Here is a 72,089-nt window from a genome sequence, read left to right as displayed (position 1 = left end):
TACCCAATTTTAAAATAGAAACTGATATTTCTTTTCCACCAATCTCATTTCCACTTTCTGTTTAAGAGCCTGTGGAAAAACAACTTAAGCCCACTTGGTGATTATTCCTACCCATTCAGTGGCTTGAACACAGGGAGCTGCAGATGGTCTTCAGGTTCAGTTGGAAAACTCTAGCCTTCAGTAGAGAACTGCTGAATAGACACAGAAGGACCTGCACGCCTTCAGACTAGTCTGCCACCTCAGATTGAGTAGCAGTAAATACAGGTGTTGGAGCAGTTCATTCACCCTGAAATTAATCTTTGGTCATAGCCTTTTCACCAGCAGCCTGATTTTCCTCTCAAATCTCTTCAGGATCTCTGTAGAAGTAGATATCAGGCAAGACATCCCAAAAGTGCTCATGGAAGATGGTGCCACGTAGGCGCAGAACATCCCAGGCCAGCATCCACCTACTGACAGAGAACCCTGGATGTTGTATGGGATGGCAATGTCCATGTATCACAGAGGAAAATCTGTTACACAGAATAATGGTCACTAAGTTAATATAAGACCCTTCTGTGACAAGAAGGTAGTCAGCCCTGGGATCAGTAACCACCAGAAGACAGGGCTCCTAGAAAGCTCTTTGAATCTCTTTAGTGAAGTTTCTAGGAGTGAAGCACCCAGCAATAGGAGTAGTTCCTGTGGCAGCAGCAAACTTCAGCAGCCAGCTGGCCGGTATTCCAGGGAGATATGACACTGACATCAGCCAGGTTTTCAATGGCAACAATGGCATGAGCCACCAGCACTAACCTCTCCCAAGCTTTTCCAGATTTATGATGTAGATGCTATCACATTTCCTTTTATAAATGTATTTTTCCACTTGGAAGTCAAGGTTGATGCCATCTAAATTGGTTCCTCCTGCAAGGAATTTGAGGACATCCTCCTGTTTCATCTGCAGGAAATCAAGGTCTCCAGACATTATGAAAGTTCCCCTTTAATTTATGATGGGAACCCAGGACAACATTGTATGGACCCCTCTCTGGGTTGTCCAGACAGGTATTACCTAATTTTTAGTGGCAAATTTTGTAGTTAAATCTGTCATCTCAAACACTAATAGAAAAACAATATTTAAAACTGAACCAAAGGCACTGAAAATATGCTCTTTCACTTAGCAATTTTCTTTCTGGAAAAGCTTTCTAAGGAAATTATTTAATAAAAGAACCAGCTTTAATAATGAAAATATTTAAATATAGAATTATCTATAAAAGCAAAAATCAAGTTTATCAAAATATGCAATCAAGAGAAAATGATTTAGTAATTATACAGTAGCCACCAGAGAGAAATTTAGACGTGTAAAGTCTTTTTAGAAAGAAATTATAGATATAGGATATTTAATATCACTAAATAACTGATAATATAAAATATATGCATGTGGACAAACACCAAAAAAATACGGGAAGAGTAATTTTGTGAGGGTGGTGGATTATCTTTTTCATGTAAATATATATTTACATGGTTTTGATTATGACAACTGGTAAAACTGTATTTTAGTAATATTGTAATGGGTGGAAAGCAGTGTTATTATGTTTTATATTAGATAAATAACTCATTGTCTATATGCCAAATAGCAAATATATATTTATTGTTTCCTTTTGGAGTTGGAGAAATCCTTGTAAAGTTGGCATGTAAATATTTTAGTCCATTATTTTTCTTCTTAGGAGATAAATAAACATTTTCAAGAAAGTTTAGGGGCTCAATTCTTTCCACATTCCCCATTTTTGCTTTTATAACTCCAATTACATAAATCCCAACTTTTATGTCACATCAGTAATGCTAGAAGAGAATGTGTGCTTCATGCCTTAGAAAGGCTCAACTCTTTCTGTTTCCTCAGCTTTTATATATAAAGGATAGCAGTTTATGTAACTATAAAAGTGGCATTTATGACCACAGGCTTTCTGTATTATGCAATCATACCATGCAGTGTGATATATTAAATGTAAGGTTAGGAAAAGCAGGGCAGACTACACTTAAGGTCAATAAGAGTCCATCAACCCAGAAGAAAAAAAATGACCAAAGTATGAATTATGACACATCAGACCAAGTGAGGTAAGCTCTTTTGACCACAACCATTAACAGCTTGTGAAAATATCACTAAAGGAATCATTTGAAAATGGTAATATTTATCAAGTACAGACAGATTTATATAGTGTTAATCAGATTTGGAGCAATGCTGCTGGAATTTCATTGACTACTGTGAAACAGCATTCAACCATAATGGCTTTTGCCACTCCTCTTTCTATGCCCTTTTTTATTTTATATTTTATTTTGATAATCTGTCAAAATGAACACTGAATGTAAATAAGAACACTGAATTCTGAGCCTGATTCAGATCCAATTTTGCCATGTGAACTCAGGCATCATAGTCAACCTATTAAGACCTCAATTTTCTTAACTAAGAAACAAAGAAAGTGACCTATAGTGTTTAAGTGGATTTTTTTAAACTAGGATATCCCTTGTTTTTCATAGCTTGCAGCACCACCCCCCAGCACCTTATTTCTTTGTTTTTTTTTTTTTTTTTTTTTTGGTTTTGTTTTGTTTGTAAGCTTTTCTCATTTATATTTGTTTCTAGCTTGTTTAGCAACTATTAGAGAAATAGAAAAAGAGAATGGGAGAAATATAGAAATGCATGTGTGGGTGGTAAGAGTTCTTTAAGGTAAGGTAAGAAATGAATGATATGGCAAACAGGGCTTACAAATTTTTACACTGTCTATAAACTCAAGTTATGAAGAATTCCAATCACATCCCGGTGAAGAACAGTCATGGGAAATGAGGTCTAATACCCCCACCCCTGTCCCATCCATGAAATGAATCCAACCATTTAGGCTGGAGATGATCATTCAATATCTGTATCAAATGAAGAAAACCTAATTAATCAATTTTTCTAGGAAGAGGATAATGATACCTCCTTTATTCAACACTACGGATACCTCCCCACCTCTGTTCCCACTACAGTTTGTTTGGAAAGGATTGGTTCCCTGGAAAACTGGAGCTATTACATCTGGTCCAATTTCTTGAAAAGCAAGAAGTTTATATGTAGGGTCAAGACTAGCTAAAACACTGTGGTAAACAGAATAATGCTCACAGCCCCCGAAATGCCCACATGCTAATCTTTGTTGTTTTAGTTTCCTGGGCTGCTTAAAGCAGATACCATGAAATGTTTTTTCTTAAACAATGGGAATCTATTAACTTAAAGTTTGAGGCCAAGAAAATATTCAAATCAAGGCATCATCAAGGTGATGCTTTCTTCCCGAAGTTCAGCTGCCAGTGATCTTTGGCTCCTCTGCCACATGGCAAGGCACATGACAGCATCTGCTCATCTCTCCCTTCCAGGTTTCATTGATTTCAACTTCTTGCTTCCTTGGCTTTTTGTCTCTCTCTGTATTCATTCTGTTTATAAAGGACCCCAGTAACAGGATTAAGTCCCAATCTGAATGAGGTGGGTCACACTTTAACTGAAGTGGCCTCATCAAAAAGATCCTATTTACAATGGGTTTGTACCCACAGGGATGGATTATATTTAAGAACATGTGTTTCTGGGGTACATACACCTTCAACCCCCCACACCTGGAATTGTAAATATGTTAGGTAACATGACAAGATGGAATTAAGGTTTCAGATGGAATTAAGGTTGCTAATCTGCTGACCTTAAAGTAAGGAGATGATGCTGGATTATCCAGGTGGGTCTACAAGAGTTCTTTAAATGTGAAAGAGGAAGGCAGAATAATGAGTGTAAGGGATATCAGAAAGGCTATCCTCACTCATTACTGCTGCCTTTGCAGATTGAAAGGGGCCTACAAGCCAAGGAATGTGGACAGCCTCTAGAATTTGGAAAAAGAAAAGAAAAAAAAAATGATTCCCAGATCCTTCAGAAAGCAATACAACCTTGCCAACACCTTGAATCAACACTTTAAGTTTAGCCTGTTGAGATCCATTGCAGACTTCTGATCCCCTATAACAGGAAGATAATAAATGTGCATTGTTTTAAACCACTGAGTTTGTGTTAATTTGATACAGTAAGAATAGGAAACTAATACAAAACATGTAAAACCTCTAGGAGTAAGACTGTTCATGTTGTACAACTTCCCATGGTAGCATCTCCTTTTCCTATATATTTCTTGGGCAAAAACTAAGGGAAGCTAAAGTTTCCCCTGCCAGTCTGTCAAAGTGCTGAAGTAAAGGCACAGATTCACCTTTTTTAATAGGATACCTGCACCATATTCCTATCATGATTACAACCCTTTCAAGTAAGAACTTTCTCTGTATCTGAACTAAATTGATTTTAAGTAACAGTGCAATACACCCTTCTTTGGATAGCTTGTGTGTAGCCTCAATGGCAAGTTGTTGGAGTCTCACCTATTTTATGACTTAGACATACATGAACAGCAAGATCAAGTATTTCTTTTCCCGTGATATTCACTGCTGCATACTTGGAAATTAATGAACCTGTTATATTTTTTATATATGGCATGATAGGAAGGTGGAAAGATTTTAAGCATAAAATAAGTGGTGCTACTGTGATATCTCACCTGATTAATGACCAGATTGCTGTGAATATATTTATAGCATATGTTTTGTGTGTGTGAATATGTGCATGATATTGCATGTGTATGTGTAGAGACATGGGGAAGAGAATTAAAAATATAATTTATACTTGATTGTAATTCAAAGGAGAAAAATTATGGAATCTATTAAGCACTAAATTATATATGTGTAAGTTATTTAATCACTGGTGGAGAAGTCTACATATAATAATGCACATTATTCTTATTTTTCAGTTTGAGCCTCCACGTCTATGCCTGTGGAAGCATTGGAGAAGGGCAAGTTAAATTAAACAAGAAGTAATTGAACAGCTAAGCACAAGATAGTCTAACAAATGCTATATAAATGCAAAGACTGAGAAGTATACAAATAAGTGTAATAAAATATAAGGAAGGGTAAAGCCTACTAGAGGCAAAGTAAATTCAAAGAAATGACATAGTGGATGCCAGTGAGAGGCTTTCAATGGAATCTGATTCCTCTGAACTAAAGTTGGAGTTTTATAAATATTTGTAGAAGGAAGGAAGGAAAGAAGCCCTCATTTTACTGGTGAAGAATATGAGGCTCAGAGAGGCCAAATATCTTGCCAAGGAAATAGGCTCAGTCTTTTGATATCAAATCAAATTAATTTCCTGACACACTTGAATACACACTCTTTGTGTAAAGGAGTATTAGACAATGTTATATGAGCTTGGAGAAATTATATGGAAATCTAGGCCTTCCAAGTTTAAAAAAAAATCAGAATTGGCAATGTACTTTTTATTCATGTTAAGGAGCTCTGTAGTTCCTTTCAGTTCAAGCAGGTTTTAGGCATTTAGAAAAAAAAAAAAGGAAACTGCATACTCTTTTTCTATAAATACCAGAGAGTGTACAAATTATAGCATAGTCTTGAATTAGCTAGTTGAAGATAAAAATCTTATTCTAGGTGCCCCATTTAACTTGTTTATAAATTTAATTTTTAAGATTTGATTTCTTATATCTAAATATTTGTCACTCTTGCTTGATCATCTCCGGATATTCAGAAAATTTGTTCAGTGCTCTCTTTAAATGTGGTTCCTTAGCCATCTCATTTTGATAGATTAAAAACATTTTCATTCTCTGAATATTTACTCTATGAACAGATTTTTAACTATAAGAATTTGGTCTATTACCTAATTCTGTAAGTGACTTTTCCCTAAGTCCTAATAATACTGTGGAAGATATAACCAAAATTCTGAAGATGGTTTTTCATTTTTTAGAAGCAGAGTGATGTAAAACTACCAAGTATAATATTTCTCCCTAAATATTTTTCTTTTAAAAAAAATCTTCAATTTAACACTTTCCTATAGGAGTTTGTTTTGAAAATTATATAAATTATGTTGTACAACACTAAGGGGTTAGAATATTCCTATTGGCTAACTGGAAAGAATGTTGAAGAACAAATTTCAAAAATTAGATCATAATTCATGTATCTATACTCTCTCTCAGATCTGGAATTTTAAAAGTTAATTGTATTCTCTTTCATGAGAGAACATAATATCCTTATACTGATTCAGGTAGTTAATTTTGGAAACACATTGGAAAAATACCAAATCCCCTGAGAATTTAGTATTATCTTCCTTTTTAATAATCCCACTTGAGTTCTCCACTATTTAACATTAACTCATTGAATAATTTTAGCCTTCTTAAAAAAAATAATTATGCAAAATTTTCCCTTAAATACTGTAGTTGCCATTGTTTGCATTTATTTCTCTGAAACAAAATCTTTCTCCTTTGTTGCCACTGACTTAATACTGGAGGATTCTCTTTACCCCCAGTGTATATAAATAAAAAATGGTATTATTTCATTTCATTTGGTTTTAAAAGATTTCAGATAAAAACAATTATGCACAGTTCTCATCCTTTAATATCATTCTTCCAACTTCCTTTAAAGCTATTTCTACAGGAGGACCAATGGGTCAATAGACTTAGATTTAAGCTAAAGTAATAGGGGACTTGTTTGCTTTTGCCTTTGTTTTTTGTTTTTTGTTTTTTTTTTTTCTTATAGAAACTATAGGAACATGTATAAAACTTTTGAAAGAGAGATATTATTTGGCTCTTATTTGCAGTAAGGAGAAGCTCTGAACAGTTATTGCTGGTAAATTCTTTTTAAAACTTTCAAATATATTTAGTTGCATAAAGTACATTTTCTTTGAAAAAAGAATTTAAGGTGACTCTTTTAAGCTTAAAGATGTCTATGGTGGAATAATAAAAATTTGTAAATGATTTTTAGTTGATTCAAAAACTCCTAGTTCACTTGCTGTCAATTGAAATCAACTGTTCCCTGAGATTTTGTTACTTAGCAGCTACATTTTGACTACTAATTTCCTCTGGTGTCTATTCTAAACTGCAAAAGTGAAATGTGCCCTCAATAGAGACATGAAGTTTGGAGTAAACAGAGGAATTTTCCAAGAGAAACAGACCCAGCCCCAGATTCTTTTGGCAATAGTTACCAAAAGAAAGACATTAATGCTCCTGGTTGCTAGAGCTGTGGTTATGAAAAAGACCAGAAATGGATTGGCTTTTATAAAGGGGATTTATTAGGTTTCAACTTTACAGTTGTAAGGCCATGAAAGTGTCCAAACTAAGGCGTCAACAAGAGGATACATTCACTGAAGGAAGACTGATGGCATCTGGGAAGGCACATGGCTCACATCTGCTGTTCCTTTGCTCCTGGGTTCTGGTTTCAAAAGGGCTTTCTCCAGGATTCTGGGAAGATGGTGGCATAGAAAGAAGTGGAAGACTTAGTCTCCCCCAGAGCAATTCATAAATGAACAAAAAACCAGTAAATAACCTGGAATGGTAGCGGAGAGACAAACATGACAGTACACTCAACTTCCACCAACATGAATTGGGAGGAATGCCCGAGATCACAGCATAAAATCAGTAAGTAAAATTGCGGACCCACGCTGAGAGCTGAGAACCTAGAGCCGGGAGCCCCTCCCTCACGGAAGCCGCGCCGTGCACTTTCTCAGCCCAGCTGCAAGTGAGGTTTTAATAATAGCGGCTCAATACAGACAGCGAATCCTCAACAGGCAGACAGAGGCTTTTGGTGACAACTGACCTTGGGAGAATTGGGGGAAATATTCTGTTTCTCGCTCTCTCTCTGTGGAGAAAACCTCAGCTGCTCTCAGCCCACAAGGCATTGCAGTAAAGACAGCCTCACACATTCTGCATTCTGAAATGAGCTGAGAGCCCCGCGGCACAGCCAAGCAGCCCAGGGCTTCCTTAGAGGGACGGCGCACACTGATGATGTAGCACAGCATCCCCCTAGGCTGAGGGAGGACCATGGCTGGGAGGGGGGATCCACTCGGAGAACCCAGGGGTGCTATGCCAAGTTTGGTGGTTTATGGGACACAGAGAGAGCTGCCCTTCCTCCCTGGCCACCCGTGCGCACGCCCCACATTCAGGGTGGGCGACTCCAATGGCATGCCCAGGCTGAGCTCTCCAACTGAACACAGAAGAATCATTTCCCCTCACTATGCGAGAACTGACTGGAGGGATATAGGTGGCTCACAGACGCCATCTGCTGGTTACTTAGAGAAAGTGTACGTCAGCAAACTGTGTCTCTGAAAAATTAGATCGATATGCCTTTTTTTTTTGATACAATTTGAAAGAACCCTATCAAGCAAAACAAATGCCAAGAGGCCAAAAACAACAGAAAATCTTAATGCATATGCTAAAACCAGATGATATGGAGAACCCAGCTCCAAATATACAAATCAAGATTTCGGAAGAAACGTTATATCTCGCAAATTTAATTAAAGAACTACAATCAAAGAATGAAAACATGGCAAAGGATTTAAAGGACATCAAGAGGACCATGGCCCAGGATATAAGTGCCATAAAAAAAGACCCTAGAAGAGCATAAAGAAGACATTGCAAGAGTAAATAAAAAAATAGAAGACCTTATGGAAATAAAAGAAACTGTTGGCCAAATTAAAAAGACTCTGGATATTCACAATACAAGACTAGAGGAAGGTAAACAACATCTCAGTGTCCTAGAAGCCCACAGAACAGAAAATGAAAGAACAAAATAAAGAATGGAGAAAAAAATTGAAAAAATCACAATGGATCTCAGGGATACGATAGACAAAATGAAACGTCCAAACTTAAGACTCATTGGTGTCCCAGAAGGGGAAGAGAAGGGTAAAGGTCTAGAAAGAGTATTCAAAGAAATTGTTGGGGAAAACTTCCCCAACCTTCTACACAATATAAACACACAAACCATAAATGCCCAGCAAACTCCAAATAGAAAAAATCCAAATAAACCCACCCCAAGACATATTCTGATCAGACTCTCAAATACTGAGGAGAAGGAGCAAGTTCTGAAAGCAGCAAGAGAAAAGCAATTCACTACATACAAAGAAAACAATATAAGACTAAGTAGTGACTACTCAGTGGCCACAATGGAAGTGAGAAGGCAGTGGCATGACATATTTAAAATTCTGAGAGAGAAAAATTTCCAGCCAAGAATACTTTATCCAGCAAAACTCTCCTTCAAATTTGAGGGAGAGCTTAAATTTTTCACAGACAAACAAATGCTGAGAGACTTTGCCAATAAAAGACCTGCCCTACTTCAGATTCTAAAGGAAGCCCTACCAACAGAGAGACAAAGAAAGGAGGAAGAGATATAGAGAATTTTAACAAAAATATATAGTACCTTACATCCCAAATCACCAGGACACTCATTTTTCTCTAGTGATCACAGATCTTTCTCCAGAAGGGACCATAAGCTGGGACATAAAACAAGCCTCAAGAAATTAAAAAAAAAAAAAAAATTGAATATACTCAAAGAACATTCTCCAAACACAATGGAATACAAATAGAAGTCAATAATTTTTGAACTATAACTCCACTATTTACTTCCTACATGATAAAAAATACACAAACTCTAAGGACAAATCAGTGGTTTTGAACTCAATGTAAAATATGTAATTTTAGACAACTATATAAAGGTGGGGGAATGAAGGAGCATAGGAACATAGTTTATGTGCCCTATTGAAGTGAAGATGGTATCAAAGAAAAACAAGATTGATAGGGATTTAAGAGGTTAATTTTAAGCCCCACAGTAAACACAAAGAAATTATCAGAGAATATAACCACAGAGATGAAATTAGAGTTTGGGTTAAGAGAAATGGGGGAAGGGGCAATGGGAAGTTAAGAAAAGGGTGTAGGGTTGCTGTTTGAGGTGAAGGGAAATTTCTAGCAATGGATGGTGGGAAAGAGCATAACATCATTCTAAATGTGATTAATCCCACTAACAGAAGGCTAGGGAGGGGGTGGAATGGGAAGATTTAGGCTGTATATATGTTTCCACAATTGAAAAAAGGAAAAAAAAAAAAAAAGACAGTCTAACTAGATGACAATTGAATGCTAAGGATGAACTTGGATGGGATTGGAGGGTGGAAGACAGGTGGCTCGAAGGGACACAGTTGAGACATAAGGAAAAGGAAATATAGAATGTAAGCATTGTATCATTGTTGAATCTCTTATACGTCTTAGCTGCGCTTAATGGAATTACATACAAGAATGTTCTTGTTCATGGGAAGTACATATGTGAATTATAGTGTATGTTCAGGGATGTGTGCAGCTAGCTCTCATATGTTCAGAAGGCAGAGAAATATATGATGGATGATAGACAGGGAGGGAAAGAAATAGTGATGTGACAGCATGTTAAAGTTGGTGGATTGAGCTATTGGGGGAGGGGGGTCAGGGTATGATGGAATTCTGTGTATGGGGCTAGTATTGTTTTTGCAACTGTTCATGTAGCTTTGAATTTATTTCAAAATAAAATTAAAAAAAAAAAAGGGCTTTCTCCAAAATGTCTCTGGTCTTCTGTCTTTCTTAGCTTCTCTCATCTCTCTCTGCTTGGTTCTCCTGGGGAATTTCTCTCTAAACATCTGGGAGTCCTCTCTCAACTTCTCTGGGGCAGACTCTGGGCTTCATCTCTTAGCTTAGCATCTCCAAACATCCATCTGTCTGCATCTCCAAGCATCCAAAAGTCTGAGTCCGTGTTGGCTCTTAGCTTCTTCCAGGGGCCTACTCTGTATTACATATCTTAGCTTCTCTCCAAAGTGCCTCTCTCAGCTTCTCTGCATTTCTCTCTGTGATCTCTCTTGAAGTGCTCCAGTGAACTAATCACTGGATGGGCAGGGTCCACATCTCCATGGAAGTAACTCAATCAAAGGTCTCACCCATAGCTTGGTGAGTCACATCTCCAGGGAAACATTCAATCAAAAGTTTCCACCCTAATCAAAAGACTAATGAGTCTGCCCCCACAAGATTGCATTAAAGAACATGGCTTTTGTGGGGACATAATGGATTCAAACCAGCACAGTTATGTACCCTTCCCAATATCATTTTTAAAGGAACAATACACATTTTCAAATATCTTGATAGTTATTTATGTCCTATAGTATTAAATGTACCTAAAACTTCTGTTCAATGTCATATCCCCTACTGTTACAATTTGCATGTGTTTGTGCATGCATGAACAAACTCCAACATCCTTGGGATTAACAAAGCGCTTACAGTTCTGATTTCAGACAAAGATAACCTCTGAGAGAAGCATCAGATTCAAGAAATTTCTTACATTTTAATAGTGCTTTGATTCCTTCAGAGTGATTTCACTTATTTCCAGAAAAATTCCCCAAGGTGATCAAAGAAATCAAAATCCCCGCAAACCTCCTTATTCCAGCCTCATATCTGGGTGTGGCTACAAAGTGTAGCCAGTTTGAATCTAGTAATGGACACTTAAAAGCATGGGCAAATTCATATCTTCACTGAAAGCACAGAATTAAACTTAGATCCAGAGAGTTTGAAGTTCATGTTATGTCAGGGACAAGAGGTAAGCTACAAAACATTCTCACTGGGGAAAAAAAGGAGGTTCTAACACTCCTTTGGGGCAATTTAATGATTCTTTTCATAGCTAGATCTACCCTTTGGTGAAAGAAACTTCCTATGTTCGTACATGGGAAAATTTAGAAAAACCTGCCTATGTATATATATCAAGGAAAGGTGGCTGTTCACCACTGAATATCAACTCTATTCAGTTAGCTAAAAGTTTGGGTCAAAAGTGGAGTTCAAAACTGAGATTGGATATGAAATTATGCATAAGCAAAGAGGAAGCTGGATATAATGGGGAAAGGGGGAGTAGTGGGGATAACTAGGAAAACATCATTGTGCTTAAGAATCTGATGACTATTTTCAGGCCCCTTTCAATATCTCTGCAAATTTTATCTTTTCTCCAACTCTTTTACAAATCATTTCATGTTTTATTGAAATAGTAGCTTAGAATTAGTTACCAAAACCTTTCTGCACCTTGACTGAGCTAATTGATCGCTATGAACATATCTCTGTATTTGTTCTCTCACTTGGTTTAATTGTTAAAGAAATAGACAAAAATACGTGATGTGCAAAACACAAGCTGGGGTAAATAAAAGGAAACACTAATCATACTGAAATCGTAGCAATGGTCTTGATTACTTTTTTATTTTATGTTAAATGCAACTTGCTCCTGTTAAAATTTAGGCGCTCATTACATATTACTTTATTCATAAAATTATACTAGAAATTTAATGACACATTTTACAATATAAAAAACAGTACATTTATTTTTCTCTATTTCCAGGAAGACTGGATATTTTAAAATGTGGAATATTACTAGTCTCATTGTCATTTCACAAATACAAAGGTTGAAAATGTTTTTTTCCTTCCCTCCAACCACCCCCAGCAACCTCACCCCAATACATGTGAATAAACTTTAAAAATGTGACCTTTCTTGAATATATAACAAATGACTATTTATATCCAATATTACAATTTCAAATTTTAAATTATCTGATGGAAAAACCATAATTGACATTACAGTATGGGGATGGAATAGTTTCAGTAAATTAAAGGGACATGTCACTGATTATATTTAATTTATATATATATACACACACACATACATATATGACCTATACATACCCTCTTAGCAATAGCTGTAACCAATATAGATTTGAAGAGAGTGAATTAAATATACAGAATTTTCTAGCTCTTTAAACAAGCACACTGGTAATTTTCTTTAAAGATTAGGGACTAACCCTGTCCTAACATCAATCAATTGATAACATTTAACTTCATGAGTTGCTTCCAGTTGTCTAGGAATTGAAAAAAACCTTAAGGCTAGGCTCAGTTCTGCATCTAAGCAACTTGGAAAAGTCTCCTAACCTCTACAGGCTTCAGTTTCTTTCATTTGTAAAACAAGAGTCATTACTGGATGATCATTGTATCCTTTACAGAACTAAAATGTAATTGAAATTTAAGCATATTATCTTTACTAAAAGGCTGAAATAATCCAAGGCGATATTGATTACAACTAATTACACATGACAAAAACCTTAATTAATGAGTTCTTTCATAATTCATATTGCAGTTAGCCATAAGCCTGCAGTTACAATTTGAGTGAAAAAAAGAAATCGGTAGAAAGTTTTAAAAATAATTATTTTATAATAAAGTGCAAATAACTAAAAATTTAATATTAATGAGTTGAGAAAAACATATTGGCACAGTCCAAAATTGTCAAACAGTAAAATCACCAGTCTGGATTTTTATATTCATCTCAGTAGGCAGTGAGTGAATTTTAGTAATTTTTCCCTTTTCTTCTCAATCCTAGAGTCAGCCATATGGACCTACATATAATGACCACATTAGCTTAGATATGAGACATTTGTTGGTAAAGCACTGGAGGGGTGACATTGATTTTGGGAAAAATGAGTATTTCACAAATTATCAAGCTATAGCAGCAGGTTCTTACTACAAAGAGCTATTTTTTTCTGAAGATAGGATTAAATACATGAAACATCCAGTTATTTTTAAACGACTATAACTGAATTTACACATCACCCAGTACGTTTAATAAGCTCACTTTCATTATGTGTATACATTACATACCGGTTTATCATTGATCCTCATAGTAGCCAAGGAGGGTTGAGTAAGTCAGTCATAGAAAACATTAACGCCGTTAATATTCAATTAGACTGCTTGGGCAAAAAGAAGTTATTCTCCTCATTTTAACCACAATTTTATGACAGAATGAGACTATAATACAGCCATGACACTCATCTTTCAGGATAAAGCCTTCACCAATGTGGCCCATTGTTCAATGAGTCCTGAATCATGTGTGTGAATGTGCGTATGTGCAAGCAAAAGATGCAAATTATATATATATATGTATTTCTAACTGATGAGATACAAAATATTTGCTTGGGAAATGTGGCAACAGAAAACTTAAAGGCACAGTATCTTATTTTAACTATTTATTTTGTAGAGGCAAATATACTTTGACTTTACTTTTGAAAACAGTGCTTTCACTGTAGGGGAAAATTAGATTGTTTTGTAAAAGAGATAAACTAAGAATTTCTTCTAAACTAGCATCATAGGCACATAACATGTTGGGAAAATACTATTAGATTTGTTTGGTTGAAAACATAAGAGCTACATTCATGCAATCAATGACAGCCCAGAAGTTTCTTGATTTTGATGACATGTTTCTGACCGAATGCCTATAATCATCAGTAGAGATTTTGTTTGCCGTTTATTCGCAAAATATTTTTATTTTCTTTTAAAAAGATTAACTCAGTTTGATTAGTTAACTCTTTTGAGCCATTAATACTATTCTGATGCTAATGTTGTCAATATTTTGAATGGCTGGGCCAAGAGGTAACAATGAAATCATGTCTGACTAGAGTTAGAAAGGAAATGGCATATGGGAAAGCTTCATATTCTAACTCCTAGCAGGACTGCAAATTTTAGGTAGCTCTAAAGAGAAATGCTGGTCGAGCTAGAGAGAATCTGTCAATATGATAGACAGGAGTTCTAGAAACTTCTTGGACATCTGAAGTTTAACTTGCTCCAGGTTTGAAAATCCCTAGTTGGAGGAAGAGATGTCAAAGTTGTGGAATGTGAATAAACAACTGACTACATACAATTCATTTAACTTGCACTTAATATATTCATGGGGAATATAAGTGCTATAAACCCTTGATCTACCAATGTTGGAGTCACTGAGCAATAGAAAAATGGAAAATAATCATTTATTTTAGGAAAGAAAATCAACAGGAGGTGGAATAGTTTTTGCTGATTTTTGTTTTTACAATAGAATAGTGATGTACCTTTCCTAGAGAGTTTCCAAGGTGAAAACAATACTTTTGAGTTTAGTTTTATCGTAATTATACATGCTTTCTGCCTGTCATTCAACTTAATTTGAAGGCTTCTATAAGCAAACACACATTTAGTTGGCATTTAAGTCTCATCCTTCACAAAATTAATTGAGAAATCTATTTAAAAACAAATATGGAGGATTTGGTATATATTTGAAAAAAAATGAATAGTTTGGACATACACATGTATTTTTCTAGTATTTGAAAAAGTGCATCTTTTAGATAACAAGAAGCAGAGTTAATTAACATTAACTTGTTATTTGTCCATCCTGAGCTGATTCCCTGTTGATAAATACTTCGTTTCAAGTAACAGCAACATTTGGGAAGGGCAGCCTAAATGTTGTTTTTGAATCAATTGAAGCTACACATGGTAGTTTGTCAATAGGGGTCAATAGAAAACTAAATGAGATGGAAGGTTTCCAATAATTAATTGGTCAATCCAAACAAAAGGAATAAATCACCTTTGTTTCTGAAAAATAAAATAAGGCCAGCACGGGGAAGAGAAGGGAAGGCAATGCTTATCTAAATGACCCAGCTTGCCTTCTGCGTTGTTCTAAAATCACTGGCTGATCTTCAATATTCTCACCATGCAATATCTTTGTCTGTTTATCTAGGGTTTGATGTTTTATTAACTTTTATTTAGATCTAAGAAAAATTATATTAATGATGCATTTATTTTTGAACTTATAATTACAACACATTTATCACATTCTTAATGTTAAAATGTTTCCTAAGTGCTAAAACAGCTTATCCTAAATTAAGCAATATTCTCCTCTTCTGAGTATAAATGAATGAAAAATATAACCATTTCACTGGTTACGTGAAACTAAAAATTATTTAATACTTACAAGCTCTAGAATCCAACTAACTCTTATGGTGAAATTTAAATTTTATAGTTTTCTTTACTCCAAATGCATTTTGCTTTAAATTAGATAACATAAAAATGTATAATATTATATATTCATGTCTATTTTTCTTATACCAAAATATTTCATATATTCTGTATATTCACTCATGGATACAAGATCATTCTTTCTTCTTACCCCGCATAAAATCATTACACAAGAACCCTTCTATTTTAGCTCCTGAGAAATTTTCACATTATAATAAAAGCCACCTCCGTTCTGTCATCAACTTGTGAAACTACTTTGAAGAAGCACAAATAAGAAAAAGAAAGCAAACAAGACTAATTTATAGATATCATGAAGAATAATTTTCGTAAAATGTGTCATATATTTTATTCAGCTACAACATGACCACATTATGATATATGGTTCATGGAAACTCTTAATAAAGGGCATCAGATTATGTATCAATAGGATTTAAATTTTTCATATGTTTTTGATAGCTTTATTCTTTTAATTTCAAATTTACAAAATTTTAAATTCAAGTGTACAAAAACCTTTTTTTCACAACATTGCACAACTCACATAAAATTATCCTTTGTTTTCCTCAAGAAATTAGAAATATATTTATTTATTTTATCCAAATTTAATTATTTACATAGTTCCTATTATGTTCTAATATTAACATCTTTGGACTACCAGGAGTAGGTAAGTAATTCAGATGGTAAAAGTACCTGGCAAGGATAACAGTATATTTAAAGGTTTTAGGAGAGAAAATTCAAAATACATATAATAGTTTTGTTGGGTGGATTGTGAAGAGAAGTAGATTGGAAGAAGTTAAAAATGCAGAGCAATAATTGAGAGAGGATGCTGGTATAGAAGCCCTCTCACAATCAACCTTCTAGTACATGTCAAAAAGTGGAATTTCTCATAAGGACAATGGAAAACTGCTGAAGTGTTCAGGAGCAGAGATAAATGAACAGATTCCATTTCTTGAATGGTCACCCCAGTCTCAGTATAGAGTGAATAAATGGAATCATGGGCATAACAAGAGCAGTGTGGATACTCCTCTAATTCAGGACAGATATGATAATGGCCTGATATAGTGGCCTGAAAGTTGACACAAAAAAGAGCTATTTAGAAAATAGGATAAACAGTACATATTGAGAGATTATATATAAGGGTTGAGAAGGAATGGAGTCAGCAATTACATTAAAACTTCAGCCATTCACTGAATTTTTTTTGAGATTACAGAAGTGTGTTCAGATTTTGAGGAAAAAATATTGTAACTTCAGGAAGGGTCCCACGGTATCCCTGTGGACCTTCTAAGCTAGGCAATTAGACATGAATTAAAAGCAAAGGAAAACTGGAGTAGAAACAGATCTGGAAACAATCCCCACATGACTACTCACAAAAGAAATGAATGAATTGGATCAGTCATGGAAAGAATTAGGAAAAATAAGGGACCCAGGATAGAATTTTAGAAAGTTAAAAATTTAATGGTGTGGCAGAAAAAGTCTTCAAAGACCACAAAGTGGAGTCAATCCAAGAGGAATTCGGAAAACCAAGAAAGTATCACGTTATAGAAAAAAGAGGGGAGGAATGTTTGCAGTAGGTGACAATTACTACCATTGGAAATATATGAGTGTTCAACTAAGTTAAAGACTTAAAAGTGTGCATTGTATTTAAAAACAAGAGTGGTTTCCATGGAACAGTTCCTGTTCTCGCATAATTTACAACCAAGTAGAGAAACAAAAATGGATACAGGAAATACAAGAATGGCAGTGGGCTACACATACGAGTTGCTGAGTACTATGAGGATGAAAACTAATAAAGTATTTATTCAAATAAAAATTAATAGTCTCACTAGACAATGATAAAGTGAGAGATGTTCAAGCTATAGCTGAAAGAAACCCCCTGTCTCTACCAAATTTCTTTGGGAGAAGGGAAAGTGTCTGGGTAAGACTCTAGAACCCTTTGAATTTTTTTCCAACCACAGTATCCCTGCACAGCTTTTAATTTTTTTTTTATTTAAAAGATGACCACCTAAGATTTTATGTAAAACAAAGTTTCTAAAAATTTTAAAAGCTTAAGAACCATGGAATAAAATATTAGAAAGAAAATGTAATGTCTCCTAAATTTATATTGAAGTCTTATATACATACCAAGAATTTCATATTACACAATCTTTAGAGAAACTGGAGGAAAGTGAAAAAACAGATTACTTTTAAAAAATCAAGAATTGTAAAAATTTCTTACTATGCTTAAAATTCAAAGGAATGAAAGAGGGGCGCATAGAAAAATAGAGACATAAGAGTTCTCTATTTCTGCACAACAAATTATCACAAACATAGCAGTTTATTACAGTTTCTGTGAGTCAGGAGTCTGGGCATGAGTGAGTTTTGTCATCTGGTCAGGATCCTGACAGGCTGCAACTCAGGTGTCAACCTGTGTTATGATGTCATCAGAGGCTCAAATGAGGAAAGTTCCACCTGCAAGATCTTCAGGCTGTTGGCAGAATTCATCTCCTTGTTGTTGTAGGACTGAGGCCCTCCTTTTCTTCCAGGTCAGCCAGAATTCCTAGAGGCCACCTTACTATTTGCTTCTTCAAGGCCAACGAAGGATCTCTAACCAGTCTGCTAAGACGGTGTCTTATATAACAAAATGTGATGATGGGACTCTTATCCTATCACTTTTGCCATATAATGCAATCCATCAAGGAAGTAACCTCTCAACATCTTGGCCATATTCTACTGGTTAAAAACAATTGCACATCTGAGACCGAAAGATGGAGTTCTACAGCTACGAAAGGCAGCATTACTCCATACAGCAGCTGCTAAAGAAGCTGAAAAAGGGATCACACTTCAAATAGAGATGAATGAAATGGACTTGGTTAGGACTAAGAGAAATTAGGATACAGGATAAAGGATGATATTGACTATATTTTAAAACTACAACTTCTGTGTGAGACCAAAGGAAGAGATGCTTATTTGGTACAAAATTTAAATTTTCTGTAGTACACTATCTAATTTAACTATGTGGTCATTTTATTTTAACAGCATACTTGCATGGAACCTAGAATAGGGAATGAGATCCTGTTATTCTGTACAGTTTAATGTAAAACCCTGACACAATCGAGAGTATTTGGGGCAGAAAATAAAAAAAGTATCTGCAAAGCAACCTTGAGGGACTAGGGAAAAATGTAGAAATATTAAATTTCCCCACCTGGGGAGCTCTGAATATTCTCTCAAGCATTAGGGACTCCCAATTTAATAAGCTAAGCCCTTATTCTTGGGGCTTGCACCTATGAAACTCATTCCTGCAATGGAGGAGCTAAGCCTACTTATAAGTATGTCTAAGAGTCAATCCCATAGAATTTATTTTGTTGCTCAGATATGGCCTCTCTCTCTAAAACCAACTTGGCAAATAAACTCACTACCCTTTCCCCTACGTGGGACATGATTCACAGGGGTGTATGTTTCCCTGACAACATGGGACATGAGTCCCAGGGATGAGCCTGGCCCTGGCATCATGGGATTGAGAGTGACTTCTTGACCAAAAGGAGAAATAGAAATGGAACAAAATAAAGTTTCAGTGGCTAAGAGATTTTAAATCCAGTTGAGAGGTCATTCTGGAGATTATTCTTATGCATTATATAGATGTTCCTTTTTAATTTCAAGTGTATTAGCTATGAGAAAATACCTGAAACTGTTGAACTGTAACCCAGTAGCCTTGACTCTTGATATCCCTAGCTTTTATAGGGTGGCAAGTTGATTGTAAAAACCTTGTGACTGACAATCTCTTCATCTAGTGTATGGCAGATGGGTAAGAAAATCAAAGCAGAAATAAATAAATAATGGGGGGGTGAGGTGTATGGGATGTTTTGGGTGCTCTTTTTCAATTTTTATTTTATTTTATTTTATTATTTATTTGTGGTTTTTTTTTTGGAGTAATGAAAATGCTTTAAAATTGATTGTGGTGATGACTGCACAACCATATGATGATACTGTGAACCATTTATTTTATTCTTTGGATAGACTTTATCGTGTGTGAATATATCTCAATAAAATTGCATTAAAAAGGTCACAGGTTCTGCCTGCATTCAAGGGAAGGGGCATTATACAAGAGTATAAATTGTTGGGAGCCACCTATGGGTGTGTCTGTGGAGAGCCGTCTCCCGGGACGGGCATAGCGCATGCGCTGTAGACCTGCTCCAAAGTCCCCCCGCCCATCGAGTGGTGCCAAGATGGCGCCCACATCCTGCTTCCGGCTTCTGATGTATGTAACCACCCGCTGTATTCACCAATCATGCTTGTGTGCGTGGCGTTAGCCCATTGGATACACGCAAGGTTTATAAGAAAGTTCCCGGGCAAAGCTCGGGGAGACAGCCCACAAGGAGCCGTACCTGACGGCCGCATCGAGGTTGTTCTCCCCCGAGGTGTCTCGCCCCGGGTGGAACCTGTAAAGATGATGATTGCCTAGTCCCATTAAAAGTTTATCTGCTTTACCACCGCGAGTCCTGAGTGATCACAAGTGCTCCGGGTAAGACGTTGTCCGCACCCTCTCTCCCCTTATCTCTCTGGTCCCCATCGCCGGCCGACCGAGGACTCGAGGCGAGGCGGAGAAAGCGCCGGACAAGTGGTGGCCCGTACGGGGAACTCATTCGCGTTCCCCTCGACCCGACGGAGACGTGCTCCCGGGATCCGTGGCTTGACTTCCGCGACTGATCACCGCGAGAAGGTAAGCACCCCTTTTTTTCGTGCGAGGACTAGGGCCCGTGGGCGTTCAGGTAGCCCCGGGGACTCGGAAGAGCTCTCCGAGTGATTAAGAGATAGTGCCGACTGCAAGCATGGGGCAGTCTGGGAGTTCACCCCTATTAACCCCCTTAAAGACCCTTTTGAAACAGCGGGGTATCTCAATTAAGAGAAGTTCTCTCCAGCGATTTCTTGATGATGTGGCCACTTTTGCCCCCTGCTTTCCTTGTTCTGGCAGCCTTAATCTGCCCTCTTGGATGAAACTTGGTCGTGATATAGACCGAGCGCGCCAAACGGGTGTCTGTTTGGACCCGATTCTAGTCCTTATATGGGAGACTGTTAAGGGCCATATCGCTCCCTCCACGTCACAGTGGAAAGGCCCTGACCCGGTGCTCGGCTGGGCCGGAGGCTCTGTTTGTGTTTTTCCCCAGGAACCAGGACGTCAACCAGTGTGGGTTCCGGAAAGACTGGTGGGAACCGTGGCATCACCTGGGGAGGCCGGGGAGCAGCTGTCAGAAACGCCAACGAATATACGGCCTGGGCCATTGGACCAAGCCTCCGGCCTTCAGGGACTTGAGAACATTAGGAAATTGAAGCCTGTTAGTTTCGACCTTTCCACACTGGGCGAGACTGTAAAAAATCTGTGGGACCAAGTCACCTCTTGGTTCTCTTGGCCCAATTTGACTAATTGGATTCTCTTGATGGTGGGACTATTGGTGGGATTAGTCATTGTTAAATCTTTGCTAGAACGCCTGTTTCAAGCGCGGCAGTACCGTGTTACCACTATGATGGCTATGTCCTCCACCTTTGATACCCCCAACAGCGACCATTCTGATGGCCATACCCCATCCTGGCCGCCTCGGGCGGGGCACTCGGGAGCGAGGTTTGTAGCTAAGCGCGCAGCTGTGTCCCGGGTATGACGGGCGACGCCAGCAGTCATAATTTTTGTCTCAGGTGGGTCTCTAGGGCAGAGTCCTAGTTGTGGCCAGACTGGACCCTAGCCATTGCACAGAGACACCTAGTGACGCCTCCGACTCTGGTTAATGCTGTTCCTGCCCCCGTCGTTGTTCCCCAGTTGCCAGGCAAAGCACTGCAGGGAGAGTCACGTTGCTTCCAGCTTACGGACTCTCCGGTCTCCATATGACGTGAGCATTCTGGTTGGTGCTAGAGGCTCCGCCGCTAGATGGCTGAGGCCTAGTCCAGACTCCCCAAAGCACCAAAGAGGTTGTGAACCATTTGGGTTCATGGGAGCACGCTCATCACTGGAGACACTGGGTCAAAAATAAATAAGAAAGGGGGAGATGTGGAAAGCCGCCGCCGCCGCCGCCGCCGCTGCGGGCGGGTGCTCTGCGCACGGGAAGCCCCCGGGCCCGGGTGGGCTCGTACCGGGCCGCGTGTGTGTGCCGTTTGGGAGGCCGCGAGCGCCCGGCCGGGGGGTGCCGGGGCGCGGGCGTCTGCGCTGCTGCCCGGGGAGCCGGCGCCGAGCCCGCGATCGAGCAATGCCCAGCGGCCCGCCCGGTCCCGGCTCCCACTCTGTGGAAAGCCGCCTCCCGAATCGGGCCTAGCGTATGCGCTGCAACCTGCTCCAAAGTCCCCCCGCCCATCGAGTGGTGCCAAGATGGCGCCCACATCCTGCTTCCGGCTTCTGATGTATGTAACCACCCGCTGTATTCACCAATCATGCTTGTGTGCGTGGCGTTAGCCCATTGGATACACGCAAGGTTTATAAGAAAGTTCCCGGGCAAAGCTCGGGGAGACAGCCCACAAGGAGCCGCGCCTGACGGCCGCATCGAGGTTGTTCTCCCCCGAGGCGTTTTGCCCCGGGCGGAACCTGTAAAGAGGATGATTGCCTAGTTCCATTAAAAGCCTACATGCTTCACTGCTGCGAGTCCAGAGTGATCACGAGTGCGTCGGGTAAGACATTGTCCGCACCCTCTCTCCCCTTATCTCTCTGGTCCCCATTGAACTGTGTTACAAGATAGCCTAATTTTAAAATAAATCAATATTATATATCTATGACAAAAATATATTAATGTATGATTTTAATTGTTTCCATCAACATTTTAAAGAAGGGTAAAGATACCTCTTGTGATAAGATGTCCTAGGGCAAGCCCTTGGAAAGAAAACTATTGTCACGCTTCTGAAGTACATGAGTGCATAAATTATCATAGAATGGTAAAAATAGCATTTGAAATCAGCAGTAGAAATAACTACATTATACCTAAACTAAATTTGATTAGATTTCAATAAATAAAGCATGCTAGCTTGTATATTAAAATGGTCATTCCACCGTATCTGTACCAAAGGCAACAAAAAAATCAGGGAGTTGTAATGTTTTTAGAAGTTTTCAAGTCAGCAGGACAAAATCTTCCAGAAATCTGAGGGTTGTTTGTTTGTTTGTTTGTTTATGAGTTTGGATGTTTTATGGTTTATTGTTCTTTAATTTTTCTACTGAGTCATTAATGAAGCTTTTTCTGATTGAGACCAATTAGGTCTGGCAGTGCAAGATTCTAAGAAAAATGACATACTTAAGAACCCTATATGATGAAAGCTATTTTCCTTCTCTGCTTTTCCCAAGATAAATGATATTCTACATATTAAAAATAAAAATATAAGAAACCTAAATTTATTTTAATCTACTTTTAATCTTCAATAAACCAAAGTGACATGAGATTATAAGCCTAATCTTTTTTAAGGACAATAAATCAACACAGTCATTTAAATAATTTGTTATAATATTGGATGATGGCAAATTAACAATATTTATAAAGATCCAACTATTAAATATTGAAACTTAGCTGTGTGTATACAAACCTGAAATAACTGTTTTTAAAATGAATAATTAATTCAAAAAACTAATTAATTTATTGTCATCTCCCCACAAACTGATTTGACTTTTTTTTTTAACTTTCCCAGTTAAATATTACATGGACACAGCATGAATGGTGAGTTTAATTGCAATTCTTTCTTTGATAATACAGTATAAGAGAAATAAAAATTTTCATGGGTTAAAGAGTATTTTTCACCAAAAAAGTAAAAAAAAAAAAAAAATATAGAATTCATGCCTATATTATCTTGAAATAGTTCGTGTTGCTATTCAAATTATACCAAAGTCTGGTTAATTTCAAGTTACACTGTTTTTAGGCAATGAAAGCTGGACTTAAATTTTGAAATAAATTAAGAAAAATGTGTTATTTCCTTCAGCTATTTACCAAAAATGCCTTCCCTATCACCCAATTAAATTCGAACTTCAAAGTCTCTTGTATATCCCAGAATTAAAATCAACTTGAAAAACACATTTAGGAAATGTGATTACAGAGGTACTCTGCTTATGGATATGTATTACACACTTCATACAAAACAGTATTAATCAGGTTCTGCTGGTGTGTTGTGAGGATCTTTATATGGGTAACCAGGTGAAGCCAAGACAAATGACACCGGAGATGTATGAAAGATAAGTTTAATAGTCCTTACAAGTTCTAGAACAGAGAGGAGCAGCACGCCTTGCAGGGTTACATGGGGAAATGCATCAACAGCGTTGACACAATCAATCAGGTGGGTTACAGTGGACCTTGGGAATATACCTTTACAGTGTTAATGGGTAGAGCTGCAGGAGTTGGTCGAGAAAGAGTGATGATTGGAGTATCTGTGTTTGCCTTTCATGGGAGTGCAAACCCAGGTAGGACACAGGGAGGAGAAGGTGATACTGCTTATCTTGTATAAGCAGGTGTCAGGAGTGGTCACTGAGGGTGACACTTAGACAGTGTCTAAGATGTTAAAGCATTATGACAATGCAAAAGTCTCTTATGTTACCATAGGATCAGAGATGCTGAGGCAGCATGACAAGCAAAGACCCTAATTTATTTTACTTCACTACAACTGAATTATTATATCAAAATTTTAACTTTTCTTCTTTTTTTTTATCCTTTTTTGACAAGGAATAATCAGTATTTGAGGGCCTCTCGTGGTGTATATTTTGGTTAACTGTACAGCATTTATTTTTTCCTTCCTATTTCCAGTTGTCTTTTCATTATTATTCCTTATAGTGAATCATATTTTTAAAGCAATTGTGTGAGATACCTTCAAATGCCATACAATCTTTCCAAAGTGTACAAATCAAATATAAATTTATATTAGTATAAAGCCAGAGTTGTGCATTCATCACCACAATCAGTTTTAGAACACTTTCATTACTCCAAAAAGAAAAACCCCATACCCTTAGCAGTCACCTCTCAATCCCTCTATCCTTACTCAGCTCTATGTAACCACGAATTTAATAGTTTTTATAGATTTATTTGTATTTATGTTTTATATGACTGGAATCATGCCATGTATATTTCCTTATGTCTGGTTTCTTTTACTTAGCACAATGTTATTTTTTGCAATTATTGATTTTTTTTAATTAGAGAAGTTGTAGGTTTACCTAAAAGTTGTCTAAAAATGCAATATCCTATATACCCCCTATTGTTGCCACTTTGCATTGGTGTGGTATCTCTGTTACAATTGATGAAAGAATATTAAAATATTATTGTTAACTATAGTCCACAGATTTTACTAGGTGTATTTTTTTGTATACTACCCTATTATTAGCAACTTGTACCAGTGGGGCATACTTCTTATAATTCATGAAGGAACTTTCTTATATTTGTACTACTAACCACAATCACTGACCAAGCAGGGTTCACTGTGTTATACAGTCCCATGTTTTATCCTCTAACTTTCCTTCCAGTAACATACACAATCCAAAACTTCCCTTTGCAACCATATTCACACACATAATTAAGTGTTGTTAATTGCACACACATTATGTGCTATCATCCCCATTATCCATTTCCAAACATTTACAATCACCTTAATCAGAAAGTTTGCACAAATTAAGCATCAATTCCCCATTCTCTACTCTCATTCTATCTCCTGGTACTCTAGGTTCTAATGCTATGAGTTTGCTTATTATATTAGCTTTTATTAGTGAGATCATACAGCATTTGTCCTTTTGTGTCTGACTTTTTCACTCAACACAATGTCCTCAAGGTTCATCCTTGTTGTTGCATGCCTCAGGACTTCATTTCTTCTTTCAGTTGAATAATATTCCATTGTATGTATATACGACAGTTTATTTATCCAGTCATTGGTTAATGGGCACTTGGGTTGCTTCCACCTTTGGCAATTGTGAATAATGCCACCATGATCATCAGTGTGCAAATGTCTATTCAATCCCTGCTTTCAGCTCTTTTGGGCATATATCTAGTAGTGGGATTGCTGTATCATATAGCAATTCTATATTTAGCTTTCTGAGGAACTGCCAAAATGTCTTCCTCAGCAGCTGCACCATTTTACATTCCCACCAGCAGTGAATGAATGTTCCTATTTCTCCATTCTCTCCAACACTTGTGGTTTTCTGTTTTTTTCTTGATTTCCTCTTCAGATTGCTCATTATTACTATACAGAAACACTACTGATTTTTTCACGTTGATCTTATACACCACCACTTTTCTGAACTCATTTATTAGCTCTAGTAGCTTTCTTGTAGGTTTTTCTGGATTTTCTACATATAGTATCATGTCATCTGCAAATAGTATAAGTTTTACTTCATCCTTTCCAGTTTAGATGCCTTTTATTTCTTTTTCCTGCCCAACTGCTCCAGCTAGAATTTCTCACACAATGTTGAATAACACTGGTAACAGTTGTTATGCTTATTTTTTCCTGATCTTACAGGGGAAGCTTTCAGTCTTTCACCACTGAATATGATATAGCTGTAGGTTTTTCATGTATGTCCTTTATCATGTTGAGGAATTTTTCTTTGATTCCTATCTTTTGAAGTGTTTGTATCAAGAAAATATGCTGGGTTTTGTCAAATGCCTTTTCTGCATCAATCATGATGATCATCTGGTTTTTCTCCTTTGATTTGCTGATGTAGTATATTATATTAATTGATTTCCTTATTTTGAGACATCCTTGCACACCTGGGATAAAACTCACTTGATCATTTTGTACAATTCTTTTAATGTTCTGTTTGTTGGATTTGATTTGCAAGTACTTTTTGAGGATTTTTATGTATATATTCATTAGAGAAATAGGGCTATAATTTTCTTTTCTTGTAGTATCTCTATCAGGCTTTGGTATTATGGTGATATTGGCTTAACAGAATGAGATAGGTAGTGTTCCTTCCTCTTCAATTTTTTTGGAAGAGTTTGGGAAGGTTTGGTACTAATTCTTCTTGGAATGATTGGTAGAATTCACTTGTGATGCCATCTGGTCCCTGGACTTTTCTTTGTTGGGAGGTTTTTGATGACTGATTCTATCTCTACTTGTAGTTGGTCTGTTGAGTTCTTCCATTTCTTCTAGAGTCAGTGTAGGTTTTTTATTTGTTTCTAGGAGTTTGTTCATTTCATCCAAGTTGACTAATTTGTTGGCATACAGTTGTTCATATTATCCTATTGCGATGCTTTTTATTTCTGTGGCGTCAGTAGCAACATCTTCCCTCTCATTTCTGATTTTATTTGTTTGAATCTTCTCTTTTTTTTCTTTGGCTGTCTAGGAAAGTGTTTATCAGTTTTATAGAACTGCTTAAAAACCAAATGTGGTTTTGTTAATTCTCTGATTTTTTTTTCTACAAAAATCATATAACTGCTCTAATCTTTGTTATTTCTGTCCTTCTGCTTGCTTTGGGATTAGTTTGCTGTTCTTTTTTCTAATTCCATCAGGTATGCAGTTAGGTCTTTGATTTCAGTTTATTTTTAATGTAGGCATTCAGGGCTATAAATTTCCCTCTCATGATTGCCTTTGCTACATCCAATAAGTTTTGAGATGCTGTGTTCTTGTTTTCATTCATCAATATATTTACTGATATCTTTTGCAATTTCTTCCTTTAACCCACTGATTGTTTAGGAGTGTGTGGTTTAACCTCCATATATTTGTGAATTTTCCAGTTTCTCCACCTGTTTTGATTTCCAGCTTCATTCCATTATAGTCAGAGAAAGTGCTTTGTATAATTTCAATCTTTTAAAATTTATTTGTGACCCAATGTGTGGTCTATATCCTGGAAAATGACCCATGCACCCTTAAGAATAATGTATATCCTACTGTTTTCAGGTGCAAATTTCTGTATGTATCTATTAGGTCTAGCTCATTTGTCATATTATTCAAGTTCTATATTCCCTTATTGATCCTCTGTCTAGATGTCCCAACCACTAGTGAGAGCAATGTATTGAAATCTCCAAATATTATTGTAGAGGCATCTGTTTCTCCCTTCACTTTTGCTGGTGTTTGCCTCATGCATTTTGGGGCACCATGGTTCACTGCATAATTATTTATGTCTGTTATTTCTTCTTGGTGGATTGCTCTTTTTATAATATATAATGCCTTTCTTTGCCTCTTGCAACAGTTTTGCATTTAAAATGTATTTTGCTCAATATTTGTATAGCTACCCCAGTTCTTTCTTGGTTATTGTGTGTATAGAACATCTTTTCCAACCTTTCACTTTCAACCTATTTGTATCGTTGGGTCTAAGATAAGTCTCTTGCAGAAAACATTTACGTGGATCATACTTTTCTATCCATTCTACCAATCTGTGTCTTTTGATTGATTCAATGTTATTACTGTAAAGGCAGTACTTACTGCAACCAGTTTTTCCTTTAGTTTTCATATATCATATCTTATTTTTGTCTCTCTTTTTACTCTTTCAGTTACTCTTACTGATAGCCTTCATTTCTACACCTTCCTCCATGCCTCCCTCTTGTTTTTTCCTTTCAGCCTGCCAAGCTCTCTTTAGTATTCTTTATAGGGCAGATCTCTTTTTGGCAAAGCCTCTGTTTTCTTTTATCTTTCAGTACCTTTAATACATTATACCATTGCCTTCTCACTTCCATGGTTTCTGACAAGAAATAGGAAATTAATCTTATTGCTATTGCCTTTTATGGGTCACTTTTCTCTTGCTGCTTTCAGGATTCTCTCTTTATCTTTGACATTCAACGTTTTGATTAGTATGTGTCTTGGAGCAAATCTATTAGGATTTATTCTGTTTGGAGTATGTTGCACTTCTTGGACATGTATATTTATGTCTTCCATAAGAATTGGGAGATTTTTAGTCATTATTCCCTCAAATATTCTTCTACCCCTTTTCTCCTCTTCTTCTGGGTCACCCATGATATGTATATTTGTGTGCTTCATGCTGTCATTCAATTCTCTAAGAACCCGCTCATTTTTTCCATTCTTTCTCTATCTACTCTTCTTTCTATAATATTTCAATTGCCCTATCCTTCCAGTTCTCCACCTGTTATTGATTTCCAGCTTCATTCCATTATAATCACAGGAAGTGCCTTGTATAATTTCAATCTTACTGAATTTATTTGTGGCCCAATGTGTGGTCTATCCTGGAGAATGACCTATGCGCCATTGAGAATAATGTATATCCTGCTGTTTTCAGGTGCAAAGTCAGTATTTTCCCACCAAAATGGAGCTAGGGACCCATGAAGGGGGCACAGGCCAGTTTTAAAGACTCCTGGGGAGAGGGTCAGTAAAGACACCAAAAACCTTCCCATAGCCACCCTCTCCTGGACTGCACAGAAGATGGTGTTCTTCAGTAACCTATTCGCCACAGCCATAAGTAAGCCCTTATCTTTAAACCTCCACCACCTTCATTCTGGGTATGGAGTTGAAACCGTGTCCACAGTGGTCCTTGTCTGGGTTGGATTAAAACACTGGTTCAGAGCCAGGACCCAGAGATCTAAATTCACCAATCAAAAGCTATGATCAGTACTCATCTGTGCACATCCTATTCTGAGGGAGACAGGCTTCCACATTGCTCTCCAACAGCAGCAGCCAACCCTTCTTCTAAATGACTACAATGTACTTTTGCTATCCTTGAATTAAAATTGGTTTAATTAAGGAACATACGCGAATACATACACAATCTTGGTGAAATCATTGTAGCAAGCTGAATTATGTCCCCCTCCCAAAGTATCCAGGTCCTAAGCCTTAGAACTTCTGCATTTATCTTATATGGTAAATGAACTTGGCATTGTGATTAAGTATCATGAGATGTGGAGATTACCTTGGATTATACAGGTGAGCCCTAAATGTAATCACAATGTCTTTGTAAGACAGAGGCAGATTTGTGAACAGAAGAATTAGGAGATGTAATAATGGAAGTAAGAAATTGGAGTGACATGAAGATGTCATCGTGAACCAAGCTAGAAAAGGCAAAGAAGTGGATTTTACTCTGGAACCTCCAGAAAAAAAGAAAGAAAGAAAGAAAGAAAGAAAGAAAGAAAGAAAGAAAAAAAAAACCACATCATTGTTGACACCTTGGTTTAGCCCAGTGAGATTGATTTCTGAGTTCTGGCCTCCAGAACCTTAATGGAATAAATTTAGTTGTTGTGAGCCACCAAGTGTGTGATAATTTGTTATAGAGGCTACAGGAAACTAATGCAATCATCCTAATTTTCTCCTTGTGAGACTAAATAAACCAATTTAATTGAATTCTACAATGCGGAAAAAACAAAATATGTTACCTGCAAATAAACCTACTAAAGAGATAAAGCAATGAAAAGAATTTAGTGAGACCTTAAAGAAAGATCACCAACTAGTCTATTATTATGTTTTAAGTACTTATTTTCTTCTAAGACCCATCCTAATCCCACAGATGCACACCTGTTTCTCTAAACCTTCCTTTAAAAGACTCTACTCCCAGTCTAAGGCTGTATCCAGGTCTCACATTTTTGGAACTATTGACCATAACCTGCCTTTTGACTATTTACCACAATCTGCCTATGAAAGAACTGGGCTTCATTGATTTTAATAGAACATTCAAGTTTGCTTGTCTATTTATGTCTTGTCTCTAATTTTTGAGATAATTAGAATATAACAGGCACATCCATGGGAAATTGCACATTTCATTTTGAAAATCTGGTCTGAAGATATTTCAATAATTCTTCATGTGGATTTCTAAGTGGTCCTATATAGACACCCCCTCCTTTCCCCAGTCATTGTAGAGAGATGATGAATGGAAAAGTTCCAGAACACCTGCCCCCAACACTGAAACATAACTGCTTTACATTGTTGTACATAGTGGCTTGGATGCATGCCGTGTCACTTTTGCAAAGAGTTCCTCACCTCACAAAGTTTGAAAATAATGTCTGTTTCTTTGAAGGTGGTATAGTCCTGCAAAATTCTATGCATTTGTATTCATTATGAATTCTTAGCCTGTTTTTTTTTTTTATAGAATTTACTATGTTAAATATATTTTTGCCGCATTTACTCTATGTAAATTGCTAAACAGTTTTTAACTTCAGAGATACAAGTCTGGACCCACCTTCTCCAAACATAGAGAGGAGCAACAAGCAACAAAAAAATAAAGCAACTTTCTTCTTCTTCTGACTAGATTCTCATATTCTATTCTAAAGTGAAGTATATATCCATTTTTGGTAATTTATTATGAACATCTTTCTCTTAAAGATTTTATTCCCTGAGTCACTGTACTCTCCCCATATTTGGTGATATGTATCTTACAGGAATTCAGACAATATGGTGCATAGCATCCTTAAAAGGGAGATGTCAGCTTTAGCCAAAACTTATCTTAACACACATATCTTATTTTGGGCAATTTTTATTCTCTTTAAGCCTCATATTCTTCTTCTGTAAAATAGGGTATATAATTCCTGTGTTTCAAAGTTATGTGTAGTAACTGTCCAACATCAAGTAAATGTTGCATAATTTGCAGCTATTATTACTCAGCTACACAATAGCAAATATGCAGCTGCTGTGTATGTTTCTGGATTAGAAATAATGCACATGATAGTTATTCCCACAATTGGTCATTTTTTCCAAACCACTCATTTTATTTGTTGAGGAAATACACAGGAGATTGTATTTGTAAATCATTTTTTAAAATGGCCCGAAACAAATGCACTTTTGAATATGCCCTGAAAATTGTAAAATGATCCCTAATATTTAATGTTATAAATTTTCTACTTTTGTAAGAAAATCTAGAACTAAATGGGCATACAGATGTAAGTACCAGAGGCAGTTTTTAATATAGTGCTAAGAATATGTTTAAATTTCCTTTAACTTTAAAGTACTTTTGAAGTTGGAATGGGGGAAGGTTTGTCCTAATTCAAATTGCAAGCACCATATTACTTGGTAACTTTACGTAGGAACGAATGAAATCCATTGTTCTGTTTTCTTTAGATATATTAAATATGAGTTTAAACATCACTTTGTAGCAGCAGTGAATCATTTTATTGCCAAACCTATGCCCCTCATATTTTGATTATCTTACTGAAGTCTGGTTTTGAAATTTTATGTCCCTCCTCCCAAATAATCATTGCAGTATAATGGGTTATTAATTTTAATTAAATACACTGGGCCAAATTTTACTGTCAAGAACTTGTTCTGAAGTCCTACAGCAATTACAGAGAATTTTACATGAATATATAAGAGCAGAATTTACCCTGTGTGATTAGAGTGATTATAAATTAACAATTTTATTATACAGAACTGCTGGGTTACATATTTTGGTTTTGGTCCAGGAGTCTCTGTAATATTTAGTTTGCACAATTATTTCAGATACAGGTTTACTACCTGAAAATTGAATTAGACAACCATAAAATCCTTAAAACCAAAATATTTTATTTGGTCCTGACTATGTCACTTTGACTATAGTCATCACATTAATTTGGAATTGCTAAGCCTTTGCTTCATTTTTGTGATATACAGAAATAAATGCAGAGTCTTTATTAAGCTCAAAACATTACACACATATGTGTAAAAGACACAAGATTTTGTCATTAAGGAATTCAGAGTTGAGTGTGAAACATCCAGTAAGAGAAAAATTATGCAATGATTAAGCCATCTGTCTTAGTTTCCCAAAGCTGCTATGACAAACACCACATAATGGGTTGACTTAAACAAAAAGTATTTATTGTCTCATGGTTTTGAAGTCTAGTAGTCCAAAATCAAGGTGTTGACAAGGTGATGTGATGGCCTGCCACATTCCTTGAGGTTCCTTGGCTTGAATTTCTGGCTCCTGTCACATGGCAATCTCTCACTCTTTGTGTCTTCTCTTATGGCTTCTGCTAAATTCTCACATCTTACTGTGGCATGAATCTATAAGACCCCAGTCCTATGGATTAAGTCCCACCCTGTTTGACCACACCAAACTGAATCATAGAAGATCCTATTCATGAATGAGTCCACACCTTAAGTGAAAGTAAATCTTCACATGGTCCTATTTACAAATGGATTCACTCATCTAAGTGGCATAATTTTGGAACCTGAAAAAGAAATCTTCCTATGTCCAACCTAAAACACCTTGCAGAATTTTTATTTAAGACCCAAAATTCTTCCACAAAGAATATTTTCTGAGAACATGAAGTTATAAAAGCTTTATATGTACATAAATTATTTGTTAAAATGTAAGTACAATTAGGCAGTATTTCAGTCATCAATATCTAAGCAAGAATCAATTTATCAGATTACCTTCTCAAGTGACAGATAGATGAGAGAGAATCTACTAAATGAGATTCCACAGATGAATAAATAAAAGAAGATGTCTGACAGCTTCAAAGGCAAATATCATCAGCTTAAATATAGGATGTTCTTGCCAAGAAATGAATACTCCTACTAAACTTCTTCCAGTTTATTCAAAGTAGATGTATCTCTTAAAAGGAGTAAAAGATGATCAAAGGCAAAGATATGGGATTTTACAACAAATCCTATTAGTAAATAACCATAGAATCCAAAGTTACCCTTTAAAGTATGCTAGTCAAAAGAAGTTAGCCTGTATATTAGGAGTTGAAATATAAATGCAAGCAGTGTTATCATCACTGTATTTTATTTTGTAAACTACTGATATACATAGATCATTCAGTTCTTTCAGAGAGAGAAAAGGTAATAAGGAAAGTATCTAATTAATTCTAAAATAGAATTCATTGAGAAAAAATATTTTCCCTATATCAAATACGTTGTAACAAAAATGTTCAGATTATTCAAAATATTCTTCATTTGTATACTTACCCTGTGAAGTGGTGTTATTTACTCATGCTTTTCTAAAGAAAGCATCATTTCTGCACAGGTTTAGACCAATGCACAGATAAGTGCTAAAATATCATCTATCAATCAGTAGAGGACAGTAACTGGGAACATGGCAAAAGGGATTGGCCAAATGAAACTATAGGGCATGTTGTGGATTGAATCATGGCCCCCTCAAAGACATGTACAAGTCCTCATCCCTGGTTCTGTGGATAGGATCTTTGAAGATCCCATTCAGATGAAACCAACCTAGGTGAAGCTTACATAAGGAGTAAACTCCAGGATAGCTTATTGACTCTATTTGAATTCTCTTAGCCACTGAAACTTTATTTTGTTGCCTTAACATAGATATGCCAAATGACTACAGTATGAGAAGCTCAAGTCAAAAGTAGTCCTGAAAAGCTTAAATAATACCCAGATCCCTATCTGAGACTCTATAAAAGTTTCACTCACTAAATTTATTCATCAGAAACTTAAATCCTTCAGAGAACACCTATGCCAGCTGTTCTAGTTTGCTAATGCTGCTGGAATGCAAAACACCTGAAATGGATTGGCTTTTATAAAAGTGGGTTTATTTGGTTACAGAGTTACAGTCTTAAGGCCACAAAGTGTCCATCAGCAAAGTGTACCTTCACTGGCCAATGGCATCCAGAAAACCTCTGTTAGCTGGGCAGGCAGGTGGCCGGCATCTGCTCCAAGTTCTGGTTTCAAAATGGCTTTCTCCTAGGACATTCCTCTCTAAGCCACAGCTCCTCTTCAGAATGTCTCTCTCAGTTGCTCTTGGGGTATTTGTCTTCTCTTAGCGTCTCTGGAGCAAGAGCCTGCTTTCAACAGCCATCTTAAAACTGTCTCTCATCTACAGCTACTCTCTCAGCTTCTGTGCATTCTTCAAAGTGTCCCTTTTGGCTGTAGCAAGCTTGCTCCTTCCGTCTGAGCTTATACAGTGCTCCAGTAAACTAATCAAGGCCCACACTGAATGGGTGGGGCCACACCTCCATGGAAATTATCCAATGAAAGTAATCACCCACAGTTGGGTGGGTGGCATCTTGGTGGAAATAATCAAAGAATTACAATCTAATCAACACTAATATGTCTGCCCACACAAGAATACATCAAAGATAATGTACTTTTGGGGGACATAATACATTCAAACTGGCACACTAGCTAAACCCCCAAACCCAGAGGTAATGGACTCTTCATGAACACCAACCAGATGTATCCCCTTTTCTCATCAAGTTGACACCCTTTTCAACAGGAACAAGTTTGGGTGTTCACTGCCTTGACATCCTTGGAGATTGGGAAAATGATTAAACTGGAGGACAGGGCAGCAACAAACAAAATGGAATTAAACAAAGGCTTATGAATACTGAATCTCTGTATAATTTTCTTTTTCTTCTTTGCTCAGGTGCTAGAATAACTAGAAGGAAAAAATTGAAATGGTGGAATTGTAACCCATAGCATCCTTTGAAATTTGCTGCATACCTACTTGTTAAATTGCAATTCGAAAGCTATCATCTTTTTGTATACATGTTCTCTTTCACAATAAGGAAATAACTGAAATTATGGTACTGTAACTCATAATAACTTTGAAAATTTCCTATTAACTACTTGTTAATTCATACTTCAAAAGATATTATCTTTTAGAATATGTTATATTTCACAATAAGGAAATATCTGAAATGGTGGAACTATAATCCATATTATTCTTTCAAATTTGCTCTTTAACTACTTGTTAAATTGCTCTTGGAAAGTTATCATTTCTATGTATATATGTTATGTTCTATGATTATGATCATATGATTAAAAAAGATTAAACCAACCTGAATCAGGGTGGGCTTCAACTCAATGTTATGGGAGGGCTTAAACATGGAAAATACAAAGGATCAGTAGGAGACAGATGGCCATGTGACAGAAGTAGAGATTGAGTTATGTTGGCAAGCAACTACCAGAACACTACACACTTCAGAGAAATAATGATCCTGCCAATCCTTAATTTTGGACTGTAGCCTCAAAAACTGTGAGAAAATAAATACCTGTTATTTAAGTCAACCAGTCATGGCAAATGAAGACAGAGCATTTACCAAATTATGAGGCATGAGCTCATATACTAATCTAATGCCATAGGGTAGTCAAGAGAATTCCACACCTAAAGAATGGAGCAAATGCAATTAATAGAAAACAAAACATTTAAGTTCTGTTTTTGAGTCTTCCAATTACAATTAGTGATTTACAAACTGAGTTCAGCTGGTCTTGTTTAAGTTATGACCACTTGTACATATTTTGCAGTGGAAAATGAATTCTATTTTATTGCTCTCAAAAACTGTCTGTGGATGCCAGGCATTACCAACACAGATAGCAAAGATAATGGTGCTTCTGGGTGGAAAACATTTGCAAAAAATATTAAGACAGAGTTTCATCTACTCCAGGTAATCTTGAACTTAACAGTTATATTGCCCTAATTATTAATGTTATGCTGTTCAAAAGAAGGAAAGGAACCTAAAGAAGACAAATGCTAATAGTATCAACATTACAAAATCACATCAAAGCCTTAATAAAAAGAGGGAAATCTCCTTCAGATATCAATTTACTTTGTATAGAAAGTATCTACACATCATGCCTATGTAATAGGATATGTGTCTATAAATTTAAAAAGGTAAGTTGAGATAACAAAACTTGTATGGAAAAACTTTGGATAAGTCAGAACTGCCCAGGTATTCTTGAGTTTAAAGTAATTTACATGAACTACAGGACCTTCAAGTCTCTTTTAACTCACAAAATATATTTTTAAAAATAGCTTTATTTATTAATCAAGGGGGAAGTCAGAGCTGGGGCCAAGATCTCCTTATTCATAGCCTCAGTAGCCTTTCCTTGCAGTCTTGAAACTTAAGTAACTGACAGAGACACAGACACATATGGCTGTAATGTTTTAGAGTAGGACATACTTTTAATTGTTCAATATTCAGTAGGAAAATAAGGTTTTGTTTGCTTAACATACTTTTGCCTTTTCAACATTGGTTTTCCTTAGGCTTCTGGAAATGAACAGCTAAGAAACTGTTTATGAACTCCCTGTTCATTTTGATGATTATTAAGTTGGAAAGAAATACACTGCATTGTGTCCTATGCTCCAACTACTATGAAGTAACTAATACAGTGAATTGGATGATTACTCAAGCACTGAAATATTCAGCTTATATGACATAAAGAAGAAATAAAATCAGATGCACTGTAAAAATGATGTCCCCATCTTTCTGGCTATTTTAAACTAAAAAGCTTGATGCATTTTTCAGAGCAATAGTCAAAGCACTTTCTCACCTCCCCCACTATCTTTTACTCATAACTTGTTAAAATAATACTGTCTACAATTACAGCATTATTTGTTATGCATGATATAATAGACTGCAAATATAAAGAGGTATTATCATTACTTTTGTCCTTTGTTCTTTCAAGCCAGAATATTGCATACTTCTTTACTTTGACATTTATTGCTTTTAGATTGGTAATGGAATGGTTTGTGTTGCTCATTATCTTGAATGATGATAATATTAAAGGTTGGGGAGTCTGTGTTCCCTGTTAAGTAAAGACTTCATGTAATTTAGCAAAGGTTATTACTGGACAATTACCCAGAATACAGTTCAAGTCTAATAAAGTTTAGTCATATCCAATGTTAAATAGAACATTTACTGTGATTTCTAGGAAATTGGGTGCTAGCATTCATATATATATATTTTGTTGCTACTTTTCACAAGCTCACCCTGGCTGTTTCATCAGTAAAAGTTAGTGACATAATTTGCCTGTAATAATGGGTGAAATAAAATGCAAAATTATTAAGTTGTGAATTAGGAAGTTTTATTTTGTTTAATCAAATATGTGTGTATTAGTAAATTTTGGTCTCCACAGACTAGGAATCAGTATCTGACAATCTCTCCTGATACGTAACATTGATTTGCTAATTGTTCTCTATTCTTGAGGCCTTTCATAACTATCACCAAACATTCCACAAAATTCAAATGAAAAAGAAAAGACTTTTCATTTTAAGAAAGCAAGATGAGGGGACTTCTGGGGAAGATGGTGAAGTAGGGAGTTGATGGACTCAGTTATTCCACCAAATCAACTATCAAATAGGCAGAAACTGTCTGAAACAACTATTTTGAAACTCCAGATGCCAGAAGGACAGTATACAGCATCCAAAGAAGAGTGGAAGAAAGAGGCTGACAAACTACAGTAAAGAACAGTAAACTTCTCTTTCCACACGGCAGCTACTGGTGCCCATTCCCTACTCTGGTGGTGGGTTACTATAGGGCCCAGTCCCTGACTAGCTCCCTGGTGACAGTAAATGACATTTAAAACTTCTTCCGCAAGAACGGGTGTGAGTATAGCCAATTACTGATCATGACTTTTGATTAGTGAATTCAGATCTCTGGATCCCAAACTTGAGGGCAGCTATTGTTTCAAACTGCCCCAGACAGGGGCAGAGGTGGTGGAAATTTAAAGATGCAGTGATTTCTCAGGGCTTAGGGGAATTGTTAGCTGAAGGTCTGTATTTTCTGTATAGGCCCGGAATGTTCAGCTTTGGGTAGTCATTGGAGAAGCTCTTGGCATCTGTGCTGATACCCTCCCCAGGGCACTTTGGAGCCATTCTGTGCCCTCTTCATCAGTCCTTGGCTCTGTTTGGTTAGAAAAGACCTACTTGGGAAAGTCCTCCTGAGTTGACCCTTCTCCTAGTATTTGCCCTCCAGGCAAAAGCAGCTACAGACAATAAAAAGAGTGTAAAAATCTATAGAGGCAGATAGGCTGAGACAAGCACCTGCTTGCTTTAAACACCAGGGAGAGGAAGGTCTCTTTCCTGGAAAATAGAGTGGATAACCAGACTCCTATAAAAAAGAAGGAACTGCTAAACAACTAACAAATAAAAGCCTAGGACAAGACATAGACCCAAAAGACAGAGAAAACCCTGCAAACTGCAATCAACTTGGGTGGACCTTCCTGATAGGAGAGCTGATGCTCAAGAAAATCTCTGTTTAACACCAGCAGTTTACAAAACCAAGAAACAGGCAGTACATGGGATAAATCCCAGAGCTAACATCTGAAAATATGAAAGGTACAGTGTGCAAAAAGAGTACAAGTTAAACAAAGAAACAGGAAATGATGGCTCATCCAAAGGAAGAGGATAAAAATACAGAAAACCCAAATGAAAAAGATGAAAATGTGGACATGACAAACAAGGGCTTTTGAAAAATGATCTAAAAATGCTCAAGGAGAGAAAATAAAGATAAAGAAAGAACAAAAGGATATCAGGAAAATAACGAATGAGCAATATGACAGTCTAAGTAAAGATAGAGAAATTTTAAGCAACCAGACAGAACTACTGGAGCTAAAGACCAGAATAATTTAAACAAAAATGTCCAGGAGGGTTTCAAGAGAAAATTGGAACTGAAAGAAGAAAGAATCAGTCAATTTGAAGACAAAACACTGGAAATGAGTCAGGCTGAGGAGCAGAAAGGAAAAAGAAATATTAAAAGTAAAAGGAGTCTAGGACAACTATGGGACACCATCAGGTGCACCAATATAGGCAATATGGGAGTCTCAGAAAGAGAAGAGGCAGAAGGAATATTCACAGAAATAATGACAGAGAACTTCATAACCTTAGCAAAAGACATGAATATTGAACACCAAGAAGCTCAGAGAACACCAAAAAAAAAAGAAGAAAAATATATCTTGTTATATATTGATTATATTATTGAATGCAAAGGAGAAGGATAGAGTTCTAAAAGCTGCAAGAGAAAAACAATGTGTTATGTCCAAAGGAGTCCTAATTAGACTGAGTGCCAGTTTATCATCAGAAACCATGGTGGTAAGAAGGTAGCAGTCTGAAATACTTAAAGTGCTGGAGGAAAACAGCTACCAGTCAAGAATCATACATCTGGCAATACTCTCTTTCAAAATGACAGTGAGATTAAAATAGTCTCATATAAAGGCTAAGGGAGTTTATCACCACTAGACCTGCTCCACAACCAACATTAAAGGGAGTTCTTCAGACTGAAAGGAAAGGACATTAGACATTGGTTCAAAGCAGAATAAAGAAATAATGACCTGCAGTAAAAGTAACCATTTGGGTAGTTATAAATGCCAGTATTATTCTGTTGTATTGCTTGGTATGTAACTCCATTTCTTATATCATAAAGGTGTTAAAAGGCAAGTACATGAAAAGTAATGACAAATATATGGTTTTGAGCATGCATTGTACAAAGATATATGTGGTTACAAGTGCAAAATTGATGAGTGGATAGAGGGATATAGGAAAAGTATATTTGCATGCTATTGAAGCTAAGTTTGGTATCTAACCAAATACAATTGTTACATATTTAGGTTGGGAAATTTTAACCATATGGTAACCACCAGGAAAATAGGCGAAAAATGTATCCAGATAAAATTAGAAGGCAATAAATATGATACAACACAGAAAATCAAATAAATATAAAATTAGGCATAAACAGAAGAATTGAAGAGCAAAAAATGGTATAAAATTGCAAAACTAAATAATCACAATAGTGGAAGAAAGTCCTGTATTATCAGTAGTGACTTTAAATGTAAATGGATTAAACTCACCCATCAAAAGTTAGAGATTAGTAGAATTGGTGTAAAAGTATGACCCAACTATATGCTCTCTTCAAGACACTCACCTTAAAGTAAAAACATTAGTAAGTTGAGGGTAAAAGAATGGAAAAAAATATACCATGCAAGGAGTAATCAAAACAGAGCTTGGTACTATATTAATATCAGATAAAATAGACGTTAAGTCAAAAAACAGTTATGAGGGCAAATATGATCATTATATACTGATAAAGGGGACAATTCAACAAGAAAATGTAACAATTATGAATATTGATGCACCTAACGGAAGACCACAAAATAAATGACGCAAATATTTATAGGTTTGAAGGAAGAAACTGATGGTTCTATATTAGTTGTAGGAGACTTTAACACACCAATCTCAATAATGGATAGAACATCTAGTCAGAAGATCAATAAGTACAGGGCTTGAATGATAGACTAAGCCAACTAGACCTAACAGACATATACAGAACATGTCCGCTATCATGACCATTATTCAATATCATACTGGATGTTTTAGCCAGAGCAATCAGGCAAGGAAAAGAAATAAAAGGCCTCCAGATTGGAAAGAAAGAAGTAAAACATTTAATATTTGCTGATAATATGGTCAAATATAGATAAAATCCTGAAAAATCCACAGGAAACCTCCTGGAGCTAATAAATTACTTCAGCAAAGTGTCAGGGAACAGGATCAACATGCAATAATCAGTATTGTTCATATACACAAACAATGAACAATCAGAAGAAATCAAGACAAAAATCCATCCACAATAGCAAGTAAAAAATCAAATACCTAGGAATTAATCTAACTATGGATTTTTAAAGGACTTGTATGTAGAAGATTATAAAACATTTCTAAAAGAAAGTAAATACCTAAATAAATGAAAGGACATTCCATGTACATGGATTGGAAAATGAAATATAATTAAGATGTCAATACTATCCCAAGCAATTTATAGATTTGATGAAATTCCAATAAAAATCCCAGCAGCCTACTATGCAGAAATTGAACAGCAAATCATTAAACTTATATGGAAGGGTAAGGAGAATAACTAAAGTCATCTTGAAAACAAAAAAATGAAGTTGGAGGATTCACACTTCCCAATCTTAAAACTTATTATGACTCCGCAGTAATCAAAACAACATATTACTGGCACACAGAGAGATATATACATCAACGGCGTTGAATTGAGAGCTCAGAAATCAGCCCTCACATTTATGGCCATCTGATTTTTGACAAGATGGCAAAGACCACTCGATTAGGAAAGAATAGTCTCTTCAATAAATGGTGCTGTGACAAATGTATCTCCATTTAAAAAAAAAATGAGGAAAATATTTACACAATATTCAAACAATATTTAAAAATCAACTCAAGATGATTCAAAGACCTTAATTTAAGTGCCAGAACTATCAAACTCCTAGAATAAAATGTAGGGAAGCATTTTCAGGATCTTGTGTTAGGCAATGGTTTCATATACTATACACCCAAAGCACAAGCAACAAAAGAAAAAAATACATAAATGGGACATCCTCAAAATTAAAAACTTTTGTTCCTCAAAGGAACATATATATATATATATATATATATATATATATATGATACATATATATTATTAAAAGGGGAAATACTAGATTGCATATATGTTAACAGAATAAAATTTCTTTAAATTCCACTGAAATACACTACAAAAACAGTAAATCTTAAGTTAAACCTTGGACTTTAATTGTACAAATATAAAAATGTGCTATCATCAATTCTAACAATGTTCTATACCAAACAAGGTGTTGGTGATAGGGTGATATATGGGCATCCTATGTATTATACATGATTTTTCTGTAAACCCACAAGTTCTCCAATAAAGAGAAAAAAAGAAAGCTAGGTTACTTTTTTTTTTTTTTTTTGCAGGGAGCCCAGCTGGTGATGTGCGCAAAAAATAAATAAATAGAATATCTCTATGTAGCGCTGGAAAACAATATGCAGACAGAAATAAAAAGGACTAAATATGTAACACCTAACAAAAATAATAACTTCAACATTAGTGCTTCAAGAGAAAGCACAAGTGTGGAAAATGAAATATATTAAAATTAATCAGCCAGGGTTTTGGCATGGGGCTAATCTATTTTTGTTTCTCAGTAGCCAAATTGGTTCAGGATGGGCACATTTCTATGAATTTACATCCTAATTTTATTGTTTAGTAAATAAGAAGGCATCTTAAAACTATTCCATTTTAGTCTACATAGCAGATTAAATTTCAAACTTGTGGAAGTATAGGAGGGAGGCATGGGGTCCCTTAAAACACTAAGACTCTTGGAGCAAGTTGTCTTCCAATATAACTAAATATAAATAAGAAATATATTTAAATTGAAAACAGGTAATAACAATTAAGAGAAGTACCATTTCTAATCATTGATATACCAACAATCTGTATATTTATGAGTAATTGTATTCTTTCAGAAGACATCACCCATTTGACATATTATTTTTGTTAAAAAATAGATTTTTAAAATATCAATGTTTCTATTTCACCAATGAAATGTTTTCTCCTTAATATCTGTACTAAAATATATTATGCATGTTATTGTTATTGAAATAGAAATGGTTCTTATATTCTGTTAAAACAACTGGCTACGTATTATACTTAAGTGAAGTAGCTTATTCAATCATGAGGAAATTCTATTCAAAAAAGAATCTATAAAAGGAGACACAATAATTTTGTTCTATTTAACAGATGCATGCTGAGGACCTGCAATGTACTAAGTGTTAGACATATTTGCTGAACCCAATTTCCCATCAAGATATTCAACCAAATGAATCAACCATGTGAAAATGTTAAACTGCAATTCAACTTTTACATGGAATTGTTTTATCAAAAATTATTTCTTTCATTTTTCAAGCAAATTTTAAATAACTGAGCTTCAGATTTTATTTCCTTAAGTCATATTACAAATGAGACTTAATGTACCAAAACCTATGCTTATGAGAAATTTGGTGCAACAGTAGCAGGATCTAATTACCATTGAACAAAAATATCTAAGTTACACTAAAGGAAGAAATTCTACATTGATTCAAGTTGTTGCATATGCCATTTGGGTTGCTGTGTCTTGTTCACTGTGCATTCAACCCATATCGATAGGAAATATTTTTTCATAGCATGACTCCATAACAGATGCCTTAAGAAGCAGCATGCTAATGGAAATGCTCTGGAAATTGAACTGTATGATACATCTGGGGGTGGTTTAGGTACTTCAGGCGAGCTTAGAGTAGGCCCGTGTTACAACATCCATTCAGGCATTCATCAAACTAACCACCAAATAAATATTAATAGAACAAATAAAAATATTGACCTAGATAAAAATGTATCATAGACAGATTATGTACTTTGTTTAAAGATTTTTGAGGTAGATAAAATAAATACTACATGTAAAGTAGTATTAATTATCACAAGAACAAAAATTTAAAGAAGCTGTTTAATAAACCACCTTTAAAATTCACTTGAAACAGTGCAAATTTATAATTCAATTCTTGGATCAGACACTCAGACATGGGTTAACTAGGATCTGTGCTTTGTGGTCTCCTATAAGGCTGCAGTCAAGGTGCCAGTCAATGCTAAGCTCTCATGTGAAGGTTTGATTAGGGAAGGATCTTCTTCCAAGCTCACTTATATATCTGTCAGGATTCAGTTCCTTGAGGATTTGGGGGATGAGGGCCTCACTATTTGCTTGTTGTTGGCTAGAGACTCCCCTGAATTTCTTGCTATGACTTTTTGCCCTCCAACATGGCAGCTTGCTCTCTCTTCATCAATGAGAGAGAGAGAGAGAGGAGAGGAGAGACTTAGCAAGTATTAAGATGAATTAACAATTCCTTGTAACTTCATCATGGAAGCTTCACCCCTCAATGTTGCCATATTGTATTGGTTTGAAGCAAATTACAAAATGGGAGGAGACTGATGATGCAGGGCCATGGATACCTTGAGATAATGATAATCAATGGCCATCTTAGAGGCTGCCTGCTACAGGAACTTAGAGAAGTATGTGATTACTGTTATTTCTGTGATGACTAATTATACATCTAATATGTTTTTGAATTTCTATACTATGTAAGAATTACTTTTATGTCAATCACTACACTGAAAGCATTGTCATACTCATCTAATATGACCTTTTAAGAAAAAATGTAATATGTGTATCATTGTCCCATTTTATAGATGAGAAAAATTGAAACAGGAATAGTTAGCAATTTGCTTGAGAGTATATGGACAGCTAAGGACACATCCAGTATAAAAACTGAAATAATGACTACACAGTTGATAACATTAAACATAACACTGTACATTCTGAAGGAGGTTGCATTTGAACTGTGATTTTACATTTTGTAATAAGTAGAAAAATAGGAATAGAAGAAAGAAGAAAGCAAGATTAAGGACACTAAGTAAGAGGAAGAGTCTTTGCATCCTTGAGAAAAAATAAACTATGTATTAAATTAGGATGTTAAAAGTGAGCATGGAGAAAATGGAACAAATATTAAAGTGTTGCAGAAGTAGAGAATTGTCAAAATTTATGATTGAAGCCAAACAGAAAAATATTTACATTCTTGACTCCTTTATAGCTGGATGACCATTAGCAAGTTACATAATCACACTGAAAATCAGTTTCCTCAACTTGAAAAAGGTGTCAAACAGATAATTACTCTGTTGCTTTATTCAGCCCATGTATAATACCTGCATTAACACATTGTGATGGTTAAGTTCATGTGTGAATTTGACTAGGATACGGTGTCCAGTTGTTTAGTCAAGCAAACACTGGCATAGTTGTTACTGTAAGGATATTTCATAGATTTAAATGCTCAGTCAGTTGATGGCATGTATGACTACTTACATCAATATTCAAAAGGAGAATATCTTCAACTGTAGGAGAAGACTCATTCAATCAGCTGAAGGCCTTAAAGGGAGAGCTGATAATTATAACAATAAGAAAGAATAATTTCTGTTTCTACCTAAGACAGCCTCTTCTGAAGAATTCATTGAAACCTTCACTAGAGTTCCCAATTTGCCCTGGATCTTTGGTATTCAGACCAGTCACCATGGTTATGTAGACAGCTCTGATTAAAACAGATTTAGAATCAAGAATGGTTCTTGAGAAACAGATCTTAAGGATGAGATTTCTCAGTTGGTTCTGGGTTTTCAGAACTCACTTGCTATTCTGATTAGAGTCAAGGGCCCTAATGGCTCTATTTACTAAGATCAAGATGACACTGATAGTCCATTGCATGAATTAGTAATCGACATGTGAAAATATCACCATTGGAAACAGCTACTCAAACACTTATATGAGGCAAGGCTCTGGGTGACAGTATGTTTGATACCTTAACAGAGTTTTGTGGAGTTAAAAGGTAAAGCAATGTTGTTTTGTTGTTCCTAAATTTGCTGGATACTGTTGTTAAAGAAAAAGATAAGCTTAAGGCTTTAAATTCCTAGCTCAAATGCCACATGAAGAAGATGAAATTTCAATATATGCCCCAAAATAAACTCTTACTTCTTGAAGCCATGGACTTAAGTTTTCTGAAAACCAAACTAAGAGTCTCATTGTGTGAATGACTGAATTACAATATAAATTGAAATTCCCAACCTTTCAGGGTGTCTGATGTTAATGTGAGGGGGTTGATTAGAAAGAAATGGGATCCTGAAAATTGGAATGGGACATATTGGCTGACAATGAAGGTGGGGATATTGAAACCCTAGATTCTGCTGAGTTTTTCTGCAACATAAAACTGTTATGATCTGCCTCAAGGAATCTGCCATGTAACCTCCAGTCAACCCTGAGGAATCAGCCATCCAGCCTCTACCTAAAGTGATTAACTCTGCTGTGATTGATAAACCTGTAACTATCTCCTCTGAGGAAATAATCCTCACACATCTGTCTGAGATTAACCCTGTTGCACCAGATGAATCTGCAATGGAATATTCTGTGGTAGCTGGCTTGCAAGACAATGCTAATTCCACTCATGACCAGCCCCCAACACTCCAATTTCCTTCCAGACCTATAACTAAAATGAAAACAGCCCCAAAGGCAAATTACATAGTATGTGACCCATGAAGAGGTGCACTACACTCCAAAACACCTGAATGACTTTTCCAATGGAAACCAGGGGGATATGTGTGGGGATGGATGTTACAGGTATAGGATAATGGTGAAAGAACATAAAGCTGTATCAGGCTGGCTGAATTTACTGATATGGACCCACTAAGCAGAGGTTCTGAATTCAATGTTATAGCTTGAGGGGTTAGAAAGGGCTCTGTCTGGGGTGTTGACTGAAGTGTGGACCAAAATGTGGCCTACATTGTCTGAAAATGAAATACCAGAACTTCCCTGATATAATGTAGATGAGGGGATTCAAAGGCTTAGAGAGATTGGAATGTTAGAATGGATTTATCATGTAGGACCTACACATCCATACCAGGACTGTGCAGAGGATGCAAAAATGAGAGTAGCTCCATCATCCTTGAAAAGCACTATGGTTGCACTTCTCTATAGGTCAGATATTACTGTAGGAACTGCTGCCACTTAACTTGATCTTTAAACACAATGGGGATAATTGGATTCTGGGTTGGTAGAATCAAAGTCGCAGCACTTAATCACAAAAGGCAAGGTGATTGTGTCTACCATAATGTGTAGAAGATTGAAATAGTAATCAGAACAGGCTGACTTGCTGAGACCTATGACATTTGCTAGTAGATAATAGGGTACCTAGAAGTAAAATACATGGTCTGGCTACAAATTCTTACTTGATCTGTAAGAATTGTGTTCCAGGTCAAGTGAGCAAAAGTCTAACCTGAATCACAAAACAAAGAATTATGGCCTCTCAATCATTTCCCAGACAAGAGTCAGTTTACAGATCCAGAATCCCTTGAATGAAGGGAAATCCAGGTACCCTTGCAGAAGGAACACTGTTATATAGCCAAAATTTTATTTTTGTAATCTTCCTCCCAGCCTTCCCAAAAAGAGATTAGAACTTTTTTTTTTTTTTTTTTTTTTTTTTTTACCAGTGAGACTGCAAGGCTGCATTGGGGGAAAAGGAAATGATCAGGCATTTCTGGGAGTATTAGACACTGGCTCTGAACTGACATTAATTCTGGGAGACCAAAAATGTCACTGTGGTCCACCAGGCAGAGCAGGGGTAAATGGAGGTAATATGATCAATGGAGAGAAAATTTAAGCCAGTTTTATAGATGGTTCTGCACAATATACAGGTACCACCTGAAACTGGACAGATGCAGTCCTTTTCTGGGACAATGCTTAAGAAGAGTAGTGAAGCAAAATCCTCCCACTGGGTAGAACCTTGAGCAGTGCACTTGTTGTTCATTTTTCTTGGAAAGAGAAATGACCAGAGGTGTGTTTGCATACTGCTTCATTTGTTGTGGCCAGTAGTTTGACTGGATGGTCAAGGACTTACAAGGAACAAGATTGGAATATTGGTGACAAAGAGGTCTGGGGAAGAAGTATATGGATAGACCTTTCTTACTGCAAAATAAGTGAAGCTATTTATGTCCCATGTGAATGCTTGCCAGCAGGGGAAGATTCTAATAATCAAGTGGGCAGTATGACCTGTTCTGTGGATGCCAATTGGCCTCCTTCCCTAGCCACTCCTGTCATTGCCCAATAGGCTCATGAACAAAGTGGTCATGGTGGTAGGGATGGAGGCTAAGCATTGGCTCAGCAAAATGGACTTCCACTCACAAAGGCTGATCTGGCTACAGCCATTGCTTGGTTCCCAATTTGCCAGATACAGAGACCCACATTCAATCTACATTATGTTACCATTTCCCAAGGTGATCAGCCTGCTACCTAGTACCAGGTTGATTACATTGTACCACTTCCATAATGAAAGAGGTAGCATTTTGATTTAACTGGAATAGATATATATTCTAGCTATGGGTTTACCCTCCCTGTATGCAATGCTTCTGTCAAAACTACCATCTGTGTTCTTACAAAATGCATTGTCCACTGTCATGGTATTCCACACAGAAATGCTTCTGATCAAGCACCCACTTCATGGCAAATAAAGTACAGGGATTTGTATATGCTTATGAAATTCACTAGTTTATTATGTTCCCCATTATCCTAAAGCAACTGGGTTTGTAGAACAATGTAGTGGTCTTTTGAAGACTCAATTGCAATACCAACTGTGTGGCAATACCTTGTAGGGCTAGGCAATGTTCTGCAAGAAGTGGTATCAGCTCTAGATCAGGGTCCATTGATGTTCTTTGAGTGTAAGTTCTGAATAATGCAACATTCCAGTTATTACTTTTTTAGTCACATGAGGATAATAATAGGCTATAATCGTCATTAAAATACAATATCTCTGTACCTTAGAAGAGAAAGGAAGAGTTACCAAAAGCAGTGAAATACAAAATTCAGAGGTGGAAAAATGATATATTTTAATCTGCCATTGACGTAATGGATCCTGAACAAAGATTTTACAATCATAGAAAGGTTTTTATTCCTAGGGGTAACCTTTTCAGGGATGTTTGGAGATAGAAACATCCACTTTATTGGACTGTTTCTCCCATAGCCAGGATTCAGAGGTCTAGGAATCAAAGGCTGGAAATTGGAGTGGCACCACTCACTATTATGCTCAGTGACTCACTAGAAAAAATTGTGATTCCTGTTCCTTTAACTTTAAGCTCTGCTTATCTGCAGGTCTTAGTTCCAAAAGGAGGAGTGCTTCTACTAGGGGACACAATTATGATTCCATTAAGCTGGAAGTTAAGATTGCCACCAGGTCGTTTTGGGTTCCTCATGCCTCTGAATCAACAGGCAAATAAGGGAGTTACTGTACTAATTGGGGTAATTACTCTTGATTATCAAGGGGAAATAGGATGAGCACTACAAAATGGAGGTAAAGTAGAGTTTGCCTGGAATATAGGAGATCCCCTAGGGCATATCTTCATACTACCATGCCCTATGATTAAAGTCCATGGAAAATTGCAACAACCCAATACAGACAGGGCTAATAGCTCAGAAACTTGAGGATTGAAGGTTTGGGGTCACCCCACCAGGCATAAACCCATGGCCAGCTCAGTTGCTTGCTGAGAGTAAAGGGAATATGAAATGTGTAGTGGAAGAAGGTAGTTTATAAATTTGAACTATGACCAAGTGACCAGTTACAGATAAGAACTGTAATGTTTTCTTCCCTATATTATCTACTTAACAGATAATATAAATTGTGTTAAATTATGTTGTAGCATTTAAGTTACAAAATATCAATTTCAAGAGTGAATATTATATGAGGATTTGTCCTTTCTTCTGAGGAGAGAGTTAGTGTGCTTATGGTTTTGCACAAGGTATTTGAATTGCTAGTTAAAAGTATAACTGTTATTAATATTCTTTAGAGATTAAGATTGGTTTAAGGAGATGTATCTGGGTGTCAAGTTGACAAGAGTTGCACTGTGATGGTTAAGTTCAAGTGTCAACTTGGTTAGGTGATATTGTCCAGTTGTTTTGTCAAACAAGCACTGACCTGATTGTTACTGAGGATATTTTGTGGATTTAAATCATCAGACAATTGATTGCATCTATGGCTAATTTCATCTACGTTCAACAAAGGAGATTGCCTTCAGCAATGAGGGATGTCTCGTCCTATCACTTTAAGGCTGTAAAGGGAGAGCTAATAATTTCAGCATTCAAAAAGAAGTTCTACTGTACTTCAGTCAGCCAGCTTCTCCTGGACAATTTGTTGAAAACTTCATTGGCATTCCCAGTTTGCAGCCTGTCCTATGGAATTTGGATTTACCAATTTCTATGGTAATGTGAACCAATTCACACAATAAACCTCATAACAAGTGTGTGAGTGTGTGTGTGTGTGTGTGTGTGTGTGTGTGTGTGTGTGTATCCTATCAGTTCTGTTTCCCTGAAGAACTCTGTCCAATAAACACATCCATGTAGATTGTTGGCACCCAATAAATATTACTAGTTATATTATTGTTATTCTTCCAACAGAATTTGGGAAGATGGTAAATACAGAAAACAAAAAAGAAGAAACAAAGACAATTGTCATGAAGAAATGGACAGACTAATCATCAAATTACAAATCAACACAACAATATAGTGCCATTTTAAATTTATTTTGGAAAATTTAAACGCTTAAGTAGTTAATTCTAGTGAGGGTACACTGAGAAAAATACTCTCATTTAATATTTTTACAACAATTTTTACACAGAATGTGGTGGGCTTCCTTCCTTCCTTTCTTTCTCCTTCCAGTCCTCCCTCCCTCCCTCTCTTTCTTTCTTTCATGTTTCACTTTGTTATAGAAATTTTCAAACATTTGCATAAGTAGAGAGAATACAATGGTAAACCCAATACACCTCACTCAGCTTCAACAATTATAAATTTATGTCTAATTGTGACACTTTTACCCCCAATCTACATGATTATTTCACAGCAAATTCCAGACATTATAATAGTCCATCCATAAATTTTTCATTATGTTTCTTTTTATCAGGCCTAGAATAATTAAAAGTAATTCCTTTATGTTATCAACTATTGAGTCTGTGTTCAGATTTTCCCAATACCTTCATAGTTTATATTACTTAAGAGTTGTCCAAAAATGCTACTATCCATCTACCAGTGAATGATTAGCAATTCACTAGTAGATGGATGGTAGTGTTTTTGTAGTCTCGGTTTCCGGGAGTTAAATAAGTGAAGTAACTATGAACATGTTTGGATATACATTTTCTTTTTCTTAACTAAATACCTAGGAGTGGGATTGCTGGATTCTATGGTAAGTGAATATTTAACTTTAAATGAAACAATCAAACTATTTTCCAAAGTTACTGAATCATTTTGCATTCCTATCAGCAATGGTGAAATTTCCAGTTGTTCTACATTTTTGACACTTGATATAGTCAGTAATTTTAATTTTAGCCATTTTAGTGGGTATGTAATGGTATTTTATGGTTGTTTACTTGATTTCTCTATTGATTAATCATGTTGAACATGTTCTTATGTGCATATGGGACACTAACATAACATCTTTTCTGAAATGTCTACAAATTTTTAAGTGAGTTTTTTTTGTTTGTTTTCTTTTTGAGTTGAAAGAATTCTATATATATTCTGAATTAAATTCATTAGCAGGTAGGTGTTTTGATATTGTTTTCTCCTGGTCCTGGCACTGCTTTGTAGATTCTCTTAATGATATCTGTTAAAAAGCAAATGTTTTGGATTTTGATTGTCTAATTTATCAATTTTTTAAGGTTTCAAATCTTGTACGCTGTCTAAGAAAATTTTGCTAAATTTGAAGTTACAGATATTTATCTGATGTTTCCTTCTGGAATTTTTATAATTTTACCCTAAAAATTTAGGTAAATGATACATTTTGAGTATATAGTGTAAATGTGTCTAGTGTAAGATACAGATCAATATTTATTTATTTCTGTTAATATTCAATTATTCCAGTACCAATGTTGAAAAGACTATCTTTTATCCTTTAAATATGTAGCAGTTTTGTCAAACATAAATTGGCAATATATGTGTATTCTATTATCTGGGCTCTCTTTTGGGTTCAGTTGATCCATATGTTTATGCATGTAGATCAATACCACACTGCCTTGGTTACTGCAGCTTTAAATTAAGACTTTACATGAGGTAAACTAGTGTTACTCTTATAACTTCATTCTTTTTTGTCACAATTGCTTTGGTTATTTCTGGTCTAAAATAAATTTTAGAATTGGTTTATCAGTTTCTACAAAGAAGAAATTCTTAATTTTGATTAGATGATAAGTTGTGCAGTTAACTTGTAGATCAATTTGGTGAGAACTGACATCTGAATACTAGTAAGTTTCTGGTCCTTGAGTATATCTTTCTATTTACTTGTGTTCTTAGAATGTCTCAACAGTATTTTGTTAAATAGTCCCAAAGTATTTTGCATTGCTTGATACTATCATAAATAGTATTTTCAAATTTCAATTTCCATTAATTACTAAGATGTTTATTACCAGAATACATTTGATTTTTGTATATTTACCTCTGTTTCTATGATTTTCTGAAATTCATTTATTTTTGGTAGATATTTGGTAGATTCTGTAGGATTTTCTGCATAGAAAACTATATTTTCCAGGAATAAAAATACTTAAAAATCTTTCTTACAAGTATTTATATACCATTTATTTCTTTTTTCCTGCCCCTTCCCACTCTAGATTCTGTTCTGTATGTGTCCCATCTACTCATATTCCTTTTTCATCTTTTTCTACCTTATTTTGAATTAATTTTTATTCCATTTTATCTCTCGTAATCATCTCTTACATACTTTTGTTTTATCTTTTTAATGGTTGCATTAGGCAATGTTTTTTCAAATTCCAACATGCATAACAGTCACCTGGAGGGCTTTTAAATACTGAAACTTCTGAACAACACATCCAGAGTTTCTGGCCAGTTTGAACTCACCTTTTTATACCTGCATCTATATCTGTATAGCATCAGAGTTCCTAATATACCAAACTGATACACTGGTTTTATCTATGAGAAATGTTTCCATTTACTTATTTGTTTATTTATTTGTTTATTTATTTATTTATGCTTCCAAAGGCAATGTTCTGCTCCCTTATGACTTAATCATATTCAATCTCAGGTTTGCTCATAATGAGACAAATGAGAAGGTTGTACAAATTTAGTTTAGTTAGAGTTATTATAAGACTTTAAATCAGATCTTCTCCTATCATCTAACATAAGCTCTACAATATCAAATATATAAATTTCATTTATTGCTTCATCAAGTTTCCAGGGCAGAACCTGGAAAATAAGAGATTTAAAATAATTATTTTTTGAATAATTTAATGAGGCTGTACGGTCATGGTGCAATAAACATTAAAAATATATTTTTTCAAATGAGTAAAAGCTATAAAAATTTCTCTAGCAGACTCATACTCCAATCCTTTGGGAAAGGTAATAAAGGTAAAAGTAATATTTGAGATATTTTTAAATCTCTGCCTGACGTTGTCCTCTTTTATTTAAATCTAGTAAAAGACATGTATTTTTGTCATAATTTTATTGAGAAGCCCTCCCATGACAAATGAAATGAAGTTAGAATATCCTTGCACTACAACCTAATTAAGTTATACAGGAATATTTATTTGAAACGTATTATTAGTACAAAATTGAGACCAAAATGAGATGAAAGATAATGACCTGAAAATCACTGTGACAATTCCTAATTTTTAACAACATTCTAATAGCTTGTTTTAAAACTCAGTAAATATTCTATTTTCCCTAATTTTAAATTGGAATCAAAAATCAACATTTAAAAACAGAAATAAGGAAAAACATTTGCAACTGCTCCCAAAGACTCTGTTATATAACTGGGACTATACAAGTTTCCCTGGTAAGTAAGTTTTTATATGAATTGCTCTTACAAATACTGGTGTTTTCAGAGGGATTTTGTTTGTTATTTCTTTTGATAAACAGGTGAGGTGAACGCTATGCCTGCATGACCCTCCTTTCCACTTTCAAGACTTTAATTTCTCCAGCTGCTAGAACTGTTAACTTCTTGGAACTCATGGCTGAGGCTCTCCCAAGAAATTGCTTTAAGCTGTGTGTAAGTTTGAATGTATTGTGTCCCCCAAACGCCATTATCTTTGATGTAGTATTGTGGGGCAGACATTTTGGTGCTGATTAGATTTGCTTGGAATGAGCCCCACCCAACTGTGGGTGGTGACTCTGATGAGATATTCCCATGGAGGCATGGCCCCACCCATTCAGGGTGGGCCTTGATCAGTGGAGCCATATAAATGAGCTGACTCAAAGAGAAGGAACTCAGTGCAGCTGTGAGTGATGTTTACAAGAGGAGCTACAGCTAAAAGGGACACTTTGAAGAAAGCACAGGAGCTGCAGATGAGAGACAGTTTGAAGATGGCTGTTGAAAGCAGACTCTTGCTCCAGAGAAGCTGAGAGAGGACAAATATCCCAAGTGCAACTAAGAGTGACATTTTTGAGGAACTGCAGCCTAGAGAGGAATGTCCTGGTAGGAAGCCATTTTGAAACCAGAACTTCAGAGCAGATGCCAGCCATGTGCCTTCCCAGCTAAAAGAGGTTTTCCAGACACCATTGGCCATCCTCCAGTGAAGGTACCCGATTGCTGATGTGTTACCTTGGACACTTTATGGCCTTAAGACTGTAACTGTGTAACCAAATAAACCCCCTTTTATAAAAGCCAGTCCATCTCTGGTATTTTGCATTCCAACAGCATTAGCAAACTAGAACAGGCTGTTTGCCCCAAAGTTAAGCCTCCTCTTCATGGAAGCTTGCATACAAAGACTGGTCAACATGGGGGTACAAAAACCGTGTCCCTTAGTTTCAAGGAGCGGGGGAAAGCAACTTGCGAGGGATGCTCTAGCTTCAGAGCAATGGTGGAATTGACCAAGGCCTTTGTTGCAATTACTTCACGGTTAGTTTCTTTCTTTACCCTATCTTGCCTACCTTGCTCTCTCATAGGAGATAAGGATTTCACATATTAAAGTGTAGTTGAATCTCTCAGTGATAGGACTGGTGATTATAGAAATTAGCTATACTTATTTTTATAAGTACCTATTTTTTTAAACCTTTGAAAAAGTACTTTATAAGAATTCTTGACTTGTTACAATTATAAATGTTATTAATCCTACTTTGTGGATTATTTTTGCATGTTCATTATTTCCTTCTTCATAATTATTGCTACTTAAATCATTAAGGCATGTTTGATTACTTATTTTGAATACTATTATTCAATGGTCTTACCCTATAAAATGATTAAGATAATTGTAAGGGTATTACCCCTGTTTTTATATTTCATTCAGTGAGACTAATAACATTTTAGATTTCACAGTCCTGTTTTACTTCTGTCATTATTTTTCCAATTCTTCCACAAAACATTGAGGTCTCATTTTGCTTGATGACTGTATTTCAGAACTTGACTTTTGAGAATGAACAATTGATTTTATTTTCCTGGTTTGCAAATATCAGGATCTGATTTTTGAGCAGCTATGCAATTTATGGGAAATCATGGTATCAAAAAAAAGTATATGTGGCCTCATACAATCCAAAGTCATATCATTGAAAGGAAATATTTAGACATAATTTACATAAAAGCATAAAACATATAATATATGAAGGCTCAAGTTCCCACTGTTCATGGAAGAGTTGAGTAGGTGACCACAACTGTGTTTACAGTTTTACAAATCCTTTGATTTCTTTACAATGAAACCCAATAAAATGCTTGCCAGAAACATAGAATCATGTAACTCTTAAATGGGGAACAGTAAGGCATTCATTAGCTTAACAATCAATTTTTGAATTCAAAAAGTATACATCATTATGTTCTGGATAAGGTGAAAATAAAAATTTCACATGATTCCTACTTTTCAAGAAATCTCCAAATGGAGAATTCCCAATTTCTTGACATTCATTAATATCCTTCTGACATGTTCTTGAGAAAGGGAGGAGATTTGGCAGCTATTTCACACAAGTATTTGAAGCATCGTGAAATATAATTTAGATGATCTGCATATATAGAATAACCTTTAGAAAACTGGTTGTATTTTCTCATTCAAACATCATAATTTTGTTCTTAGGGGCAATTTAAGGGTCATGCTATACTCAAGAACACTATTTCTTTTCTGCTTTAATTTTGCTGTGAAAAGATTTTAATACCATGGAGGACACCCACCCACGTAGAGCACAGTAAACTTATGATTTTCAGTATAATTTGTACTTGTTTACTGTTTCATCGTTATTTAATTATTTTTACTATTTTTAAAAGAACTAAAATTAATACATTTTCATTTATTAAGGCAGTGATAACAGAATGCTTCCAATCATCTCAGTGGCTGCTAACTTTGCAAAATATATATAATAAAATTCAGTCATTTTTCACAATTTTTCTGTTGTGTTTTTAGTATCCTGGTGTAGGATTTTAAACCTTGAATAATATTGATTAAAAAAAAAACAGCAAATTAAAGCAATTTCAATCATGAAACCAAAATATGCCACCAAAAATTTCTTTATTGGGAAATGACAGTATCGTAACTATTTTTTATAAAGACATTGGGGTAGCTATAAATTGTGAAAAAAGCAAGCAATTTCTTAAGTGCCTTCTTTTCTCTTTCCCAAAAGCTTGTTCCTTATTTTGGTGTTTTATCTCTTAGGCAAACTATTTTTATTTTTACCACCACTTCCATTACTTCCAACCGGTTCTCTTTGCCACCCCAAGAACATTTACAAATAATATGATAAGTAATGTGCAATAAACCCATTCTCTCAGCAAAGAAAGAACAAAGGAGACCCTATAAATCCCCTTGTACACCCACAATGACGTCTTTGAAATCTAACTTGTGGTATTTGCCAACCAGAGAGACTTTAACTATGAAATCCTTTAAGCAGAATGTGCCTAGTCCAGGATTGCTTATGTTCAACAAATTTGGAACGTTTGAGTTTATAGGGCATGGGCTTCTTGAAAATGTCACATAAGCTATGGAATTATGTGAGTGTGAAATAAAGATGCTTCATGCTGAAATGGCTCCTTTCTGTATAATAATATAACCACCTACGGTTTTCTTATGCTAATCTGAGCCACAGTTCATCCTGATGTAGCAAGCAAGGACCTGGAAACTGTGCTGGTGGTCTCTAAACTCTTCCTGCTTTTTATATACCCTGTGACTACTTATATCATTAAAGTAACAGTAATATTTGATACTGGGTAAGATCTTTGATTCACGTAGGTCTGATTTAACAATATTATACTTTGTGTTAGCTCAGCATTCTAAACAGAGTTTACCTTCAAGATCCATATCAAGTTATCTCAAGAGTTACCATCCAAGAATTATAATGTATCATTATAAAAATTGATTACATGCTACCATGATGAATAATAATGGCTATTAATGTATTATTATACTGTATATTATCATCATTCTGAAAACAGGGCTGTACTTTAAAGACATGACTCCAATAGTAGACATTTCAGACTCTTGGACAACCCAATATATTATGCAGAAAGTAGGTCTCTAGCTTACACTTTAAATCACATATGTTGGAATAATTTTCTGTGTGTATTTGTTGGAAGAAAATTGAACCATGACTCAAAGAAACATATCTTAATAGTTTCCCTCCTTGTTAAATGAACCAATTATCAATAGGATACAAAAACAGATGAAGGAAAAATCTACTTAGGGAAACAAAACCTAGAAAAATTTATTATCTTCCTTCTTAAGTAATTTGATGTGAATTTTTGAGAAGGGCTTAATAAGAATTTCTTAAAAGAACACACATAAATAGGAATCCTGCCTACTTATGCAGCTTTGAACAAATTTAAGAAAAGGTGAAAATGCTTCCTTTTATACCAGTTCTAGGGGTTTTGTTCACTGGAAGAAGAAAGGTTTTATTGACAAATTGAAGGCAGATGTGTGCTTAATTATGAGACATTTATTCCCACTTTGAATTCTATATAAAAAATGAAATTTGCAAAAAAAAAAAATGTGTTTCATTCAGGCATTTCTTCATGAATTATAATACTTCATACAAACTCCCACAAGGGTAAATATGTTTTCATCTTCTGCAGGTGTGAAAAATCTTCCAAGAAGCACTATTTTGCCAACGAATGAAAATGTTTCCATCTCCATCCATCCTTGAAAATGTTACCCTTAGGAATAAAAACCTTTCTATGATTGTAAAGTCCTTGTTCAGGACCCATTATGTCAAAGGTAGATTAAAATATATCATTTTTCCACCTGTGAATTTTGTACTTCACTGCTTTTGGTAACACTTCCTTCTCCCTTCTAAGACACAGAGGTATTTTATTATATATATATATATATATATATATATATATATATATATTTTATTATAGCCTATTATTATCCTCATATGTCTTAAAAGATAATAACTGGAATGGTGCATCAATCATTCAGAAATTATGCTCAAAAAACATCAGTGACTACTCATAGTAGCCAGGTGCAACATTGTTGGCTGCTGTAATTAATTAACAAATTAGTTTCCAATTTTATACACTTAAATCCAAATGAATATATATTCTTTGTATATGTTTGTTATGGTGCAAAAGTAATGCTGGTCAAAATGGGAAAATAACTAAAGCCCCCCCCACAAAAAAACTATATCATTTCTTTTACTTGATATTTATATGTAGCAAAATTTGAACAGAAGTAATACAGAAGTTCAGGAGATTTCCTTAATGATATTATTTTCCTATAATATCATTAAACAATATATGTAAGTTACCATACAGCACAGGGATTGAACTTGACTAAGAAATTATATAAATATTTAGACAAACTCATGTATGCATGCACACACACACACATATACACTCCAGCATACTCTGTGGTGCTAATTGGGGTACTTAAATTTAAATCACAGCAAAATGATATCAAATGAAAAAAATGTGAATCTCAACAGCCATTGCATACAGTAGAGTGTCCTTTTATAAAGTTGAAAAACAAAACAAAACAGCAACTAATCATTCTATGTTTGCTCTTTAGGAGTACATGAAATACAACAAAGCACATTGTAAAAGGATTCTGGATGATGAGTATCTCAGTAGTGAAAGGCAGGAAAACAGGTTGGAAAATGTGTTTGGTTTGATATAGGTTTGTCCAAGTCCCAGCTTTCTTTTTTTCTTTCAACTTTGTACACCAGTATAAAAATGCTTACATAAAAGTTCATTTTAAAGAAATAAACAGCCTAGTAAATTTTATCAAAAAAAGCCCCACACTCATATAAAAAATATTCAGATAAAGAAATAGAACAATAAGATCAGCCAAGAAATCTCCTGCTTTCTTTTCCCAGTCATAACCTCATATCCCTAATAAAGGAAAGCACTTATTCTGACCTAAATTTAGGTCTAAGTTGAAAGGCAATATTAAAAAAATCATCATTATCATCATTATAACTTTGGCACAGGAAAATATTTTGTAGATAGGAAGGAGAATAATAACAGAAAGGAATTTTTTAATTTAAATATATTGAAGAGATGAACTCTAATTACTAAGAACACCACTAAAATTGTGAATGGGCAACATGTACAATGAAAGACTTTGCAATACATACATGGGACAAATGACTCATATTCAAAATATAGAAAGACAAGTAGACAATAAAAATAAAGAAACCCAATAGAAAAGTGCCCAGACTACTAGCACATGCATTTCACAAAAGATAATATGAAATGGACAATAAATGTATGTCAGCAGCTGCACTTCATCAATGATAACAGGAATGCAAATTAAAAACAGAGTGACACCTGCTACATATATATGAGAATGGCTAAAATATAGGGAAAAAAAGGATGCAAAATATCAAAGGTTGGCCAGATGTGGAGGATGATAATGTAAATTGCTACAATCACTTTGGAATACTGCTCAATAGAATCTATGTAAATTGAACATATGAAGGTCCTATGAACCAGAAAGTGCTCTCATATATACATATATATGTATACCCAAGATAAATGCATATGTACGATCACCAAAAGTGTTAGCATTATTTATACCAACATTATTTGTAATAGTCTTAAACTGGAATCTACATAAGTCCATTCACAGTAAAACAGATAAATAAGTTGTGGTATATTCATGCAATGAAACTATAAAGTAAGAAAAAATAACCATTTACAAACTTACGTTGAAAATATGGGTGAATCTCACAAACTTAATATTGAGTGAAAGTAACTGACACCAGAATGCATACTGTATGACTTCAGTTATATAAATTACAAAACAAGCAAAACAAATTTAGAATGTATTTTTCTGTATGATTTGAGTAGACCTCAAGAACATACAATTGACCAGGCAATTGTATATTACTCTTACCGTTTCTTTATTCATTGAGCCAATTTATCATTCAAGATTCATTATTTAATTATCAAATATTTATGTTCCAGGTATTGTGGTAGGAACTTGTGGGTGAAAAAATTAATTACATAGTCTCTATCCTCAAAGATTTCAGTCTTGTCTTGAAAGACAGTTTAACAGATAAATGTACTTCTATGTGGTCTATGCAATGCATTATTCTGTATGGGAGGAGTCTATATTCAGGGGAGCACTGAAAAGGAATACATGACCAAGTCTGGAAATGCTGAGATAGGCAAAGAGAAAAATGTTCCTCTAGGACCTGCTATTTAACCTTAGTCTTAAAGGATAAGTAGAGTTAGCCAGATCAAATATGGGCTAGAAAGAAGAAAAGGCTTTCTGAGTAGGGGAAATACAAAGGCATGTAAGCAAGAACAATGATTTTCTTGAAGTAGATGGTTAAAGCATTTTGGCATGAAGTAGAGGTTAGCAAGAAATGAGTTTGAGGTGTAGTACTGTGCCGGTTTGAGTGTATTGTGTCCCCCAAATGCCATTATCTTTGTGGTCTTGTGTGGGGCAGAAGTTTTGGTGCTGGTTGGATTTGCTTGGAGTGTGCCCCACCCAGCTGTGGGAGATAATTTTGATGAGATGTTCCCATGGAGGCGTGGCCCCACCCATTCGGGGTGGGCCTTGATCGGTGGAGCTATATAAATGAGCTGACTTGGGGGGAAGAAAGATGAGTGCAGCTGGGAGTGATGTTTTGAAGAGGAGCAAGCTTGCTGGAGAGGAACGTCCTGGGAGAAAGCCGTTTTGAGGCCAGAGTTTTGGAGCAGATGCCAGCTGCCTTCCTAGCTAGCAGAGGTTTTCCGGATGCCATTGGCCATCCTCCGGTGAAGGTACCCGATTGCTGATGTTTTACCTTGGATGTTTTGTGGCCTTAAGACTGTAACTGTGTAGTGAAATAAACCCCCATTTTATAAAAGCCTATCCATCTCTGGTGTTTTGCATTCTGCAGCATTAGCAAACTAAGACAAGTACCAAGGAGCTTTTCAATGTCATGTTAAGTTGCTAGCCCTTCATCTTGTAGGTAAGCAGGAGTCTTTGGAGAGATTAGACACAGAACTGACACAGGTTAACTTGAAATTTGAAAGATTCACCTTGAGAGCTAAAAGGTGAGATTTGAGGACAGCAGGGCTGGAAGCAGGGACACCAGTTGAGGGGTTTGTAATAAAAATCCCAGGAAGAAATGATGGGTTACTAAGGATAGTAGTATTAGAGAAAGATGAGTAGATAAAAATATTTAAAAGATGCATTTTTTTCAGAGTATTAAGTGTGATTTGGCATGTGTTCAAGGGAAGAAGAGTGAGGTAGAGATCAACTCTCAGGTGTGCAGCTTCAATGCCTGGGTAGAAGAAAATAGAACTAAGATAAAAAATATACTATAAGCAAGTTGAGAGGGCAAGATGACGTGTTCACATTTGAGCATTTTGAGTTTGATACACCTATCCCACATGCAGGTAGAAAAGTCCAGTAGATGACTTGATAGATGTGTTTCAAATGCAGGTGAAAGAAACAAACTGGAGATAATGGATTTATATGACTTTAATGTATAAAACCTGTTTAATTATTGAGAACATCAACAAAAGTATAAATTGAGATCAGTGGATCAAGACTAGAATACTGGGGAATAAATAGTGTGTGGATGCCAAGATGCAATGTTCTCTTAAAAAAGAATTATTATCTGATGGAGATATTGGTAATTTATATGACGGCAGGGATACTCAGTTCAAAGTTACAGGTGATTTTATTGGGTTAGTGAATGTCACCATTCCACAGAAGTCATGTTTTATTCCAAAACTGAATAAAAGTGTAGAGAGAATTTTTCTCAAGATTTTATAGCTAGTTTAACAATTTTGGTTTTCCATCACCATGGCAGTCCCCATTTAAAAAAAAATAGTGTAGGTTAAGCAGAATGAGATATTTCTGATCATGTTTTTACAAGAACCTTGTCTACTATTCTATATTCTATAATTTTCAATACTAATAATATATTCAATTGATATTTTGGATATTCTAAGTTATATATACTTCACATCTAGATGCAGTGATTTCACATTGGAGGAACAGAATATACAATATTCTGATGTGAGTTCTGTAAATTCATGCACGGACACACTTCCTGCAGATGTTCTTCATATATCTGATAGCAACAAGAGAACAAGGCTATCTCAGAAAAACATGGTATGGCTACAAAAGGACTCAAAAGGTCAATGTATTCTGAACCCCCAAAATTTAATTGTTCTTTGTCCCAAAGCACTCCACATTTCACAACTCTCATTGAAACTTAGTTAGAATAACTTGAAGATCCTCTTATGTTTTACTATTTCTTTAATGACTTCTCTTACTAGCCTTTATCATTTTCTTTCTTTAGTCTTAACACACTGTTAAAGCTATGATTCTGCATGTTCTCCTTTGGTTGGCCAGGATGCTTTCTGACCCCTACCTTCCTCTACCTCAACTGCTGCAATGCGACTTTCTTGTGGATAAATCTTGCTTGTGAATTATCGTATGCTACATTGCTCTTAATTCCCTTCACTATTCTTCCTGTTACTCTAATTTGATAACTTATAAGTACATTCTAAAGGGTGATTCCAAGAACTAATACAAAAGAATAAAAGTGGTCTAAATGACAACTGTGGTCTGGTCACTTTCAAGTGTTAATTGCCTTTTTTTTAATACCATGACCTCACCTCTGGGTATCAATTACTCCGCTTTCTGAGGAAAAAATAAATAAATAAATAAACAAATAAACAAATAAAAATAAAACAGAATAAATGGAGCAAAGCAAAATCTAAGGGAACAAAAAGACTTTAATTCTGTTGTTGAGCAAAGTTGCCAATAAAAAGTCATCACTCAAGAACAATGAGAAAACCTGTACATTGACAAAACATGTCCCCCACATAAATGATCAGCAGTCATTATGCCGCAGACTCCCTGGCACTGGTGAGGAACTTTTTGATTCAATCTCTATATGCTAAGTCTGTTATTTCACATATCATCCCTCCAGGAATCTATCCTCTCCACCTGTTTCAGGTACGTTTTGTCAGTCTTAGTCCTCAGGTAACTCCTTCAAGCTCTCACCCTTGTCCCAGTCTTCTTCCTTTTCATCCCAGCCCAGGGGAACCTTACTTAGTGTTTAGGAGTGAGATTACTCTCTCTTCCTTTCCTTTGGGATCTTATTTATTACTCGTCTATAAAAAAAAAAATTCAAATATACAACACCAGTACAAAACTCTTGGTTTTTGCAAATAAAATATTAGGTTTTGAAACTATTGTATCTAATAAGACTTTCAAGAATGTATTTTGGAAATTAAAAAAAAAAACATAGAAAAAATCTTTATCTTTGTAATCTCACTATAACAAAACTAATTCTCAACATAATTTGTTGAGTGTTGTAGAAAAGACTCAAGTAAGGAAGTCTTTCTTACTTCCTTCCTTGATTAATATTTCTAAATGTTTAATATTTCAAAGATTAATATTTCTAAATGTTTGCCCATTGCACTAAATATCATATTTTAATGCACTTTGAAATAGAGTTGGCTATGTGAGACGCATACTATGTTTAATCACATGCAACTGCTAAACAACATTTCTTTCATCATTTACTTACACAATTAAAGTTTTGATACAGGGAGAATTTTCCAATAACCCTAAATAATTTCATCTTTTTAGATTCATCGCATTGGTATAGCCTTCTGTGGTTATTGTGAATTCAGATTCTGAAACCAACATATTCTTTTTTTTAAAGCTTCTTTTTTTACTCTCTTATATAAAATTGTCAATGACCTCCAATTGCAATTGCAATAAATCCAAAATTTTAGCATATCTTGCAGAAAACTATATATATCATTTGGCCCCTACTACATCTCCAATCACTGTTTCCCACTCCATTCTCTCTTTAATATTCCTATCTTCTTTAATTCTTCTAACATAATGATCCTCTCTGCTTCTGAATATCTTCAAACTCATTGCATTCTTTGCCTAGAACACTCTCCACTTCAGTCACCTCCTTATTCTCATAGCTAAAACTACTTATCCTTTGGTCCCATGTTAAATCACTGTTGCTCTAGGTAAAACTTTCCTATACCTAAACTCTAGTGATTCCAGTGGTATTGGTCAATGTATATGTCTGTAAATATTATAATACACTTCTAATTGTTATTTTCTATTTTCTCTGCCAGATTGTAAATTTCATGAGAGCAAGAATTACGTCTGCTGGTTCATCAGTGTATTTGCAACACATGATAGCACTACCTTTGGCAATCAGTTAATGCCCCAAAACCAATTGAAAGAACATGACAAACATCATATAAAAGCCAGTAGACAATCTATTATGAAATTGACCACCCAGTTGCTAATCCATACAATGATACAATAATCACATTCACATTTCTTTCTATGTCCAAATGTATTTCATAACACTATAATTATTTGATGACATCTGAATTCAAATAGGATTCATGAATGGCAATGTCCAACACATTTCTCTAATCTACCAGAATAATTACACTGAAAAAAGTAAGAAAAATTTAAGGTTAGCATAGTTTGTTCTAAGTGAACCAGTAATGACTCCTGGTGACTATAATTTTTATTTTTACACTCATAAACAGACCATTACAAATAGCTTGAGAAATATCTGTCTTATCTGTGGTAAATCTGTCATTATTCGTTTTTCAGAATATAATTAGGTCTATTTTTGAAAACTACAACTATCATTTCAAATCATTTTTAGAATACTTCAGGTATTACAAAATTCAGCTTAAAGGTAATTATAAGATAATACAGTGCCTGCAGGGTCAGAACACTTGAACTAATTTTAGAACAAATAGTTATCTTAAAATCTGTACTACATAATTATTAATTTGCGTATGTTGAATACTATGTTATTCTCTATGAAAATTAGTCTTAAGTGCCCTTCAAGAGTAAAAGCTCTGTGAAAGAATTAGCTTATTTTTCTATTTTCCCTCTAGGATTGACACATGCCAAATAAAGAGATGGCTCTGAATGTACACCTCTACTATCACTTCCCATTTGCAAACTGTGTTCCAGCATCACTGACATTTCTTCTAATCCTTGTATAGGACAAGCATACTCATGCTTCAGGGCCACACCTCTTATTCTTTCCTCTGCCTTGCACAATCGCTTCCAAATAACCATGTATGTGGTTTGTCCCCTCTGTTCCTTTAGGTGTCTATTATAATACCATGCTATCAGAGAGACCACCCAGATGAACTTCTCTGAAATTGATTAATATTTATCCTGGCTTATTTTTCTTCATAACAGTTTTTATGATGTAGCCTATGATACGTTTATTATGTTTGCTCAGTACAGGCATAATTCAGACATGTTGTGTGTTGGGTTCCAGACCACCACAATGAAGTGAATATCGTAATAAAGCAAGGCACATGAAGTTTCTGGTTGGCCAGTGCATTTAAAAGTTATGTTTACACAATACTGTAGATAATTAAGTGTGAAATAGCATGTGTAAAAATGTATTAATTAAAAATTATAATTAAAAATATTTCATTGCTAAAAAATGCTCACCATCCTCTAAGCCTTCAGGGATTCATAATCTTTTTGTTGATGGGGGTGGGTCTTGCTTCAGTGTTGATGACTGCTGACTCATCAGACTGGTGGTTTCTGAAGGTTGAGGTGCCTGTAATAATTTTGTAAAATCAGACAAAAACAATTTTGTAAAAGTTTGGTGCATCAATTTACTCTTCCTTTCATGAAAGATTTCTCTGCAGAAGACAATGCTATTTGATAGCATTTTACCCATGGCAGAACTTCTTTCAAAATTGCAGTTGATCCTCTCAAACCCTGCTGCTGCTTTATCAACTAAGTTGATATCATATTTTAAATCCTTTGTTGTCATTTCAACAATGTTCACAGCTTCTTTACCAGGAATAGATGCCATCTCAAGAAACCATTTTCTCTGCTCATCCATAAGAAGCAACTTCCTCATCTTTTCAAGCTTTATCATGAGATTACAGCAATTCAGTCATATCTTCAGGCTCCATTTCTATTTCTGCATCTCTTGCTATTTCACCACATCTGCGGGTACTTCCACAAATGAAGTCTGGAACCCCTCAAAGTCATCCATGAAGGTTGGAATCATCTTCCTCCAAACTCCTGCTAATGTTGATATTTTGACCTTCTCCCATGAATCACTAATGTTCTTAATGACGTCTAGAATGGTGAATCCTTTCCAGAGGTTTTCATTTTACTTTGCCCAAATCCATCAGAGGAATCAGTAGCTCTGTCATTGATAGTCTTACAAAAGGTATTTCTTACAAAATAAGATTTGAACATCAAAATTACTCCTTGTTCCATGAGCTATAGAATGGATATAGTTTTAGCAGGCATGGAAAGAGCATTAATTTCATTATACATCTTCATTAAATTTCTTGGGTGATCAAGTACATTGTCAATGAGCAGTAATATTTTGAAAGGGATTTTTTTTTTTCTGAGAAGTAGTTCTTAACAATGGGCTTAAGTTATATGTTAAACTATGTTATAAACAGATGTGCTGTCATCCAGGCTTTGTTTTTCCATTTATAAAACCCAGGCAGAGTAGTTGTAGCATGACTCTTAAGGGACCTACGATTTTGGAATGATAAATGAGCATTGACTTCAACTCTAAGTCATCAGCTGCATTAGCCCCTAACAAGTGAATTAGCCTGTCCTTTGAAGCTTTGAAGCCAGGCATTGACTTCTCTTATCTAGCTTTGAAAGTCCTAGATGGCATCTTCTTCCAAAATAAGACTGTTTCATCTATATTGAAAATCTTTTGTTTAGTGTAGCTACCTTCATCAATTATCTTAGCTGGATCTCCTGGATAACTTGCTGCAGCTTCTACATTAGCACGTGCTGCTTCACTTCATAATTTTATGTTTTGGAGATGACTTCTTTCCTTAAACATCATGAACCAACATCTGCTAGTTTCAAACTTTTCTTCTGCAGTGTTCTCACCTCTCAGTCTTCATAGAATTGAAGAGAGTTATGGCTTTGCTCTAGGTTAGGCTTTGGCTTAAGGGAAAGTTGTGGCTGGTTTGATCTATCTGGACCACCAAAGCTTTCTCCATATTAGCAGTAAGGCTATTTAGCTTTCTTATCATTTGTGTATTCTTTATTTCCTTCAAGAACTTTTCCTTTTCATTCACAACTTGGTTAACTGTTTGGCACAAGAGACCTAGCTTTTGACTATCTCAGCTTTTGACATACCTCCCTAAGTGTAATCATATCTGGCTTGTGAGTTAAGGTGAGATATGTGCAACCTCCTTTCACTTGAATACTTAGAGACCATTGTAGGGTTATTAATTGACCTAACTTCAATATTGTTGTATCTCTGGTAATAGGGAATCCATAGGAGAGCAAAAGCAATGGGGGAATAGCTGGTCAATGGAGCAATCAGAATACCATATTATTTGGTCAGTTTGTGGTGCCCCAAAACAATTACAATTAGTAACATCAAAGATAGTTTATCACAGATCACCATAATGGATAGGCTAATAATGGAAAAATTTGAAATACTGAAAGAATTACCATAATGTGAAACAGAGACCCAAAGTGAGCACATGCTGTTGGAAAAATGGCACCAACAGACTTTCTTGACCCAGGGTTGCAATCTTAAATTTGTAAAAAAAAAAAAAAAAAAGTATATACAAATCTCAATAAATGAGGTATGCCTATATTTCTCCCAAATAGAATGAAAATGCTGTGGGGATAGGAACCTTTTATGTTTTGCTACCATTCTCTCCCCAGTGCCTAAAACAGTGACTGTCGTGCTAGGGTACTCCATGAACATTTGCTGAATGAGTAAGGACTGATAAATGGAAAAATAAATTAATACACTGAATGTCCTCAGGATTTGATCAAGTCATCCTGAGTCAATGAGGATAGTAAGTTAAACAATTTTGGTCAAACTGTTGATGGACACAATGAGATGAGAAGATGTGTAGTCTAGTTACAGTGTAGCAAAAATGAAAAATGCAGTTTTACTGCTTCTAATTATTTGGCCAATATTATTTGCATGTAGTCAAAGTAAAAAACTAGTCACTGGGACACTGTACTGGAAAACATGACACCTAACTTATGATTCCTCACCAGAATTCTCTATCTGTCTGCAATCCTAGTGACTGATCATTTCCTGGGTCAAATTAGCATTTCAAAAATAAGCCAGATTAAATCTTTCAAGAAATTACTGGAATTTAATACTGCTAGTAACTCATTCATAATTTTTACACAAGCCAGTTTAGTATTACCTATATAATTGTTAGCAAGAAAATTATAACTGAATTCATTTTGCTTCAATCTATTAATATAAATTGGAGAAGACAGTAGAATTGTGATTACTTAAACCAAAATGAATTTATTTAGGAGGCTTAAAAGTTACCATATTTTCCCAAATTGTAAATGGGTTTATATTATACACACAGAGCCTCCAATAATATTGGCCATTTATTTGCCAATATATAGATTCACACTTTAGTTATATTTTATATAGACTCATTTTCAAATGGTTTTAATAACATTGTATAGAAATAGGCCAAATTAAATAAATCATTTCCTCTTCATGTCTACATTTCCTTTTGTTTTCTTATTAAGTAAGGCCCATAAGACATCAAAAATTATGATTTCTGTGGTACAGAAGTGAAAATGCTCATAAAGATATCATTATAGTCTTTTGCACATTAAAATCATTTTGCAAACATAAAAATTTGATGGTGTAAACTTAAATGAGTCAGAACAGCTGAAATTAGATTTTTCTTCCCATCTTTAGAAATCAAGTGATGCAATAATAGATAAAATACTTACTTATTATTTGAATAGATAGTCCATTATAATTAGAAACATAAATACACATCTTAAAGTCTGCTTTTCAGCAGGAAGATAGATTGCCAAATAATCTGTGTTTTTTTTTTTTTTTTTTTTCAGAGACTAAAGTTATATATTCTGCTAAGTCTCTGGTTAAATATCAGTAGGTTTGAAACTAGGGACAGGAAATCAACTTTATTAGAAATCACTTTACATGAGCAGTATAGCTGGCCTCAAGAAATTCCTTATTATTTTATTAAAAACCTATATTGCCGTATATATCTCTTAAACATAGTGATGCCCCAAACAAGAAAACTATATTTAATATTAGCTAGCAGAATCCAATTTGGGGTGATATTTTTACCCGAGAAAGTTTACCTTAGTTCATTACAGGGAAGGCTTAATTCACAGCAAATACATATATGGTAACAGTAGTTACATTATGCTCATGTAGTCCTCCTTTATACAACTGTTGGCAATAGTGGTGTTGGGGATGGTAATTAATATTTTAGGCTTATATATCCTCTCCAGTCTGTTTGCTTTACAAAAATGCATTTTCACTTTGCTCCTTGGTATGGTTGAAAATGATGCTGAAATATTACTATATGTAGGTAGGGAAAATGTGCACCAAGCAGTCAAAATTCATAGAGCACCATTCTTTTACTTTTTCTATTCCAGGAGCATATGATGTATTTCCCTCTGAATTTATTGCATAGCCCTCTAATCAACTAGTGCATCTGAGCTCAGTATCAAATTAGTATCAGTTATGAACTGTAAGGAGATTAAAAGCAGAATGTTATATTGACAGGTGTTAATAGTTGGAGTATCAGAGTCTTGGAAGTTATAAAGCACATGTCTTGTAAAATTTAAAGTATTATTTCAATTTGCATGTATGGCTTTCCTAACTCATAACCCTATAAGCTTAGTAAGTATAGCATTGAAAGGAAAAAAAAATTAAAGATTCAAGAACTGTACAAGTTTCCTATTCATTCTCCTCTCATCTTTTCAATTGTTAAGTTACAACCAGAACTTTAAGTTGCCATAGATCTGGATTCTGAGAAATCCCATTGGAAATTCAAGCTCTCCTTTATAGCTATCACAAAGTCTTGAACACTAGCTGAAATTATGTCTCAAATAAATCCACTGTCCAAAGAATGCCTATGCCTCCTTCCCCTTTCTTTGTGTTTTCCAGGAATATTCACATTATTAAAGAGTAGACTAGATCCTAGTCCTCATTTTCTTAATCTTGAGTTTCTTTATACTCCAAGCCTTAAGAAAATCAAAAGAAGCCACAGAAAATTAGAAAGTGAAAAAATGTAGTTAGCCAAAATGGGAAACAGCATCATCTAGAGACAGAATGAATATTTTGATTCACTAATAAAATTTATAGAATATTGAAATTTAAAGGTTTCAAAAATTTCTTACTTTGGCTTTCATTTTTTATTAAAAGAGTTACTTAGGAAGTCATTTATTTGTTTATTCATTTTCTCATTACTGTCATTCAAATATCATTTATTAAACATGTGTTTTGTGTGAGACACTGTCCTAGGAATTCAATCTAAAATATACGTCATCCTCTCATGTCATTAATGCAGTTAGTATCCTTTAACAGTAATCTGTCATGATCAGATTTACTTTTTATTGAAAATGGATTGGGGTACTGGAAACTTGGGCACTTACTCTGAACATTTTTATTTTTTTACTAACTATTATGACCAAATTCAGTGTAGCTTTGTCCAGTACCACACTTCTGTTTAGATCTGACAATACATTTGGCTTTTCCAGTGTGGCCATTTGTCCTCTTTCATAGGTGTTATATTTCCTTGGGATTGAACATTCTCTGATTCTAGCTGCTTTGCTCACATTTTAGATTCCCTTACCCTGAAGGTAGTATTCCTGTCAGGTTCTCCTTGATTTTCTGATTAGAGCAGATTATAGAGGCAAGGATGTTAGCTAGAAAATGGTTGCAATAACCAAGGTAAGAAATGATGAAGGGTTGAACTGAGAGAGTGATGGTCAAAGAGGAGATATCACAGTTTGGCCCCATTAAGAAAAAAGTATGTATAAGTCTTGGATCCACACACACTCACACACACACAGCACAGCACTGCTGTATCTTTGGGGAAAGGGGCAAGTTATCTTAGCTGAGTGGCTACAGGGACCAAGAGCCAAAAGAACATGCCACCACTTCCTCGTGTACTGCCTGTTGGCCCAATAAGCTGATACCCTTATCAATGAGTAATCTGTAGTTACTGCTAATAGTAATAAAACTTTAACCAGGGTTCTTACGCTTAAAGCAAGTAAACAGGTTTTTTCTAGAATAGCTAAAAGCCCCCAGACAACCTTCTTTGTTCTTCCTCTGTCACAATCCATGAGTCATTACTAAGAAACCCTTCAATAAATATATTTTTTAAAATAATAATATATTCAGATTACTAAGGGGCTTGGAGTAGATCTTGAATTACCAGTGATAATTATAACTGGCTTGCAGCATAACCAAGTGCTTGCAATGTAGCACAAAGGAGACACTATCTCAAGTGTCTAAGTAGACATCTTTTAAAAAATATGTGAAATAGTGGCAATTCTGGTCTTGTCTCATCACTGCAGATGGTGTTAAATGACTATGTAGTATCTAAGTAGAGCACAGTAAGATATAACCCTTTAAACAAATATCAGTTTGTAAGTGGGTGCTAGACAAGCACATATTTACAGGCAAAATAAATCTGTCTACCACTTATTTGATACCAAATTCAGGAATATCAAAAGGGATGCCATTATCTCACAGATGACTTGTTCTGGGCATTGCATCATTTATGTAAAATAGATGGCCCTTCTCCCTTAAATGTGCATCTGGTAGGTGTGGATAGCTTTCAGGCAACAAAAGTTTTACAATAAATTTCAGATGGTCTGCATGAAAAGGACTTGTATCTCTTGGCAACTGTAACATAGGCATCTGCTGCTTTGTTTAAGTCTGTGTCTTCTTTACTTATTTTTTTTGTGTGTGTGATTACCATGGGAAATGTCAATTAACCAATCATAAATATTATTATCATTGTTATGAATCTGACTACAATGATTATTATTTAGAAGTTGTCCTTCTGGTCTGTAAATTTGTGATTTTGTCAGTTCAGTAGTCTGTATTTATATAGTAAATCTCATCTCAGCCATCACTTACAGAACCAAACAAGGTTCAGTATAGCTAGAGCAGAATTTGAAACTGATTAGAATAAGACTTAGGCAGAATGTACAATGTGCTTGTGCATACAAGGGAAACATTATCTTATTATTATTCTATACAAAGCTTTTTCTCTTTAATACTAAAAAGTGATTCCCTCCATGGTATCTAAC

At 35.4% G+C, this 72,089-nt stretch overlaps 1 pseudogene; it reads right to left on the bottom strand.

The window, feature by feature from the left end:
* Positions 1 to 84: 84 nt before the first annotated feature.
* LOC119530716 lies at positions 85 to 955 on the bottom strand (annotated as a pseudogene).
* Between the last annotated feature and the right edge of the window lie 71,134 nt (positions 956 to 72,089).

Source organism: Choloepus didactylus, chromosome 1 (genome assembly GCF_015220235.1).
Source record: "Choloepus didactylus isolate mChoDid1 chromosome 1, mChoDid1.pri, whole genome shotgun sequence".
NCBI lineage: Eukaryota > Metazoa > Chordata > Mammalia > Pilosa > Megalonychidae > Choloepus > Choloepus didactylus.
Note: the sequence above shows the minus strand (reverse complement) of the source record. Positions and strands in the feature narration are given on the sequence as shown.